This window comes from Ictidomys tridecemlineatus, chromosome 2 (genome assembly GCF_052094955.1).
Source record: "Ictidomys tridecemlineatus isolate mIctTri1 chromosome 2, mIctTri1.hap1, whole genome shotgun sequence".
Lineage (NCBI taxonomy): Eukaryota > Metazoa > Chordata > Mammalia > Rodentia > Sciuridae > Ictidomys > Ictidomys tridecemlineatus.
This window is the reverse complement of record NC_135478.1, coordinates 65,741,615-65,813,703: the sequence shown is the minus strand read 5'-3', so window position 1 is coordinate 65,813,703 and position 72,089 is coordinate 65,741,615. Positions and strand designations below refer to the sequence as shown.

The 72,089-nt window shown below is 35.5% G+C and overlaps 1 long non-coding RNA gene across 1 annotated transcript; it reads left to right on the top strand.

Moving 5' to 3' along the window:
- Positions 1-38,135: 38,135 nt before the first annotated feature.
- Positions 38,136-46,351, top strand: LOC144369805 (uncharacterized). The gene is made up of 3 exons (XR_013429586.1): positions 38,136-38,225; positions 45,888-45,941; positions 46,295-46,351. It is a non-coding gene; the product is annotated as an uncharacterized LOC144369805 (long non-coding RNA).
- The last annotated feature ends 25,738 nt before the right edge of the window (positions 46,352-72,089 follow it).

Sequence of the window (72,089 nt, the reverse complement as noted above, 5' to 3'; positions counted from 1 at the left end):
TATGGGAATTTTCATTTTCAATACTCATAAAATGTCTATTAGATTGAAGGTTTCTGAACAATCTCATGGTAGCTAAGTGCTCTTCCCCAAGGGCCTCCTACATATCCATTTTGTACCCTTTCTACCCTGCAGCTCTGTGCCCCAGATGCTGAATATATACAGAGTCCCAAGAGGAAAACTGGACTTCCTCTATCTTCTAGTTTGGTTTAATCAGGGGGCATCCAATGGAGAATGGAGGAGATAAAGTTTTAACTGTTTACTGCCATGATTTGACCACTTCTTTTCATGAACTTGACAATGGCCACATTCTTCTCTGGTGCAACTCTGATGAGCAGCCTCTATCTATGGCTGAAGCACTCACCAGTTTAGGGAATCCTTCTTTTCTTGCCTCATCTTGCCCAGGGCAAGACCCTAGTGTTGCTTGTACCCAGTGTTAGTTACTCTTTGGTGGTGCCCAGAACAGGGTCCCATTTCTGCAAACAGGTTAAACCTGTTTTAAACCCTTATCAGTTAAACCTTGTGCATATGCTCATCAGTTTGGGTTGGAATTGGGCTAGAATAATATACAAATGTCCTTTTGGAAAGGATTATCTGGTGGTGGCCCACAAGGTGGCTCGAAGGGATGAAATCTATCTGGAGAGAGATCTGGTGAGGGACTGGGTTAGAAGCAGCAGGCAGTTTAGTGAGGGAGGAGAATAAGGGCAGGTGCAAATGTCCTCTTTGCTATGCAGCAGCCCTACTTCTGCTCCCAGCTACGTTGTCTAGAGGACACAACTGTTCACTGCATATTTCAAATGCCAAATGTCATTTTTAGGTGACTGAAAGATAAATCCAAAAAACAGAACATCTGATAGGCTCCCATTGTTCCAATGAAACCATAATCAGTGCTCAGGACTGTCTGCATCTCATCAGAGTGCCACCCTATCTTGGTCACCTTCACCATAACAAATTTGAGATTTGATTTAGATGAGACTTTCCTAACTGAAGCATATTTTGCACTCTGTTCTTTTTCTTCTGGCTTTATGTGCATCCATCCAAACCACCCTCTTCCTTTCTGGCAGAAGCAGAACCTGCCTGGGAAATATGTGGGCACAGCAGGAGCTACTGGGTGACTGGGTGGTGCCTACCTTTGTGTTTCCCATGTTCAACACAGATTTTCTCTCTTGTCTTCTTCCCTGGCTTTCACTCTTTATATTTCAAAACTAGGAAATGTATTGTAAGACTGCTTTCATTGATTCCTGGATTAAAAGATGGTCTGACAATGCTGTGATAATCTCAAAAGGAGAGTGATACCCTGTCCCCCATAAACTCTTTCCTTTTTGTTTTTCATGTTTTTATCTTTCAGCCTTGACTAGGCTCAATTAAAAACAATGGCCACCTCTTCAAAAAGGAACACCAAGCCCTTTGAATGGGCTCATTCTGCTCCAGGTTCTTGCCATCTATCTTCCCTTGGCAAGTGCCAGGAGAAGTCCGCAGGTAGTTGTCCAAATATAAATGAAAAGGCTTAACTCTAAAACATTGCCATCTGAGAGGGGTTTTAGGAGACTTTACTCTGTGGTTTTGGCAGTGACAGTGTGTTCCTTTGCCAGCATGCAGAGAAATTTGCCCTGTGTCTCTTGGGAGTTAGAGATTTTCATCTCTAGTATCACCACACAAGACCTATCCACACTTTCACCTCCCCAATAAATCAGAAAACTCAAAAATAAAAAGTGAACAGCCAAAAATAAAATAAAAGTGAATGGAGAGAAGGTAGGGGCTGAGGAAACAAAGGAAAGGGAAAGGTATGGCAACACTGAGTCTATATTTTATCCCTTATCAAAGATACATTTATACATGTAAAAACAGAGGATATTTCAATATCTGAATGAAGGAAGAAGAGAGGTGTTTTCAAGCAGATTCCTCCAGTACAACTGTCTCCATGCTTACACTAGTGTGGCACATTATTGGAGTTATATATAAAAACAATGTATATTGAAGTGATGATCAGATTCTCAGGTAAGGACAGAAGAATAAAGCAACAAGAGAATATTAGAGGGAAAGACCATAGGGTATAAGCTTTGCAATTTACCCTTAATTTTTTTGGTACTTTCTTTTTTCTATGTCTCTGTTAGGCATCAACCACCAGAGACAGGTCTTATGAACCTACAGGAAAATGTTACTTCCAGGCAAAATCCATTTTCCAAAGCAGATTCTGTTGTGTTTCAAAGTTGCAGCAAGTTTAACAGTAGAATGTGTCACATAGTAATATTATTGAGAACTTAGGGCTTCAATTATGAATCTAACATTAGATTCTTCAACTTTCTGAGTGAGTGATCCATTTTAGACTATTTAGAATACTTTATTTTCCATCTTGGTAAGCCATTCTAAGTATCTAATAATCTCAAATAACCACTGAAAAAGGATAAATATGACAGCTTTTTTTTCTTATTTGGAGGCACAAAGCTTTGATTATTTAAGTAAAAGAACATAAACATCTGATCTCAACTTATAAATGACCTTAGAAAGAAAAGTTATATGAACAAAATAAAAATCCCCAGGTAAGTATCAGTAACAAAGGTAAAAACTCACATCAACAGTAGGCCAGTGTGGAGCCCTTGATCCTCCTTCTTGTTAGAGGGTGGGAAATCTTGACCCTCAGCCCTAAATATTGGGCTTAGGTCAGGGGACAGACCACCCAGCCTCAGTATCTGCCATCCCAAAGGTTCTGTGTAGACAGGCCACTTGTGCCTCCTGACTTAGAGTTCTCTTAGATGCCTGAGGCTCCTCCTCTGTTATGTGGCCCAAGGGAACACACACCCTGCTTTAGCCTGATGCTAGTTTCAGATGGGCTCATGACAGCTGACCACTCTACAACAGGCGTCCCCGGTAGCCTAGGTAACTCCAGTGTGTTCCCAAACACTCGGCCAGAATCCCATCTTAGCCTGCTACTGCTGCTGGAGGCTCAGCATGGAGCAGGGAAGATGCTCCTGTGCTTTCTTCTAAAAAAGAAAAGGGGCAGAGTTGGACCACAGGGAGGTACATAGATGCCTCCAATGAGTCCAGAAAGGACATCATTAGAAAAAACTTTATCCTTTATTTTCCCATATGTACCAATCTTATTCTTTCCCTAGAATATGGAGAAATTGCCAAAGGAACTGAGCCCTAAGCATTATAAGCACCATGAGTGCAGAAATATCTTGTTCCTCAGCCCTTGTGATGGCATTACAGAGATTAGCACTTGATAACCTTGATGGTTGTGCACTTCTGAAGTAAGTAAAAGTCTCCTAATGAGCTCCTAAATTAAGGAAGAGAGGAGGCCCATCTAACTTCCACATGCTATTAGCATCAGAAGCATGGCAAAGCTACAATTTAGCAATAATCTTAAAAGCTTATGAATGCCAGAAAATGATGTAAACTGAAGAATAAGTCTATCGAGCAAATCTGCTGTGTCCCCTCTATTAGATAATTAGTTCTGTGAGCTCTAAGAGAACTAATTTTCTACATTAGACAAGAAATAAATTACTGATCCAGGTGAAAGGGGAAAAATTTATCATCAAGTCATAAATGTCTAATTAAAACTTTGAGAAAAGCAATTAGCAAAAATGAAGGCTATGATTTAAGCTGATTTAGGCTCAAAAAGAGAAGAGAACACCTTTTTACACCATCCATTTGTGATCCAGCAAAGCTTCATTTGTGTGAAAAAGACTTTCAAACTTCTCTTTGTGCACTAATTTCCAAATTGACTAAGACAGAATCTCAGTATCATCTTGTTTTTCACCAAATCTGTTTTTACCTAAATTGATTGTGTCAGATTTTTTTGCCATTTCCAAAAATTAAATTCTGTCTCCAAGAATGTTTGTCATCACAGAGGAAAAACATTCTTTAGGTTTGAAAAGGAATTCTGCAAAAAGTTTCAGAAGCAAGTGGGCAAGCTGGGCATAGTGGTGCATGCCAATAATCCCATGTTCTCAGGAAGCTGAGGCAGGAAGACTGCAAGTTCAAGGACAGTGTAGGTAACTTAGCAATACTCTGTCTTAAAAAAACCCACACTAAAAGGTGGCAGAGATGAGCTGGGAATTTAGCTCAGTGGAAGAGCATTTGCCTACCATGTGCAGGGCCTGGTTTTCATCTCCAGTACCAGAAAAGTAAAAATTTTAAAAAGTACATAATAGTTGCATTGTTGAACCAAGAATAGCCTATGAAAATTTTTGTTTTGCAGAAAATAATATTAATTTAAAGTTATTTTAAACTTTGGCTAAAAGTCAAATTGATTTATAATTATTTCTTTTAAAACTAAGCATCTATATAATCAAATTCATGAAAGTCTTTTTTATATACTTTTTCTATTAAGTTATACATGATAGTAGAATGTATTTTGACACATTATACATTTCTGGAGCATAACTTCTCATTCTTCTGGTGGTACATGATGTAGAATTACATTGTTCTTGAAATCATATATGCACATAGGCTAGTAATGTCTGATTCATTTTATTGTCTCTCCTGTTCCCATTTCCCCTACCTTCCCTTCATTCCCCTTTGTTTAATCCAAAGTACTTCCAATTTTCCCTAACCACCACTTCCCTTATTGTGAATAAACATCTGCATATCAGAGAAAACATTCGGCCTTTGGTTTATTTCACTTAGCATGATATTCTCCAGTTCCATCCACTTATGGGCAAATGCCATATTTTCATTCTTCTTTATGGCTAAGAAATATTCCATTGTGTATATATACCATATTTTATGTATTCATTCTTCTGTTGATGGGCACCTAGATTGCTTCCATTGTTTCACTATTATGAATTGAGCTTCTATAAACATTGATGTGGCTGTATCACTGAGTGCTGATTTTAATTCCTTTAGGTATAACCCATGGAGTGAGATAACTGAGTCAAATGGTAGTTCAAATTTCAAGTTTTCTGAGGAACCTCAATACTGCTTTCTGTATTGGTTCTACCAATTTGCAGTCCCACCAGAAATGTATGAGTGTACCTTATGAGAGTCATTTTTAATCAAAGGACTATTGTTGAAATTTTTACAATTGCTTTTAAGATACTTGAAGAAAAGAGAAAATCTTTTGTTTCTCTTTAAAAAAAAACACTGGCATGCTAAAGCTCTCCTTTTACATTCTTTGTTCTTATGAAAAGATCTCATTTCATTTTCCATGTCTATAATTATTGGCTAAGAAAAATTATTTCCTTTCACTTGTTTTCCATTTTATCTTTACTCTGTCTTCCTCAGCCTATTGAAATATATGTTCTCTAAATTTTAGAGATTTTGAATGATTTTGAATTCCTTGAAATTATTTTCTTGTTTATAGATAGCTCTTAGGTAGCCAGGAAGTTGTGGGGTTCACCTAGAGTAAATAGAGATAACAAGCCCTAAAAGAAATCAGGAAATGTCTGAAGTCCTAGATTCTAATTCACTTTTCAAGATCTTTTTTCATCGAATTTCCCAGTATCTATCAATTGTAGTAATATGGAAGCATCATTGCTCTCAGCTCTGAATTAGTCTTTTCCTATTTCCCTATCTTCACATGCCACTTTCGTCTTGTGTCTAAAACTCACATTGACATATCTGTAACCACTGGAAAATTTTCAAAGCTCCAAAGTTTTCTGAAGGGCTGATTTAGAAAGCTGAATTGCTTGAGGTGCATTTTTAAAACTTTTCCAAAGGTTTCCTATTCTTGTGGTAAAGCAATCAACATGGGTGAAAGAATTGCTTAAAGCTCTGATCCTTGCTGAGTTATGAAATTATCACGTCTGCCTCACACACAGGTCAGTATACTGGTGCCTCACAGGGCACTTGGAGTGCAGAGGTTAGAGAGGTAGGAGGGTAGGTAGTGGTGATTTTTTGGAAATAAACAGCATTCACTGGTCAAGGTGTTTACATGATCTCTTTAGAAGCCACTGGGATAGAGATAGTGGGGCAAGCAAGGTGATTGTGACCACACAGTGTGGGAAGATAGGTTTCCAGGCAGGGAGGCCTCCGTATGCCCTATCCTGGCTCTAAACTACCAGAACCCCAAAGAGTAGGAGACATGGGTGGCCACTGTGCTTAATGCTGCGATGTTGAGACCTGTGAGTTTTCCATATTTGAGTTTGACTAGCCAATCTCAAAGTCATTGTACCAGGGTAGATGCTACAGCTGAATAGATATTTGGGGGTCAAAATTTCCAGTCTTGCTCTTCCCATGTATTATTTGCATGTAGAACTTTTGTGTGAGTGCTCTGTACCCTGTGTTTAACCATGTGAAAGGAGGTGTTCTGATTTCATCCTACAACTTGGAAACAAGATTCAAAGGTCTACGACACACAGGTAGGAAATGGCGGGGACATGGCTTCCCTCTAGGCCCAGCTCCAACTCCTGTGCTTTTTCTGCCACCCATGGGTCTTGGTAAATGTTAATTTCTCCTCAAGAAGATTCCTCAAATTTTGAGATAATAGGGGAGAAGGAGAGTGGGGGAACAGGCAACCCCGGTAATAATCTGAGGAAGGCACTAGTACTTTATGGGGACCTGCTGGCAAAGGAAAGACGTGTTTTCAAACCCGTCCTTAATACCAGTCATGGTCAACCTGAGAACAATTTGCAGTGGAAAGTTGCACCCAGAAAATTCTGCAGCCTGATCCTAATTAGGACCTAACCTCTTTCATCAGGTGAACTTTTTCTTTATTCCTTCACTGTAGAAAATGGACTTTGTTAGTGAAATAGCATATTAATATATGTAGCCTTATAATTTGTGGATGATTGAGAGAAAATAGTTTCATTGGAAAAATTGGGCTTTTGTTTCTAACTTTCCTTTTTTTATTTCTCCAAAATAATTAGTGCTTTAAATGTGTTCTTTCAGTTTTATAATAAAGGAGTGAAGGAGACCACTAACTTCTTCCAGAGCCTTCTTTCATATCTACCTGTGTGTGTTATCTTCGTGGCTTTGTGGTTTCAAATCAGGGAGAGTTTATATATTTCCCAGAGGACATTGAATGGCAGTATTTGAAGTGGAGGCTGCAACCTCAAAGAAACTTACCAACAAATGAAATCAAGGCAGAAGCACATGGACACAAGTGAGAGAATAGGGAGTCAACATGCCCCAGAGAGTGCAGGTTTATAACCCAGATCTGACACCACTCTGGGGGACTTCTTTGCACCTTTGGACTCTTATTTCGTGGATATTTTGAGTGGGGAGGAGCAGTGATTATAGAAGTGCTAGAAGCAGACCAGATGCCCAGTTTCTCCCTATCTTGACCTCTTCCCTTTCTAATCCACTGCAGGTTGCTTATATTCCAGGCAATGGCTCTTTATTTGAAGGTGTTTGAAAATGACATGCTTCTGTGTTCTGCCAACAGTAGGAAGAGGGAATTTCCACTGAGGAAAAATTCATTGAGCACTTAAGTGTCAGGCTTTGGGAATAAAAGATGAAGAAACCCTGCCATGAGTGGGTTACCCCCACTGGACCAGGAAGACCCAAAGGCACTATAAGCATCATGGGTATGTGCCCAGGGAAGTGCTGGGGAGAACAGGGAGTGGACACTTGGCCAGTCAGAGAGATGCCTCTGGAATAGACTTGAAGAGGAGAAATGTCACAGGCAAGAAGAGGATAAAGACCTTCCAACAGAGCTGGGCCTGGACATGTGGAGAGGGAGGCAAAATGGGAGGTCTGCAGCGGAGACACAAGGCTGCTGGCACTAAGGCCTGGCAGGAGTCTCTGAAACCTGTGAAGCCCAGGAGGTAAAAGGAGAGGGTTTCTTCAGTTTCTTAGGGCTTCCATTAAAACAAAACAAAACAACAACAACAACAAAGCCAACTCCTAATTGGATGGCTTAGAACAAAGGAAATTCCCTATGGCTTCACAGTTCTGGAGGGTAGAAGTCTGCTTTCAAGGAGTCAGCAACCTGGGGAGGAAGGATCCTGGTCTCATTGGGTTCCCATCACCCTTGACTTTGGCTTCAGTCTCTGTGGACTTGTTCTCCTGGGGTCCTCCCAGTGTTTCTTCAGGCCATGATCCCTCCACACATGTCTGTATCTGTGTCCAGACTTCCCCCTTTTTATAAGGACACCAGTCCCACGGGATCAGGGACTCCCTGATGACCTGTTTGCATTTGAGTGCTTCTGTTAAAAACACTATTTCCGACTCCGGTTACATTCTGAGGTACTGAGAATGAGGACTCAAACGTCCTTTGGCTGAGAGAGGAGTGGGAAGAAGACACAATTTCAATCATTTTAGGCATTAAAGGGGAAAATAACCCTGAGATTTTTAAAAGCATAAAACAAGCAAGACAAGACCTCTTTTAACACCCCTCCACACTAACCACCTCCTTCCTCCACCCAAAAAAACCACAACTTTTTTTTCTGCCTAAAGCACAATGCAGGGTCTACTTTTGTTTTAATCATTCTCTATTGCAGACTCATCCCTGGTGACCATCTTACTCAGGATCAGAGTTTTATGGAGGACTTGAGGGCTTTGGGCAGCAGTGGGGTGATTTCCCCAGACTGCAAACACTTTGGAGGCCTTGTGCCTTCTCGGAGGAGGGTCTCCCCATGGACCCTCTTCACGGATGAAAAATCCCCCTTCCCCCTAAGTTGTCCTTGGCAGGAAATGAAAGCTTTTCCCTCGACTCTCCATGGGATCCTCTCCCTTCATACAAACAGCTCACGAACCACTTGTGAAGGAAACACTGCATTCATCTTTTGGCTTTGTTTGTTGGAAGCAGACTATGATTTTGAGCATTTTATTCTTTTTAAAATGTTTTTATTAGTACATTATAGTTATACATAATAGTGGGTTTATTTGGACAGAGTATATCTTCATGGAATGCAGTTTGCTCTATTTCAGTCTCCAGTACTTTCTCTTCCACTCCCCTCCTCCTTCCTTCTGTTGGCCTTCTTCTCCTCTTCTGGGCTTCCTTTTATTGATTATTATTTTAATTAGTGCTTTATAGACATGCATAAAGATGGAGTTCACTGTAGTCTATTCATATATGTTCATAGCATCATTTGATTAATTTCATTACAAAGTTCCTCCCTTTTCCAGTTCTTCCTCCCTCCTTCTCAATTCCCTTCCTCCACTCCACTAATCACAGCTCTATTTTCAGGGATCCATCTTGTCTTTTTCCCCCTCATGTTTGAACATATTCTTTTATCCAACATTTGAACCAATATTTTTTTTTGTCATGCTGGTTATTGAACCTAGGGCCTCATGCTAGGCAAGTGCTCTGCCCCTGAGCTGTATCTCCAGCCTGAATCCAACTCTTTTCAATGGAAAATTACTGTGTGAGCATGATGTTACCAAAAAAAAATCAAATGGTGCAAAACATTAAACATGAAGTCTCTCCCTCTAATCCCTCCTCAGAAGCCACTGCTCATAAATTTTCTGTACAGCCTTACAGAGTTATTCTATGTAGAGCATTGAGTTCTTTAGACAACACACACTTAGTAGGAAACATGTTGTTAAGTGAATAGCAGTCTGGGGTGGAGGCTGTATAATATTCTCCAGCAGTGTCTGTTAGACGTTGGGGACCGAGTTTTACCAGAGAACTCTTTGCCTGAAAAAAACCTTGAATTTCTGAGATTCTGTTAGTACTTTGGTCTCCTTCATATCAGCTTTCCTGCTACAGGAAGGGATTTGTCTACCTAATGACCTGCAGCCAGGAAGGATATTCGGTAACTTCACTTTGTTCTGTTGACCTTCACTGGAGCCTCAACTGATCCTTTGAAGAGAAGATGGGACAATGAGCATGATGAGTGCTTGAGAAAGCTCTATTTAAATGTTCATTTTCTCCTGTTCGTTTTTTGGTTTTAATCCTTAAGTCCATTATTTTAAATCTGTCTGCATTGCACAGATCATTCTCAAGCACTTCCTCTGTACAAGGCTGTGGGTGCAGGTGAGGAGACAAGGTGAACTTGTGCCTGAGCACCGACAGCATTCCCGGCAGAGGTGGTGGTGACTCACTGGGTGGGAATGGTGCAGGAAAGGGCCAGGGAAACCATCCAAGGCTGGTTCTTATTGTCTTTTCTATTCTGAACATCTGCACAGTTCAGTTCCGGTCGAAGGTTGGACTTTGTATGTATTTCTTCTGATGATGCATATGAGATGCAATATATTCTGAGAGGGATATGGATTGCTTCTGAAAACAATTCAAATGATGAAGGAATTTTATACGTGATCTTTTTGTTTTTTCTTGAATAAACCTTAAGTTATGGGGAAATGGTGACTGAGGTGCTCTGACAAGTCTGACATCTCTTTAAATAGATCCCCCATTTGGGTGTGCAGCAGAATGAAAGCCATTCGAGGCAGTTCATTGCAGAGTGTTGCGGTATTTGCATTTCTCATCAAAGCTGCCTTTTCTTTATTCAGCACTTTTATTTCTCAGTGAGGGTGGTGTTGGAGGTAGTGATGTTGGAGGTAGTTTGCTTCTATGGTTGTAGCTAAAACTGGGAAGTAATAATTTTCTGGGTTTTCTTTTCCAATCCATGTGATAGGAAATACAAAAACATAAAGAATCTGGTTAATATGAATACCCCAGGGAATACCATTTTACACCAAATATACTCTAAAGGAGGAATGATTGTTAATGTGAGCTTTAAAAGTCTGTAAATCAAAAATAGAAGAGACCCTTGAAGACCTTTGTCACACCATGAAGCATTGTTGATTTATGTTAACATTTTAGCCACCCTGCTTTTCTAGGAGAGAAAGAATTCAGGACACATTCCCATTTCTTAGGAGATTCACTAAGAGACCTGGGCAGCCCAGTGGCTTCACTGTGCACCTTTGGGCAGAGCTTGCTGTGTCTCACTGGGAGAGCAGGAAAAGAGGGGGCTCTTGACTCTTATTCATGGGATTCCCAGGGAATTCTCCCAGAGGAAATCTCCCCAATCACAAAAAATCCCAGGAGTTCCTGGGAAGTTTTGCAGTTGAACCTTAGTTTAGAACAGCAGAAGAGCAAAGCACATGCTAACCCTGTCATCTTGATATATTTAGAGTAATTGTGAGAAACTGTTGCCCTGTGGACCTCAACCTGGGTCTGAAATATGTTGTGTGGCTGCCTTTATTCTACAATTTCAGAATCACCTGCTGAGATATAGGGGCTGGAGGTGGAGCTCAGTGGTTCAGCACATGCCTATCCTTCACAAGGCTTTGAGTTCAATTCCAGCACCTTACCCCGCCCCAAAAGTCATACTACTCTAGGAAAATCATCATTTATTCTGTCTGAATTCTTTTGATTCCTGAACTAAAATTTGAACTTGAATATTGGTTACCTATGTGCATTTTTTTTTCTGCTAGGGATTGAACCCAAAACCTAATGCATGCTAAGCATATACTCTATCACTGAGCTATATCTCCATCCTGGCTATGTGCATTTTGATTAAATTAAAATGATAAGATCAGAAATGGGGAAAATTTTGTTGCAGCAATTATTTGTAGTATCATGCATATAAAAGCTCATCAACTTAAAAATGAGCAAACTGTTCTATGTTCATACAGTGTAATAAACTAATTTTGTGTGAAAAAAGTTTAAAAGCTTGGTAAGTGCTTCTGTGTTAGTTATCTATTGATAATAAACCCCAAACATGTTAGCTTAAAACAATACACATTTATTATCTTGTAGGTTCTGTTAATCAGGGATCCTGGAAAGATTTAGCAGCTCATTCTGGCTCAGAATCTTTGAGGAAGCTGCCTTCAAACTCTCTTCTTGGCTATGGGTGCCTCTCTGCAGATCTTTTTCCACAGGGATGCCTCATGACCTAGCACGGCCATATCAGCTGCCTTTCTCCAATAGGGATGAATCCTAGAGAGAATAAGAGAGAGTACCCAAGATAGAAGTCATAGTCATTTTATGACCTAACCTTCTAAGTTGCATCACATTACATATTCTGTTCACTTAATGAGAGAAAATTCCCCAAGGGTGTGAAGAATAGAAAGTTGGGATAATCAGGGGACCAAATGGAGGCTGTTACAACTGATTACTATTTTTGAATGTATTAAAATAAATGATAAAATTGTATAAAATATGAAAAAATTGTAGTAACATCAATAATAATATTATGAAAAGAAACATGAAATTTGGGGTGAGGATTGGCTCTTGGAATAGAAGGTGGGAGCAGGATTGGGAAAGGGTGAAGAGTACCTGTAATTTTTTAGTTCTCTTTAAAACAGTGAATATGGGGCTGGGGATGTGGCTCAAGCGGTAGCATGCTCGCCTGGCATGCGTGCGGCCCAGGGTTTGATTCTTAGCACCACACACAAACAAAGATGTTGTGTCCGCCGAAAACCAAAAAAATAAATACTAAAAAAATTCTCTCTCTCTCTCTCTCTCTCTCTCTCTCTTTCTCTCTCTCTCTCTTTCTCTCTCTTTCTTTAAAAAAGAGTGAATATGAAAATGTTATACTTCAATAAATTTGGAAGACAGTGAATAAATGTACATTGACATTTCTGTATTGTTGATAGGTCTGCAATATTTCACAATATTAAGGAATGAGCAAAATAAAAATAATCAAAACCCCTTCATCTATCTTTTTTTGAGCTCACTGGGATGGGCTTCAGATATTTGGCAGAGATGTGAGAGATAGAGGAGAGGGAACCCCTGACTCTCTGATTATCTGTTTTGCTTGGGTTTCACTTTATTGGAGATTCTAGTGTTACTAAAGGACCACTATTCAGCCAACCAGTAACATTTTAGTGTGTAATAGACAGTCTTAGATTGAGTGATAGGAAAGCCGACTCACCCTCACACTCTAACCCGAGTCTTCCCTAATTTAGGGATATGGATCCTTGCAGGAGAAGGCATAGTTAAGTTTTCATGAATGGAAATTTGTTTCTGCACTTTATTTTTAAAGATTTCTAGAAACAGCAACTTTCATCTCTAGTATTTAATAGGTTACTGAAACACATTTTCAATAAAATGAACTGGTGAAATGGTCTGGAGACCATATCTGTATGTAATTGCAGCCTGTGTATACTCTATATTTCTCTTTTTCATTTAACATCTCATTGTTGTCATATTATCTTCATCTGATCTTATTAAAAGATTTTTGTTATGAAACATTTTCCTAGGTTTTTTATTATTGTAATTGGTAATGTTTTTCTAAATTCTTTTTTAGCAGTTTTCCTGCATTTTAATTGGTGTTTTTCCTTTCTGATTGCTGATTCATGGATTTTCTGGAATGCACATGCAGATTGCATCTCTGTGAACAGTTATTTTAAATATGCCAGGATTGTTCCTAGAAGATTTCCTAAGTAAAAACTGATTCCAATCAACTTACTTAAATTCATTCTGAATTACCTCAGACTCTGTCTTTAACACATTCAATATTTATGAAATGCATCCCCATGAGTGTTTAGAAAATATTGTTTGGGGATGGGATGAAGCATCCAAAAATAATTAACACAGTGGAGAAAGATAACAAATGGAAAAAACTGAAATAGATTTTTAGTGAATATAGTTAAATTGATTTTCATGCTTATATAATCATGGGAGGAACACAACTCCCAGGAAGGTTGGGTGGGTATAGCTTGCAATATTAAGCAAAGTACATAAATGCTTTTAAAGGACACTACAGAACCTGCTTGACCATTTTATTTCACTCTAGGTGTAACAAACCTTATGATCCATACACTCAGTGAGAGTGTAAAGTACCCCATATTCCTGCTCTCAAAAGTTCTTCTGCTCCAGAGTGATCCCTGTTTCTGCTGATTCAGACATCAGAAATGGTCTTTAGTAGTCTGTGAAGTGGTGAAGTTTGTCTCTAGAACACAGATGAGTAGAAATGAGGCAGTCAGACCTCTCTTCTACTCTCTGGGCTTTCTAGGTGCTGTTTACTATCCCCTCAAAACATGGTCTCAGGAAATACCCACAGAAAGCTCCAATGAAGTAACTCAGGTTTCCATATGTGTACTGAGCTACATTTCAGAAGTGGAATACCTATTCCTGAGAAATAGGACACAAATACAAAAATTTATTGTTTTTGGTAGAAGTGGAGATGGTAAAGTGTGTTTTTAGTCTACTACCTTACTGACACATAAAATCAACCCTGAGAATGACATTATTCATAGTTTACTAACTTAGACTTCCATTCACATTTTGTTAGCTATTTTTAATTATTTATCATTTTCTAAGCATTTTCACATAAATGATTCATTTAATGAAATTGACCCAACACTTGCTGTGTGAGAGGAAGCCTGAGCAAGAGTTAGCTCTGTTTTTATGGGTGAGGAAATGGGAACAGAGGATAGTCAATAGGATATTTTACCCTAAATCTTTCAAAATGTGATTGGATTACCACATACAACATGGGGTGAAGTAACACCACAGAAGCTCATTAAAAAACAAACAAACAAAAAAACCCAATAAATCACACAAACAAGAACTGTTTATTTTGGCATAGCAAATACAGCTTTTCTTTATAAGCTTTTCCTATTCCTTCTAGATCCCTGGTGAAATCATGTTGTAAAAGACAGTAAAGCATATTTCTGATAATACTAATGAGCTCAAGTAACACAGATAAAGATGCACACTCTTGGTAAATAGCCCATAATCAGGCCATTTTTTGTATTGTAATTAGAAGAATTTATTTGAAGATAAAATTGAAGTTATCAGCATTCCTTGTTAGAATTGTAAACACTTTTATGCAATATTAATTTTAGATATTTAAGGAAATATTCAATGACTGGTTTCCAGTGTGTCCTAGAGTTTGGTAGAAAGAAACGGTTATGTTGAGGAAGATAATGTTTGATTAATGAAGATTTCCATTGGTAGTTTGCCTATTCATTATTTTTTAACCATAGTGTGAAGTTTGATTTTTTTATCATTTTAATCAAAACTTTCTCTTCTATAATTTTATTTTATTTATTTAAAAATGTATCTTGTTTTTCATGGACATAAAATAATTGTACATATTGATAGAGTACAATGAGGGTCTTGATACATGTGTCCATTATGCAACAAATTGCATCAGGGTACTTAGGATATCCATCACTTCATATGTTTGTTTTTGTTGAGAATATTAAAAATTTCCTTCTAGCTATTTTGAAGTAGTCACTAAATATTGCTGTTTTAAAATGTTTGATGAATATTGCTAGCCATATCTCTACTGTGCAATAGAACACCAGAACTTATTCCACATTTTAACTGGACTGTCTCCTGAATAAATAGTGCTGGGAAAACTACAAAAGAATGAAGCTAGACCTCATTGCTCACCAAATACAAAAATCAACCCAAAATTGCTTAAAGGCTTAAATGTTAGACCTGTAATAATAAACTATTAGATACTCATTTTTTTTGCCAGTTCACTCTGTTTAGTTTTTTTTTTTTTAATTAACCCATGTATACAATTTGACTCAAGGCAGTTATAAACCTAGAACTCATATATCCAAATAAGTTCTGACCTTTTAGTTTGCTACTTTTGGAGAATATGTGCCAATCCTGACACGTTGTCATGAAGAACACTTTTAGGACTTCTCTTTTCTGATTGTCTTTCGTGTCAATTCACAAATCATGAGAAAAGTAGTTTCACTTTTGGCAGTTAGCATTACTCTGTGTTATCAGCCTTCTCCTTCTCAGAAATTATTTGGTTATTTCAGAAGTTCCATTTATACCACAAAGGAGTAACATTTGACACCTTTAAGGGCATTTGGAAAAATGGGTCATTGGCTTTGGGGAGTTCCAGAATTCGCTGTAGAAGTCTAAAAAAAATAGACTTTCAGGACAACCAAAAATCAATTATTATTCTCAGAATTTTTGAGAACCTGGAAAGAAATAATATAACAAAACTTCTTAAGCTCAAATTTTTAATTTCTTGTGTTGGCTAGATTTTAAATTTTTATTTTTTATTTATTTTTTAAAAATATTTATTTATTTATTTTAGTTGTAGATGGACACAGTATCTTAATTTTTATGTGTTTATTTTTATGTGGTGCTGAGGATCAAACCCATGGCCCCTGCGTGAGAAGCGAGTGCTCTACCACTGAATTACAACCCCAACCCCTAAAATTTTTAGTTTTGAAAGCAGGAAAAAAAAAGCTTATTCAATGCATGTCTTTGAAACAAATTTCTATATTCAGTAATACTCATTTGAAAGCTAAAACCTTAATTCAAGTTAGTTTTTCTTTTTAAAAAGAAGGTGGTTTATGACATATTTTTTGCCTACTCACTTTGGATTATTTCTGAAAGACAGAAGGCCCAAATTTTTACCAATCTTTATTCTTTAGATATATGAAGCTTCTGTTTAGGAGGCAAACTAAAATGGTCATATTCATTTGCAACTTTAGAATACTTGTAATATCCAAGATGTATTGCTATATAAAAAATTTTACTCTCCTTTTCCTTAAATCACCATCATTGTTATCATCAAAATACCAATTAAGTATACTTTTCCTTGACAGAATATATAAGAAGATCTGGTTAGTTTTTGTTGAGCCTCTAAGCATAGCTGTGATTTCTAGAACGAGGTGGAGGTGTGTGGATACTTTATAATTCATCTGACTGCCCATGAACATTTAATGATTCAAGAAATATTTATTGAGCTATTGTTAAGGTGAGATTGCAATAAATCACCAAGTCGATCTTAAAGCAGGAGACAGAAACCTTATTCATCAGCCATTGGTTCAGATCCACCAGCTGGCAGGCCAAGGGGTAGGCTGCAGGTCTGTACTTTTTGACTCCCTCCTGGGATTTGAGGACACTTTTTGTAGTCCCAAACTATACTAATCATAAATAGCTGCTGCTGTGATTCCAAACAAATGTCATGAGATCTAAAATCATAAGCAGAAGGGGGAGTGGGTCAAAATGTCCCTAGTTGAGTACAAGTTGAATGGTTACTCACATTTAGACAATCAGTCTTGGAGAGGGTACATTGTCCAAGAAAAATGAGAACCAAAGGGAGAACAATTTTACATTGTATAAGAATTGCCATTTTGTGTTGTCAAATATGCTTTTCTAAGCAACTATTGATGGATACAGAAGTGAGGCTTTCCCACGGGAGAAGCAGTTTTTATGTGACAGGGAGTCTCAGGGGAAGATGGAGTCTGTTTGGTCTTTGCCTGTATAACGTGGTCTAGAACACTACCACAAGCCAGGACAAGCTGTCAGTCCTGGTTTTACAGTAAAAGACAAAAGTGACAAAAATTTCTGCCTTCCTGAATCTTAGTCAGGAGAGACTCCTGCTTCAGTAATAAACCAAAGGATAGTTTTATAGTGGTGATAGAAATGATGGAGAAAAACCAAACAGGACAGGAGAATGGGTATGACTGATGGGCTTGGCACTTAAACTAAGATGGTCAGACATGCCAAACAAGGCAGGGAAAAGCTTTCCGACTGATGGAATGAAAGGGAAGAGGGTTTTCAACTAGCCGCAATGTGACCCATGGTTTGATGTGAACTGAGCAGGAGAGAGAGTAAGGAGATAAATGAGAAGGAGGTGAAGGCAAGAGACAGCAGACCATGCAGGGCCTTGGAAGGCACTGTAAGGATCTGGGCTTTTATTCTGAGAAAGGCATTGGAATCTCTTGAGCAAATCAGACTCCTGTTAAGACTTAGGTTTCAAAAGGCTGACTGTGTAGAGAAAAGATTTGTGAAGGGGAACGATGGGTGGGAAGCCCATCAGGAGGTAGCATGCAAGGGGTGGTAGAGGTGGAAGTGTCTGGATGAATTCAAAGGTGTAGCTGAAAAGGTTTGCTGACAGATGTGGAAGATGTGCTTGGGAAACGACTGCAGTTTTCCAAGGATGCTGATTAGTGATTCACTAAAAGGGCATGCTGAAATTTGAGGGGGAGGGCCAATTTTGTGTTTTGACTTTGTTGTATTACTTGTGTGTGTAATATTTGGTGACCAAATATCTCATGTCACTGTATCCTCTTCCCACCAAAGCCATCTGTGGAATTTGAAAGAACAGGAAAAAGAGGGTTCCTTATCCATGTAAGAAAATAGGTATATTCCCCTTTAGATGCTGATAAAGCTTTTGTGTTCTTATATCAAGGGTTATGGAGTATGAAGGTGGTTTCAGATCTTGAATTCTAGTTGCTCCTATATGCAATAGAAAATGTAATAGGAATAAATTACAAATATATAATGGGGATATATGTACACATACAAATACATTAATTTACATTAATGGATGCGGCAAGGGGAAATATTGGAAGGAAAAAGGCTGATTTTTACCAATTAGTGTCTGCCCTATCATCACCCACCTCAATACAGGTGATAGCATGGGATCTTTGAGGAGTGAAGCCAGATAATTTACTTATTCATTACCTATCCTTTCTAGTTGCCCACCCAGATCCTTACCTCCTACTCACAAAGTTTCTGTCTTCCTGTTTTGCTGAAATACTTAACCATCACTAATGACAACTACACTCAAAGACCCTTGACTTAGTTCATGCTTCCTTGACCTCTTGCCTATTTGGTACCCATTACCCACAACAGACATGGATGCTTGCCCTGTTAGGCTCTTGGGTGTCTCCTCTTTCTACTGGTTCTTTGTTCTACTCTCAAAATATTCTTTTCAAAACCTTCTCTGGCCCCTCAGGACTCCTTACTATGGAATACTATATATTAAATTATTTTCAGAATGTTTTTTCCTTGACTTTCTTAGTCATACCATTCCTACATGTACAACAATCAGACTGATTTTCTAAAGAAAGATTCTCCAGTGTCAAGCCCTGAGCACTCGTGAATTTTCTGAGAATTCCATGGCATGTGCATGAAGTTTGCAGTCATTACTAACTCAAGGTTACTTCACAGACTTGGGTTTTTGTTTGCTGGACTCTGAAAATGCAGACCTCCCTTTCCTCTGAACGGAGCCTCCGCTGCCATGGATGAGATGGAAAGCCTTCCAATATGCTGGGCCCATCGACCTCAGATTGATCTATTTTGACCCTCAGCAAGCAGCAGATGCAGGAGCTGGAGGCACACTTCCTGAAGGACCCCTTTCCATCCCACGGTACCACGGTGGCCATGGCCTCCAGCCTCGTCCTAGAGGAGCAACTGGTGCAGAATTGGTTTACGATGCAACAGAAGATATAACCCAACTCTGAACGAGGCTGTCACCCATTTGCACAATGCCTCGGGAGGCCTCGCGCTCATCCTGGGCACACTCCACCTGGGCAGGCCCATTCTGGTCAAGCTTCTGTTGTCCATGCCCATCCTGCAAAGATGTCCACTACCCCAGCCCAAGAAGAACCAGAAGCTTCTCCATTCAGGCCCAGGAGAGTGCCTGGCCCCTCACGGGAGAGGATGAGGAACTAGAAGCCGCCTTGAATAGACTCTACACTGCAGAGCCTGAGGAAGGTGACCTTGAAGACCCAGACAAATCATCATATCTAGCAGATTTCTGAGTGGATGGGAGTTCTGCACCTGCCACCTTCCAAAGGTCCCACAGGTCCTCCCTCCGGCTACTATTCCATCTAGTTGTTGTCCCCACCTGTCATTTGAGTCACCTAGAAGTGTCTGAGTCTCCAGTCCAGGAGTGCAATTCCTGGGTGCATTTCCTTCCCTTGATGCTGACCCCGCCCATAGCCAATTTTATCACTCTTTCCTAATTTATGGGGATCTTTGCCCGCAGCCCAGTGCCGCGGCTGCCTGCATCTCCAGGAATGAGGGACATCTGCTTTCCCCAAGGATTTTCCCACAGTCCTCTGCTGACAGCCACACCCACATCAGATCCCATCCCCCACCTCCATCTTTTAGATACTATATCCAATATAATTTCATCATTTTGAAATAGTTTGGAGCTTTGTCTTAATTTAGGTATTTTTCCTCTTAATTTCTTTTGGTCTTTGCTTTGTTACTTGTTTGAGGTTATTTTTCTGTTTGATTTTCCATAAATTTTCTACTTTTGCTTCAGTGAAAAAAAAAAGAAAAAGAAAAAAAAATGCAGACCAGTTAGACACTCTAGGTTGGGCTATTTCAGAGTCTTGCTAATACTGTTTTAACTGTAATCCTCTTTCATCCTCCCCTCCCAATTCTAATCATCAGCATTAAATGATTAAATGTGTAGATCACTTTGGGTCATATGGACATTTTAACAATATTAATTTTTCCAATCCATAAAGATAGAATGTATTTCCATTTATTTGTGTTCTTTTCAATTTAGTTCTCTCTCTCTTTTTTTCTTTGAGTTCCTTATATATTCTGGTATTAAGATCTTGTTGGGTGAAGAATTTGCAAATATTTTCTCCCATTCTTTGTTTTTTTTTCTTCACTCTTACTTATAATCTTTTGCTGAAAATGTGTTTTTTAGTTTTATAGTATCAGATCTTACATATGTAAGTCTTTAATCTATCTCAAGTTAATTTTTTAATGTGGTGTGAGAGAGGAATCTAATCTCATACATCTATGTGTTGACATCTAGATTTCTCGACAGCATTTACTGAAGAGGGTAATTGCCCAAAAGCATGATCTTGGTGTCTTTGCCAACAATTTGATTTTAAGTGCATGAATTTATTTCTGGGTTTGAAAAATCCTATTTTATTAGTCTTTGTCTATATTTGTGCTAGCACCACAGATAGTTTGGGTCACTATAGTTTTATAATATATTTTGAAGTTGGATTGTGTGATGCCTCCAGCTTTGTTATTTTTGCTCAAGATTGGCTATATTAGGTCTTTTGTCATTCCATATGAATAAGAGTACGAATTTTAGGATTTTTTCCTATTATTGAAATAAGTATGACTTTAACATTTTAATTGCATTCAATGGATACATCATTTTGGATAGTATGGATATTTTAGCACTATTAATTTTTCCAATCCATGAAGTTGGAATGTCTTTATTTATTTGATATGTTCTTCAGTTTCTTTCACTAATGTTTTATGGTTTTCAATGTAGAGATCTCTTGCTTCTATGGGTAAATTTATTGCTAGGTATTTTTATTTTATTTGTAGCTATAGTGAATGAGATTGACAAATGATGTGAGCAGACATCTCAAAAGAAGATTACAAATGGCTAACAATTACCTAAAAAAACTGCTCAATATTACTGGTTGTCAGGGATATTCAAACCAAAACCAAAATGATATCTAAAAACCCAGTTAGAATCACAATACTAATACTAATACTAATACTAATACTAATACTAATAATAATAATAATAATAATAATAATAAAATACCAAAAAGGCAAATGTTGATGAGATTGTGGAGAATAGAAAACTATTATACACTATTGGTGAGAATGTAAATTAGAATAGCCACTATGAAAAATGGCATGGAGTTTCCTCAAAAAACTAAAAGCTGAACCAGTACATATAATAGTAACCCCATTACTATTAGCTATATATACATCCAAAGGAAAAGAAATTAGCATATCAAAGAGATACCTACACTTTCATGTTTACTAAAACACTATTTACAATACTCAAATATGGAATCAACTGTGTCCATCAATGAATGAACTGATAAATAAAATGTGAAACACACAAATGAAATATTATTCAGCCATAAAAGAAAGGGATTATGTTATTTGTGGAAACACAAATATGTTGGACATCATGTTAAGTGAAAGAAGCCATGCATAAAAAGACAAATATTGCATGATTTCACTCACTTGTGGAATCTTAAAAATGCTGAGCTTATAAAACTAGAGGGCAAAATACTGTTTATGAGAGGTTGGGAGACTAGGGGAGATGTTGAGGAGGAGACATTGGTTAATGTGTACAAAGTCACAGCCAAACAGGATAAATATAACTACATATCCTTAGTTATTCAATACACAATGTATCAATGTTCCAAACACCCATAAAGATGTACAATTATAATGTCAGTAAAAAGAGCATAAAGTAAAAATAAAACTACAACAAACCCGGTCTAAATATTCCTTAATATTTTTATGTAATATTTCTCTAACCCAGAGAGCATTTTCTTCCTATTACTATTTTGATTTCTTTATCACAATTATGTACATCTTGTTTTCATCACTAGACTATCTCGTCTGAAGGGCGGGTATGTCTTTAATTCATTAGAGTACCCAACACGGTGCCTAGGACAAATAGGATCGGCACTGCGACTATTTTGAATCGATAAAATCCAAAAGAATATGAAAATGACCTACCATATAATTTTAGGGTTGTACAATGTAATAGCCAACTCAGAGATGATGCAGTATCTGAGGGGAAGGGGGCTGTGGGGAGTCTAGTTAAGAAAATCATTTTATGGCAATTAACTGAAATCTTTTTTTCATTTCTCCCTAAGAAAACAAAATACTCCTCACAAATTTTAGGACAAATAATTCTCTGAGCAGTCAGTATTTGAATAATTTTAAATACTGATGAATTTTTAGGCCATGAAAAGTTATGAGAAATTTATGATTTATAAATCTAAAAATAGGACTAATCTGATTATTATACATCCTATTCACGAAACACATAACACTAAAATTTTGGGTGAGTAATCAGTGTGGATACCATCATAGACCCATCAGAATAAGATTAGCTTTTGTATCCAAGTGCACCCTGCTTGACTAGTACCCTCTGTGCCTTATTTTGAAACTTAAAAGATTTGTCATGTTACTATTTTTTCTCTCTGATGGATATAATTCCTCCTACAAACTGTGTCATGATCAGTGAAGCAGATTTCCTACTTCCCAAAACCTGCGTGCTCCCTAACAGAGAGATGATGCTAAAAACAGGAAGTTTCAGGTGAGGCTGTATCCTTGCAAGTTTCTGTATGGACTGGTAACTGTTGTCTACATGTAAACTTCATTTTCTTTAAATTCCACTAAAACTACAGAGAAGGCACAAATCTCAATTAGGAAATAAACTTCCAAAAGAAAAAACACAGAGAACTCACTCTATCTAAAGCTTTTGGGGACACCTCATCCCCTCATTACTTGGCATGTTCATCTCAGTTATTTAGATTTTATTTTTGGAAAGTGACTGCTGGTTCCCTTCATGCTACTTTTATTTCTTCTTCCTCCTTTTCTTTTTATTTTAGCATGAAAGAGGAGATATACATAAACCATAAATTTCAAATTCAGAAAAACTTATATTTTACTACTTGTGACAATTAAAAAATATTTAAAGGTCATTCATTCAGGAATCACTTTTCAAAGACAGAATTGCATTCCACTAAAATATATACTATGTGGATGTTGAACTTTAACAACATTTTAGTTTCAAACAATATTTTTCCAAAAAGGAACTTTATGGACATAGATATTTCCATGATTATACTTGGGAACCTATCTGTGGAAGTGGATGATAAAGACCAAAAATTGTCTCCACATGTTACTTCATAAGTTAGACTGTAGTTTTCTCCTTGCATAAATAAATATGTCAAAAAGAGAAGTAGTCTTGAAGTAGAAGAGAAAGAAAAAGAGGGCAGAATAGGAAAAAGAGATATAAAGGGAGAGAAGCAGGAGAAAAACCTGAGTCAGCCAGAGAAGCAGGAGAAAAACCTGAGTCAGCCAGAGAAGCAGGAGAAAAACTTAAGTCAGCTTGTCTTGAAGTGGCACTCTGTATATTTTATTTCCACCAGTATTGTATCTACCTTTTCTAAGATCAGTATATTCTTTTATCTTTTTTTAATTGTCATTGGACTCTGAAATATAGTTTTACATCATATATTATTAACATTTATAAGAAATTTTTGAAATCATTTCATCGTGATCAGATCACAGTGTAAATTTTGCTCACAAGACTAGACTGTGTAACTCAAGATAATAAGCACAATATCAGATCAATATCTTCTTTCCACCCAAGAATAAAATACACATAAAAAATCACATAGTATATCAAAAGTTCCTTTCTTTGAGGAGTGAGGAACTATAAGTCATGCAATTTGTAACACACAGCAATCACCACAATTTAAGACTAGCACCAAAGTCGGAGCTGGGGTTGTAGCTCAATGGTAGAGCGCTTGCCTAGCTCGTGCAAGGCCGTGAGTTTGATTCTCAGTACCACATAAAAATAAGTAAATAAAATAAAGGCATTGTGTCCAACTATACCTAAAAAATATTTTTTAAAAAATTAAAAACAAAAGACTAGTACTAATGTAATGACAGAATCTGGAGTCTTTATCTTGGATCAACTTTTACAAAAACAAGGTTACTATAATGTGTCTTTAAGACAATGACTTTATGGCATAAAACATATTAATAATGACATGTTCCTATTGAGATTTCACTCTGTATTCCAAGGGGAGATGTTTCAGTTATAGCATTTTAAAACAGAGCCAGAGAGTAATATATAGTTCCATAGCCGTTAGGAATAACATCTACAATTTTTTCGAACATGATTACATCTAATTTTAAAGTAGATTTTGAAGGTTAAAAAAAAGAAATCTACCTTTGCTCCATGATTTTATCTTTATTATTATGATTTTTATAACTATTTATATGATTAGTTTATGATTATTACTATTTTTGGAAGCTGGAATTTAGTAAGTCATCTAGAAATGCTCATATTGAAGCTCTGAAATGCTAGAGGTGTATCAGTTCATGTTCATATTGGCTGATATTTAGTATTAGAAATGAAATGAAGTGAGACCTGTACTGAAAGGACATTGTAACAATACACATGACTATTCTATGAAAACAGAGGGGCTTACTCATCCCAGAGGGTTACTCTAGATATCAAAAACCCTGAATCCACTAGGATAAAAAGAAAAAAAATGGACAAATTCTTTCTTATTTTAATTACTATGGTATTAAAAACCAATCAGCTCACACTATGTGTACTAATATTCTTAGAGGACTAAATAATTGATTTTGGTGTCAGAGACTACAGAAAAAAGCATAGTAATTTAAAATAAAACTACTGTACATTTTTGGTCTGTATGAAATTGACAAAGCTCTCTCATGTGCATTATAATGAAGGAAGCAGCTAGATGTAGCAACTGAGTCTCAGAAAAGCTTAGCTTCTAATTCAAATTCAATAGAGCTAAGAAGGAAAGCTTCAATTTCATCTGCATCTGGCCTGATGTGTTTACTATACCAAAGTGCCTCTAGTGCAGTACTTCTCAAACTTTAATGTCCTTAATAATCATGTGTACATGGGGGAACTGGGGATGGTAGAGCATTACCTAGTATGTGTGAGGCCACTGGATTCAATCCTAGGTACGAGAAAAAAACAAACCAAAACAAAAAAAGGATCAAGTGGGGCACCAAAAAGAGCTTCAGTTTTGCGAATCGCTCAGACCCTGAGATTCTGATTCAGTCATTCAGGAGTGGGGCCAAGAATCTATACTATACTATAAATCTATACCAGGAAATTCTGCTAGACTGAGTGTGTAAACCACACTTTGAGAATAGTACTCCAGGCAATATATGACTATGTAAGGTGGATATTCTGGGGTTGAAAAATGGCACATGAGAACTGACTGACTACTGTCAAAGACTGACTCTTGCTGGTTAAGGCCAGTTGAGAAAGCAGGATTCATGAATGATACGGACACATTAGTAATAGAAAAGATATGTGTGGTGGCACATGCTGGTAGTTGGTGCCAAATATTTGAGAATGGAGACCAAATACTATACCTTGTGGAACCCAAAGTGAACTCTCTGCAAGCTGACTTGGAGCACATACTCCTGATCAGCGTGCAATCTGATCCATTTGTTGTCATCTCATTTGTCTGCAGTCAGAGTTGAGACAGAGAGTTCATTGTGTCCTTCAGCTAAGTCATCCCATGAGCCTTTAACACTTATGCCAACATCTATCACTGACAAATGAGATAAAAAATTCCATGCCTAAAAAAAATGGAAACACAACAAAAAATGTCACATGGAGTATTCAACTAAGAAATAGTGTAATTTTAGAAAAAAATCAAACTTTTAATTTTGAGATTAATTCTGAATTAGATACAATTGAAAGAAATAATGGACATCTTTTGCATCATTTACCCAGTATCATGCAATGGTGGCATTTTTCAATACCAGGATACTGACATTGACACAATCCACTGATTATTCAGGTTTCCCTAGTTTTTCTTGTACACAGGTGAATATATGTAGAACAGTGTTTTATAAAATCCTCTTTAAGTTTTTTTTATAAACCAAAAAATTATTATCTAAACTTTTAACTTATTATAAATGCCTCTTCATATTGAGTGGTTATTGACTATACTTAAAAAAGAGGGATTAAAAGTGTTTATTGCTATTTTTTTTAAAGAGAAGCATCTACTTTAACGTTTATGTGACATTTAAGGTAGAAAACATTACTTAGCGATATAAAGGAAATCTGAAAATAAATCTGTGATGCAATTGTTAATGTCAGTATAATCCATTGACACTTGTTATATAACACAGGGAATCCTGTAAGACTAGGGTTCCTTGTAGAAACAAATAGGTTTTTTTGGCGTTATCATGCTGAAAGTACCAGCTAAAATCACACATACTAAAAGAGTAGAAATATTTTACCAACTTTATTTTTGCCTTTTAAATTAAAAGATATTTGTGGGTAATCAGTATTCCAATAGTACATGCTTAACAATGCTGAATGAACAAATCAAGGAGTGAATCTTATATTCATGGAAAGTATATATAACACAATAAACTTTAGGACTAGATAACTGTAACCTTTTTTTTAACATTCACAATTATGTGATAATGTAACTATTGGTCAAGACAACGTTTTTTTAACATTTATTTATTTTTTAATTGTAGTTTGACTCAATATCTTTATTTATTTTCATGGGGTGCTGAGGATCGAACCCAGGGCCTCGCACATGCTAGGCGAACACTCTACTGCTGAGCCACAACCTTAGCCCAAGACAACTTCTTAATAGCTGTTTTATCAGTTGTTACCTTCTAAGGTCATTTTATTTTATTTTATTTTTAAGAGAGAGAGAGAGAGAGAGAATTTTTTAATATTTATTTTTTTTAGTTCTCGGCGGACACAACATCTTTGTCGGTATGTGGTGCTGAGGATCGAACCCGGGCTGCACGCAAGCCAGGCGAGCACGCTACCGCTTGAGCCACATCCCCAGCCCTAAGGTCATTTTAAAAGTTACGCAATGAGTTTAATTTTAGTTTTCCTTTTAGTTCTTTTATATATGGTATGGATTTCCTTATAAGCTTTAATTTTCTGTTTGCTAAGACTTTAGTGTTGCTGGTGTATGTAATTAAACGCAGTAGCCCTGATGAACCAAACTATCACTTAGGAATTAAAAAAAATAAAGATAAAAAAATAGATCCAATGCAAAATTTCAATTAAACTCCAATCCTATAACTTGTCTTGTGAATTTGAAATTATGCCTACAACTAGACTTCTGAAATTGAAATTGTCAAGCTACAAAATGTACTTCAAGTACAAATGATGGTCTATCTCCTACTAGAACCAAAAGTCACTGAGTTCAAAAGCTGCACCAATTAATGTTCTAATATTGGCCGACACAGAAAAGTGGTCGAGGGAACACTTAAATATACAATTTCTGCAAAACATTTAATTTTGTGAAACAAAGCAACTAACATTTACCACACAAAGCAGGACTTCATATGCTTTTATACTCATACCATTAAATTAGTCAACAATATGATGTTTTCTGATATTAGCAACTCACTGAGATTTTTCTTTACAAAGCTTCCAAATGTCTAACTGGCTTATATTTACATATGACATCTTTTTGTAGGACTTATTATTATGTTTTAACTTATAATGTGTACACATATATTTATTTGGTATATATGTATTTATTTATATAAAACATGAGCTTTTTAAAAGAAACTGCTAAGATATATCAATACCAGCCAAACATATCTATCTGAGGATTAATCTTCATCTATTGAATCAAGTAAGAGCACTGCCATGCATACAATTATTTAATTAGCAGCCAAATCCTCTGCAAGTCAGCAACCGTTCCAGGCATACTGATGGGTAGGAGATGCAAATCTCACAGTTGTACTGATTTTTCTCATTACTACTGCAATTAGCACTTAAATTGATGCTTTAAACATACTAATTTCTGGAATAATTCAGGATTTGTATGGGATCACCTCACTGCAAAGCCAACACCAGATTGCTCTGCAAATTAAAGAACTTTTGAGCCAAATAACCATCATCATATTAGACAGAGCCAATTTGCATTTGGTTTTAAAGATAACAGAATGGAAATTTATGCAAATAAATTAGTAAGTTTACTTGTGAATTCTCCCTGAACTAATTATAACACATCTTGTTAAAAAAAAACGTTTTACTTGGAAAGAAAAAGAGACATGCTTTAAAAGTTTCTTTAATATGTGCACATACAAATCAATATAATTATGTTATAAATCCTGAACATTCACTTTGACACATTTAGGGTAAAACTGCTTAAGACTTAAAAGGCTAGAAAGCCAAGTATCTGGTATTGTTCATTTGGTTTTTGGCCTTCCAAAGATTGTTTAGATTTAACTTTCCTTATAAGTTACATAGTGAACAAATAAGGGGTTTATTTGAAAGAATCTCTTTGAATCTAGGAACAATAATGTAATTAAAATAAGAGTGGAACATAAATAATTGAAGGAATTAGATGAAAATATACCCTACTATAAAAGGGCAAAACTCCCTAGAAGAGATGGAGTAGGTTCCTGGGTAATGCAATCTGGTGATGTAAAGGCTAAATGGAGCCTTCCAAAGTGAGCTTGAAAGCCTTATACTGAACAAGTTCTCATAATGCCAGTAATGTTATTAATCACTATTACTATCATTTGTTCAATTATTATTCTATGTCAAGAACTATATAAAGCAGCTTACATAATACTATTTTGCTTAACTTTCACAAGAATGTCATAAGATATATATAATGTTTCTATAGTTAGTAAATGACAAAGACAGAATTTTAACACAGGTGGGACTGACTTCAAGACACACACACTAAGTTAGAAAACTCTTGGTACAACTTCACAGAGTAAGGCGGCCTTACCTGCTTTGTTTTGGTGGCCTGCAGCTCCTTCTCAAACATGGAGCTGAATATATGGTCTTTCCGTACACAGGCATGAATCAGGGAGGCACTCAATGGAGGTTTGGCACCTACACATGAGCACTTTATAACTGGTTTCCATTTCCTTAGAAATTATATCAACACCAACAAAATAACTCTTTCAAAGCACAAGTAAGATTTCTGATAACATTGGTGTGTATAATATTAACAATTGTTAAAAAATTATCATATAACTCTTTATAGGCCATTATATTAAGTTTTAAATATTGGCTAACATTCTTTATATCAACCTAAGGCAGTATCACTATCATTATATGAAATCTGTAAACTGTAAATAATGTATCAGGTTCAGTAAATACATAAAAGAGTTCATATGCAGTGGATGTGTTTCTATAGGAAGCACCGATGTGAAACAATATTTCCATGGAGATAAAAGTGCTAATGTGAAACCCTGACATGATTTTGGTGAATGTGTGCAAGTGTCTACTATAATTACTTGAATAAAGTTTTTAAATTTTAAGTTTGGGGAGCACAGAATTTAAAGTACACTTTGGAGAATTTTGAGATAAGTTTAAGTTGTGCCAGATCACAGGAACACGAGCCACCTAAATGTCATGGTAAGAAGAAAATATAGTCAAAATTATATTAATATTGAATTTTTAAGGGTGATAAGAAAATTGGACCAAATCTCCTACACCCTCCAGCAGATTCCCTCATAGATGATTCTGTGTGAGGTTGTGCCTTTAATGTGCTTTCTATACTACTGAAATCCAACTCACATAACCTTCAGAACCTTACCAGCAGAGCTTCTGACAAGTTGTAGATATATCTACCTTCTCTCCCTGCCACCTGTTGCTGCTATGGCTCACTTTCTGAATGTGTCTGTTAGTTTCCAGGGACATCCTATGGTAGGGACTCAAGCATACCTGTCACCCTGTCACCCAGTACACTTGATTCAAATTAGGGATTTTTCTTAGGGGACCCCAGGTGTTCCTGAGGTTCTTGGTGGCATCTGCACTTGGATGGCTTAAATAACTGTGATCTTCATGCAGCTGACAAGAGGTAGAGGGTGCATGATGGCAAGCCAGACTATTTTGGTTATCTCCGTAACTGTGAAATAACATTCTGGCTGCAAGGTATCTCAACTGCTGTGAAACATTGGTGTGAAAGGATATTTTCATTTAAACACTGTCAATCTAGCTTATATACTGTACTGTTCTTTTCCTTATTGAAACATTTGCAGCCATGTATGTGAGACGGGTTGAATTATTCGATACTATTATAAACTCAGTACAGATTATATCTTGAACTCCCACTACACCTGACTATCTAGTTTTGGACATTTCAGATCCATAATTTACTATTTTTAGAAAACATTTTCTTTTAGTTGTCATAGGACACATATCTTTATTTTATTTATTTATTTTTCTGTGGTTCTGAGGCTCAAACCCAGTGCCTTGCATGTGCTAGGTGAGCCCTACCATTAAGCTGTAACCCCAGCTCCTCATGGTTTACTTTGGACAATGGATTTCAGATCCCTCAGTCTCTTCTACATAACAGAAGCTGCCAATTTATCTTGGTTTTAGATCACAAGGCACCTTAATAATGTTTTCTTAAATAAAGCTGATAATGTATAGGAATAAATGCAGTTAAAATAGAAACATATTTAATATTGCAAAGGGAGAACACACAATTTAGGTAGGAGAAGGTTAAAAGGAATTGTGGTTCAGCTTGGTACTGAGGGCAGGTTTCCTTCTGGGAAAGGGGCATTTTTACTCCAAAGAATCAATATTGTAGGCACCACATGAAATTCCAGTGTCTATATATATTTTTAATAAGGGGATTTGGGGGATCTGGGAGTGTAGCTCAATGGTACAGCCTAGCATGCATGAAGCCCTGGGTCTGATTCCCAAAATACCCACTCCTCCTCAAAAATATCCATTAAAAAATTTTAAAAAAATTATATTGCAAAGTAAGACAATTACCTGAAAAAGTGAAGCTGGTGCTGTTCTATCTTTGGTAGTATAAGAAGAGAAGAATCTTTTAACCACTGGCCCTGGATCAACATCTGAAAGAGGTTGGTGGTATTCAGGGCAGTCACCAGCCAACCTTGGTTTGCAGCCACATCCAGCATTGCCTGAATAGGCAAAGAGCACATGTTACAAGAACATCAAGGCATTCACCCTCTCCCATTGGAAATCTTACATTAGCTTTAACAAAACAAACAAAAACAAAAAAATCAATCATTTTATCACTAAATTACTATTCATCCAAATAAAAACAGAATAAACTACAGTTGGATGGGGAGAGCAAAATGAATTTTCTGTAACATCCTACAAAAATTCAAACCCTAAGCTAATTTTAAGAGTAAAAACTCATTGTACTTTTAAAACAAATACTTAATAATTCACTATATCAAGAATACTAGTAGTTGCATTTCTTATTTTTTAAAACAATTCTTTTTAGTTGTTGATGGACCTTTATTTTATTTATTTATTCATACACAGTGCTGAGAATTGAACCCAGTGCCTTATGCATGCTAGGTAAGTGCTCCACCACTATGCTACAACCCCAGGCCCTTCACAGAGTCTTTTAAATTTGAAAACTATTTATGATGGTAAGGAGAGAGAAGGTTTTCTTGTGAAACACTCATTTTCCCCAAAGAGCAAGTTAAGAATAGAGTCTTGTTCTCAATGACAATAATACACCACATCCTAGGCAAAGGGTACATGTGGAATGATGGAGAGCTATTCATATCACTCTATCCATTCAATCCAATGTTTTATGAACAAACAAAATGCTGCATTTACTTAAGGCAAAACTAAACAGTGAAATCTTATTAGTTTAAACAATGAAATCTTAGAAGTTTACACAGGCAAAGCCATTTCAATTAAATTAGATTCTGGAGATTGCTGTCTTAAAGACACATAAGTTAACATTATGATCTTAGGCAGTTATTTCATACAGTTTTAAGACTCCAATATCTTATTTTTGGATGTACCTAGCAAAGCATTACAATGATACTTTAATGGTAAATATCTCACTGACAGAAAAATATTTTAAAAATATTGAACAAAAATCTATTAATTTTGAAATAATTTTAAGCTGTTCTAGTAAAATCAATTTCCTGTACTTCTAAGAATTTTGATAGAGACACATTCTTCTTCTCAGTTGCAAATTTCCAATTCTGTGTTTTCTAATTTACAAAAAGTAAACTATTTTAATAAATTTGGTTAAACTAACCTATGATCTCTTTATATACATTACAGGGAAATAGAATAAAGTTTTTGCATACCTGTGGTGAGCCGTTCCTGCGGACTGTGGTCGCCATTACATGATGGCGCTGGCTCCGTTGTGGTCTGTGAAGGACAACTCCATATCAAGGAGAGTTGGCGTGTTCCCAGCTCCTTATCAGAGAAAGTTGGCGTGTCATTTTCTAGCACCCTGTGAGAAGGGTACACGTGGCAGCTTTGCATTGGGGTTCGAGGTGCTTTATTAAGGCTGGGAGGGGCATCCAATTATTATTCCGGGTGGTAGAAGTAGAGTAGAAGAATCATTAGAAGAATATCAAGGGCCTGAATAAACTGCTGAAAGAAGATTCCTGAGTCGCGTCTTCCTTGCGGGCAAGGGGGTCGTGACAAGTGGTGCGGAGACCCGGGAGAAAAGAAACAAAGAAACACCCAGGAACCAGAACTTTCAGCAGTCAGGGAGGCGCGCCGGTAAGTCCCAGGTAAGGTGGGACCCGCTGTTAAAAAGCGGAGGCTCCTCTATACATAAAGAGGGAGCATTAAAAGGTACCTGCTCCTCTGTAAAAAGAGAGGGCGTTACATCTCATAGCAATTGCACTCTGTATTTTCGTTTTTGTTTTCTGTGTATGTTCGTTTTGTTTTGTGTACTTTCACTTTCGATTTCTGTGTTTTCTTGTGTTGCGTTATGGGTGCTGTGACTTCAAGTCCACTCCTTCTAGCCCTCGATGGCTTTTTACGTTCCAAGGGACTGGAGGTGAAACGCAGTACCTTAGAGAAATTTTTACAGAGGGTAGATACAGCTGCACCGTGGTTTGCATTTTCAGGCAGCCTCACTACACCCAGCTGGGATAAATTAGGCAAAGACCTTGACTTTGCTCGTGAGCAGGGCATGCTAGAGGGCGGGGTGATACCCCTCTGGAAGATGGTCCGTAGTTGTCTTACGGATGGCCGATGCCAAAAAGCGCTTGTTAAAGGACAAGAGGTTTTAGAACAATTGCATGAAGAAAAATCAAAAACAACAGAGAACGAAGTGTCTCAGGAAGAGGGGAGTGTGCGGGGCGTGGAGAACGGGAGGAGACTGTATCCAGATCTCAGTGTGCTGCGCACGCCCCCATGCGAAAGTGGGTCAGAGGTAGAAGATAATGAAGAGGAGGAGCTGGAGACGCTGTCCCGGCAGCTAGGGAGTTTAGGTACAGGGAACAGAGATAAGCAAGGGCTCAAGAACAGACAGCCTCCCGATCCGCCTCCGTATGGCGGGGGTGTTTCAGGCTGCCGCTGCTTTCCTCTGTTCCTCAGGGCTGGCATATCATTGCTATTGACATTAAAGACTGTTTCTTTTCCATTCCTTTGCATCCTAAGGACTCACAGCGTTTTGCCTTCACCCTTCCCTCGTGTAATCACGAGGAACCAGATCAAAGGTTTGAGTGGGTTGTTTTACCACAGGGAATGTCTAACAGTCCTATGATTTGTCAGATGTATGTAGGGAAGGCACTCGCACCTCTCAGACAACAATATCCTTCCATCAAGATTATTCATTATATGGATGATGTATTATTGGCAGCCAAATTAGAGCAGTCAGTTTATGAGGCCTATAAAGACTTGGTGAAGTTGTTAGCTCAGTATGGATTACATATTGCACCTGAGAAGGTTCAAACAGGGGATTCTATTCAGTATTTGGGAGCGACGATTGGAAATGACGTGTTAAAACCACAAAAAGTTACTATAAGAACTCAAGATCTCCAAACTCTAAATGATTTTCAAAAACTGTTGGGAGATATTAATTGGATAAGAGGTTATTTACATATTCCTAATATCGTGCTCCAGCCTTTGTATGCTATTCTTAAGGGTGATCCAGATCTTACTTCCCCTCGTACCCTCACTAAAGAGGCCAGAGTGGCCCTTATAAAAGTAGAAGAAGCTATACAACATGCTACTCTATGCAGGCTCCAGAGTGATAAACCTTTCCAGTTATGTGTACTTGCCACTATGCGGCAGCCTACTGGAGTACTGTGGCAAGATGGGCCTTTACTATGGATCCACCCACATGTATCCCCAGGAAAATCTTTAGAATACTATCCTGATGCTGTTGCAGCGTTAGCACTTAGAGGGATTCAACAGAGCATTCAATTTTTTGGACAAGCACCTTCTTCTCTTATCATACCCTATTCTAAAGTTCAACTTAATGTTTTGTGTGCTACTCTGGACAACTGGGCCATTCTATGTTGCTCGTTTCAAGGGGATATTGATAATCATTACCCTTCTCATCCATTACTCCATTTTGTTAAAGAGCATCCTATCATTTTCCCTAAAGTAACTTCACCCACTCCAATTCCGGGGGCTGTTAATATTTTTACTGATGGCTCTAAGTCTGGAATGGGAGCTTATGTGATTAATGACTCTCCCCCTGTCCAGCATCAATTTGCTCCTGGAAATCCACAATGGGTAGAACTACAAATTGTCATTGAAGTTTTTAAACAGTGTTCTTTTCCTTTCAATCTCATTTCGGACTCCATCTATGTGGTGCAGGCGCTCAAAATTCTGGAGGCTGTAGGAGCTATTAGTGACACCCATGCTGTGTCTGCTTACTTTAATCAGCTTCAACAGCTTATCCGTAGCCGTACTGCCCCCTTCTATCCAATGCACATTCGGGCTCACACCTCTCTTCCTGGCCCGTTATCACAGGGTAATGCCTGTGCTGACTCGGCAACTAGAAGCCAGTTGGTATGCTTGGCCTCCTCCTTAGAAGAAGCTAAATTGTTTCACCACAACTTTCATGTCAATGCTATGACACTGCGCAGACGTTTTTCCATCTCCAGAGCAGATGCTCGTCAGATAGTATTACAATGTCCCCATTGTGTCACATTTCTTCATCCTCCTACTTATGGTGTAAACCCACGAGGATTGAAGCCATTGGTTGCCTGGCAAATGGACGTAACTCACGTGCCTGACTTTGGTAACCTCAAATATGTACATGTTTCTATTGACACATACTCTGGAATTATTCATGCTTCTGCTTTATCGGGAGAAAAGGCACGTAATGTTATTACTCATTGCTTAGAGGCATGGGCAGCATGGGGTGCACCTGCATCCCTTAAGACTGATAATGGACCTGCTTATACTGGCAGACAGTTTACATCTTTTTGTTCTACTATGGGAGTACAACTTGCTCATGGGTTGCCTTACAATCCTCAAGGACAAGGCATTGTTGAACGTGCCCACCGCACCTTAAAAGAAACCTTAGAAAAACAAAAAGGGGGTCGCGACATATGCTTATTTTTCCCTCTGTAAATCTTGTTTGTGAAATGTCTGTTCAAATCTTTTACCTATTTTTTAAATTGAATTATCTCTTACCTATTGAGTTGTAGGTGTTCTTTACATTTATGTGGTGCTGAGGATCGAACCCAGTGCCTTGTGCATGCTAGGCGAGCACTCTACCACTGAGCCACAACCCCAGCCCTGATTATTAGTATTTTTTTAAGAGAGAGAGAGAGAGAGGAGAGAGAGAGAGAGAGAGAGAGAGAGAGAGAGAGAGAGAGAGAGAGAATTTTTTTTTAATATTTATTTTTTTAGTTCTCGGCAGACACAACATCTTTGTTGGTATGTGGTGCTGAGAATCGAACCCGGGCCACACGCATGCCAGGCGAGCATGCTACCACTTGAGCCACATCCCCAGCCCCCTGATTATTAGTATTTAAAAAGGAGTTGAAAGCTATACTTTTTTTTTTCCTGACAAGAATCCTGCTTAGGGGCTGGGGCTGGAGCTTGAGCTTATTGGTAGAGTACTTGCCTAGCATGTGCAAGGCACTGGGTTCCATCCTCAGCACCACATAAAATAAATACATAAAATAAAAGGTATTGGTTCCAACTACAACTAAAAAAATAACAAAACAAAACTATTTAAAGAAAAAAAAAGAATCCTGCTTAGGTTGATAGCCACACTTAGCAAATTATATGTAGAAATATTCAAATAAAGAAACTATTACACTATAACTTCCTTGAACTCAGGGATGTATAGTTGACATTGCTAAGGGTGTGTAGACCATGAATTCCTTTAAGAGTCCACATAGGTCAGCAAGAGTTTAAAAAAAGAAAGCAAATCCAGAAAAAGGACAATGGGCCATATTTATTTGTACCTTCTCCTGCATAAGAATTCATAAAACTGTGAGACTGTGAGTAAGTGAATGACATTTTAGGAAAATATATTGTGTGGTTTCCAGCTTTGGAAGCAAGTAAGTAAATGGATGAAAAGTTGACTAAGTAACATGGTGGAGCTATCTTAGCAAATGTTAAGATTTCTTGTAAGAATTTATTGCTTAATGATAAAGGATGCAGACTTTTCATAAAGAGGATAGAGACCATTGAGAATACTACTTGATCTTTAAGGATATGATTGCATAGAGTAGAACTCCTATCTAGTACTTGTTTTTTGGAACTGTGATGAACTCTCTTTTTTAATTGCCTTTTTCTAGCTAGCACTTGCTGCCATTCCTACTCCTATACCTCAACCAAAATAGCAATCTTATTTTCAAAATCTTTTGCTAGCTTTTTTCTTGCATTTTTTTAGCATATACCATAAAACTCACTATTTTAATGTGTACAGTGAAGTGGTCTTTAATGTATTCACAGTGTGTTATAACTATCACTATTGTAATTCCTAAAAATTTCTCCTACTCCCAGAAGAAACTTCATATCCGGTGTCAATCATTCTAAATTTCTCCATATCCTGGCAACCACTCATCTGCTTTCTTTCTCTATGAATTTACCTTTCCTGGACATTTCATGTAAATGGAATCATATAACATGACCATTTACATCTGACTTCTTTTATATAGCATAATCTTTTTGAAGTTCATTCATACTGTAGCTAGCATATTATCTGAGTTTCATTCCTCTTTATGACTGAATAATATTCTACTGAATATATGTACCACGTTTTGTTCATCCATTAATTGATGGACATTTTGGTTGTATGACTTTTTGATTATTACAAATAATGCTGCTATAAACATTTGTGTACATGTGCTTTGTGCAAACATTTATTTTTAGTTTTTTGGATATATCCATCTAGGAGTTGATGGAGCATACAGTTCCTCTGTATTTAACTATATTAAACTTTTCCACAATGGCTGGCACCAATTTACATTCCCATCAGCAATGCATGAGGGTTCCAGTTTTTTCCGTACTCTCCCTACGCCTATTATTTTCTTCATCTCTTTTTTTTTAAATTATATTCATCTTCATGGGTGCTAAGTAATTATTTTATGATTCTGATATGCATTTCCCTGATGTCTAATGATACTGAATATCTTTTCATGTGTTTATTGGCCATTTTTATATCTTGTTTAGAAACATGTCTAATCAAATACTGTGTCTAAAATTGGTCTTTTTTTCCCCTCTTTCTTCATAAGAGTAAATTTTTGCCTTTTACTGTTTCAAAAATAGCTTTGGATCTTCACTGTTGAGCTTGGACTAGCATCATAAATTCATCCTGGAAAACTCACTCAAGGCCTACCTGCCATTTTTAGATATGATGATAACTGGGCAAGCAGTATTTTCTGTTTTTGATTGGTGGACGGCTTTTCTTTATTTTCCATTAAAAATGTTTCAAAAGCATATTTTGATGGAGTTATTGTCATGGCTGTAATTTGGATTTGGGCAAATCTTATTGGGAAATTAATTATGATAGAATGATAACGTATCTATGGTTGATACTCTTATTGGTGCTCACTGGAAGTGTTAAAGTAGAATCTAGAAAACTATTTATTGGTTGTTTATAGAAGAAATTAGTGCATGATAAAGAAAGTTGAATTATGTGCTTTTTGAGATTCTTTGCAGCTTTAAGATTCTGAAATTTGTCCCAGTGAAATGGTATGAAAAGTATCTTATTGCATCATTATTTTGTACAAACTTTTTTTTTGTAAAAAGTTTGATTCTCAGGATAATGTAGATTTGCCTTGAAAATGTGGAATTACTTCAAAAACAGAACGAAGTATTATGTACTTTATTGTTTTTAAGAGATTTAATTTGTTTTACTTTGTTGCAGTTGAGATAGTTTGCTTTCAGTTCTTAAAAAAAATGTTTTCTTACAGATTAGCAAGACATCTACAAAAAGAGGCCCAAGCTCAACACAACAATTCTGAATTCACAGAAGAGCAAAAGGTACCATCAAATAATATCTAGATATATTCAATTCCAAATGAAATTGCTCTTGAGTCCATTAAGCAAAAAAAAAAAAAAAACTGTTATATTTAAGTAAAAAAAAATCAGATTGATCATGCTTTGCCTAACATTAAGTGAACATTTATACAGATATATAACTTATCACTTAATGAATTTCTTTTCTTAACTATTTAGGCCTTATTTAACTCTAACGGAAGTCATCCACACTTTAGTTGAAAAGCATGGGTAACCCAAAGACTGGAGTTTGTTCCGAGTCACTTGGAAAAACAGAAGGATTGGGAATAAGTGCATTCCACCTCAATGCTTAACTCTGAATTTTCATAACTCTTTATGTATCACCTCTCAAAGCAAAAAAGAAAACACACACAAAACCCCCCAAACCAAAAAACAAATGGAAAAAAAATTAGGTCAAGTCAAGAACTTGGCATACAGACCTGTCAGCTAAATAAACATATAAGATTGCAAAATGTTTCACTACTGTTCTTTCTTCCTTGAATTAAAATTTTTGTATGTCAAGTTGATTCCCTGATAGAGATTATGTAAAAGGGGATACTTTAAAGTAACTTTATTCTAAAAGAAGAGAAGAAATGGGAGGAAACAACTCCCATTTTCTCCTGGCTCAGAGTAAGTAGTGTTAAGTCAATTTTTAATCTTGTAGATAGTGAAAAATATGTGTTAGTCTTTTCTTCATCTCTTTTTTTTAATAAATTTTATTTTATTTTATTTTTATTTATTTATTTTTTATTGGTTGTTCAAAACATTACAAAGCTCTTGACATTTCATATTTCATACATTAGATTCAAGTGGGTTATGAACTCCCATTTTTACCCCAAATACAGATTGCAGAATCACATTGGTTACACAGCCACAATTTTACATAATGCCCTATTAGTAACTGTTGTATTCTGCTACCTTTCCTATCCTCTACTATCCCCCTTTTCCTCATCTCTTAAGAAAAGGCAGTGTGAAAACCCTGGTGACCTAATTCAGTCTTATTAATACTTTTCTTTTTTTGCACAAGGGGAAATGGGAGTAATTTTTTGCATAATGTTTTAATTAAACTTAAGCAAGTTTTTAATCCATAGGCCTGTGTTTATTGATTCTTAGTTACAGGAGTTTGGGGAGATAAAGCCCCCAAAGGGTTAGCCGTATTTCTTGCCCAAATATATTTGTATTTTTAAAATATTTTTAAAAATTATGTTACTACAATTTGAAAGGGTGTTTTTCTTTTTTCCTTAGTAAGTGCTAATATCCACAATAGATTTAAGAGACTTAGGATGTTAGTCCTGGAAAATAATTATCGCAAAGGAAATAGCTGATATGCTTAAGGAAAGGAACAAAGACTATACACTATCCCACTTCTGTAAGATTTGTGAAATCTATCTAGGAACTGATTAGGAAGTGATCAGCTGGCATCAGTGAATTAAGACTTAAAATATCTAAATCTTGATGAATAGAATCTTAGATATCCAGGTACATAAATTAATAGTTAATGAAGTATGTTATGAATATGAAGACAATAAAAAATGTAAAAAAGTTTTAATGATCCCATATTTTAGTCACCTATTTGCCTTCAATTAGTTAGATTTCTCCAGCATTTGTTGCTCATGAGTAGAACCTGTGAGCCACATGGCCTGAGATTAAAGTCTTTTGACCTCCTAAAACATTTTAAAATTACAAACAAACAGGTTAATATCAAAAAATGAAACTTGTTAAGTGATGAGGAAAAAATTAACTTTTTCTTCACTTTCTTTATTATTCTGAGACTAGAGTTGTTGTTGATAATGCTATTGATTCTTTAATTTATAGCTGTTCAGCTTGTCTTTGGTTATAAAGACCCCCAAATCTTGTACTCCAAAAGATCCAGGAGGCTGCAGGACCTAGGGGAGAGAGCTGAGACCTAGAGTCAGAAGACTTAAGTCTTGCATCCTGGCTTTGGCTCTGGGCCTGGTTTTCCTTATATAAGAAATGAGAGATTAGAGAACTCTTAAGTGACTTTAAAAGGTCTTTGCTTCCTAAAACTCCAGTGACCTTTACCTGTGAAGTGGTCTGTACCTCCTCCTTTCCTGGAAGCCTGATTTCTGAGGAACATATTATTTATAATACCTGCCCAGGAGGCATTTCTGGCTGCCAGGTGTAACTGCAGACAGAGCTGCAGTCTTTCTATTCCTTGGTCTTGGAGAAGGACCCCAAGTCATTCTGTTCTACTATATAAGGCAAGTTTTATGCATTTAAAGGTTTAAATTTCTGTGAAAATGCAAGTGAAATATTCACAACAGACAGAAACACTCATATTGATGTATAGGCATTATATGATTGTTCCATAAGAAAAAAATTATCAAAGTCTTCAGTTAATAATGATTAGAAAAGAGAGGTCTTCAAGACATGTTCTAGGAAACACTGGATCTTAAAAAATAATAGATTGTGTCTGTGTCTGTGTGTCTGTGTGTTGTGCTGAGAATGGAACTCAGGTCCTCATGCTAGGCAAACAAGCACTCTGCATATCAGTAAGCTACATCCCCAGCCCAATAGGCATTACTTGCACACAGTTTGTGACTTCTCTGGACTTTTAATATTCTAATGTGTATGTTGGATATTTTAAAGAGTTTGGTTGTACAGTATTTTAAAAATTATTTGCTTTTGAAAAGCTCCCCTCCTTTTTTAACAGAATATTTCATTGGATCTAGTGTTCTAAAGAACGTAATACAGGAAATTTTGACACATACTGTTAGATCTGCATTAAATACTATGCCTATACATAAGCTGGAGAGAAAACTGAATAATATTTTTCTCCAAAAAGGAAAATAGAAAATGCTTTTAAGCTTATTTTTTGCAAAAATGTTGTTGTATTTTGAGTTATATTTCTTATGCTTATACTCTTATGCTTTATACATGAAAATGTATTGATAGCAGTGACAAGTTATATAATTATGCCAACCATTCAGTAGTTAGTGGAACTTTGAAAAATGTTTTTGGTTTTTAAAAACCAATCTTATTACTAAAGTGCTTTCTTTATGAAACTTTTTGCTGTCTAGTTCACAGTGAGCTCTCAAATATATTTGATGAATAAATGTTTTATTGGATCTATTATTCATATTTACTTTATATTTATTAAAATAAATCCTAATTTTAAGAGAATAACATATTTTTCCAATATTTATTTTATATCTAAAGAATTCTAAAGCAGAACTACTAATCTGTCTAAGCCATATTAATTGGTGATAGAATAAAAACTTCACATTTATTTCCTATTTTTAATATTCTCAAAGATTTCTAGTTAAAACAAGAGTTTATGATTCTTACTTGATTCTCTCTCACGATTAGTTCACTTAGTTTCATTTCAGTTTTCAATAGTTTTGTCATTATAACAAGTGGGTTTAGTGGCCAACAAAAAGCTGCCAAAAGCTTTCATTCCATGGAATTCCCTACTTTGGTGTTGTAGATTTTCTCATGTAAGTTTCTGGACAAAATAGAACATCCTATCTCATGACACTTAGAAAGTTTTTCCCTATTTTGAGTCAAACTTGGTGGTAATGAGAATCCCAGAAATATATACTTGTTTTATGTTTTATCGATTCCACCTTTCTACTTCCACTTTCTCTCTACCCCAGTGTTTTCTCTCCCCCAACAGCTAGATGGAAGATGAGTGGCTGCTTTTAAATATTTAAAAGATAAGTCTGGATTAAGTAAGACTGTACTGAATTATGTTTATTTTTAAACTCATTTTATTTATTACATAAATTGAATACATTTTAGCAAAATTAATTTAGCTCATTAATTGTCCATTTTTATTCCATGTTTACCTTTAACTGATCTTTAGAGCTCTCAATTTTCTTAGCAATGACAAACTAAAGTAGCTAATACTCTAAAAATGATACTGTTTTCTGTTTCTTATCATATTAGGTATGAGCAATTAATTTGAATAAAATGCTAGTGATTTAAGTCTTTCTAAAAATCAAACATCACTTCAGTGCTTGGTTTAATGTACATTAATTAAAGTAGTCAATACTTATACTCTGGCATATGTGAACTTGTGCTTCTTTATTACTTTTCTGAACTGTTCATTTTAAGGAAGGTGACACTGTTTCAGTAGCAAGCACTTGATTTTTGACATCAATAAATTCTACATGTTTTAAAAGTTATTGCCACAGCTGAAATAATAGTGTTTCACTTCTTTTTTAATACTGAAGCTGGTTGTGGTCCCTTAAAATAGTTATGAATAAGGCCGGTTGGTATTTTGCCATAGTTCAGTACATTTACATATAAAAAGCTATTGCCTTTGCTTAACTTAAAGAAATGTTTAAGTGATAATAGTTTGTTAGTGGTCTCTTATTGTTCAGCTACAACATTTTTATCTTAAATGTTTGAAGTGTGAAATAAAATGGATTTTAAAGTCAAGAAGGAAAAAAAGCTAACTACTATTTTGAAGATTAGCTCATTGATACATCTCAATACAAGCAAAATTCTTTTATAAATCAGTTTTGAAAGAATATAGTAAGTCATAGCTAAATGGAATTGATGGAAGTGTGTGGTTTTATTGAATATCTTGTGTGTTGTCTAGAAGGCATTGATGACTGGGACAAATTACTTAACCTGCCTGAACTTCAGTTTTCACAAGTGTAAAATGATCACAGCTAATTCAGAGTTGGGTAGGATTAATTAAATTAACGTTTATCAATCATTTAGGAGAGCTTATAAGTAAGTGCTCATTAGTTATTAATAAGTGGTTAATAATTAATAGTATTTGTTATTAATAAATTATTTGATTATTATATTTATACTTAATTATTTACTAGTTTTGCTGGAGTTGAGTGGTATATTTGAACAATAATGATTGGGAATATTAGACTTTGTGTAGAAAAGATTGCTTACTGCTGGTTTCTATACATAGCTATTTAAGAGGATGAATAAACATGAGTATTTTGCAAACTATGTATAAACATAATTTTCAAATGTAATCTCTTTTCAGATTAAAATTGCATATTTTCTAAGCTTTTATATTGAAATTTTAAAAAGATTATGGAGATAATTAAATATTATTACTTGTGTGTCTGAGAGGCATATCTTGCTCAATAATAGATTTTTTTGTGAGTTGCTATCCTAGCTGTTTGTTGAAGATTCAGTAATTGAAGAGTGTCCACTAGCCTAAGCACCAGGGGCCAGGACAATACTGTTACTTCCCTTTACTCCTCTTTTACCTTTCAAAGAACATTAACCAAACACAAAATCACCAAATCCCCAATTTACTAAACTTTTTGTAAGTCATACAGAAAATACATTCAGAAAAACATGTCAGTTTTTTTCCAAAATATGTCATTTTGTAAGCATTGTAAATGTTGTACACAGTTCTTTGCTTTTATCATCTAGACTTATTCCTAAACACATTTCAGAAATATCTTTTTTGGAAAGACCTAGAAGTCTCAGTGGCATTGTTCAGCTGCCTGCCCTGATAATTTCTTTTATGATTCTCATGAATCTCCCCTTTTCATGTCCACCTTAGCTATTCATATTCTTATTCTGAATATTGTTTAGACAGTTTGAAATAACTTAAATGATTTTTCCTTCAGTTTTTCCTCTTTCCTTTAAATTATGTATGCATTGCATACCTGTATCACAACAGTCAAGGGGTTTTTTGTTTGTTTTTTAGAAAGAGTCTCACTGTGTTGCCCACACCGGCCTTAAACTCTTAGGCTCCTGCCTTAGCCTTCCCAGTAGGTGGTACACATAACTATGCCCAGCTCACAACAGTGTTCTTAAGGGCATGTCAGTTAAAAAAAAAAAAGAACAATAAAAACACACTTCTATGTAACTTATTGTTAAAGAAATCCTAGATTCCTCAGCAAGGAGTTTGTGAAAGGTCCATTTCAGAATGACTATGCCCTACTTCACTTTACTTTTCACACCCATCCCTCTGCTTTCAGTTGGGGATTTTAAGTAATTGAACCTTGACAATTTTTCAAACTCTTTGATTTGGAAATCCTCCCTAGTCTTTGGGACTGGATTCCTAATATAGATCTTGTTCTTTTCCTTTAGGACATAAAAGGAACTTATTTTGCTGAAGCTTATAGATTGAATGTCTCTCTTTTTAATATAGTGATTTGGTATATGTTTTATCACACATAATAGAACATGAGCATATTAAAAGCAAGGACTGTGCCCTATCACATGTGTTTTATAGCTTATTTTATAAAACAGATTGACTGTAAAATTTGCACCATTCATCACAAATACTAATTTTGTTAATATTGCCTACATTTTTATACAAGTCAGAATTGAGCTTAAATCAGAATTAAATTAGACCATTGTGCTATCTTTCAGATATCTTTTAGTAAATTTCAGGCTTTATGAGAAGATGGTTGGAAGGGAAGATGTCAAAACTCCCTTTTCATTGCCCTCCCCCTTTTTAATTTTCTGTTTTCTTTTTTAAAGTTAGTATTTTGTGGCTAGAGTTGTAGCTCAGTGGTAGAGTGCTTGCTTGCCCAGCATGTGTGAGGCACTGGGTTCAATCCTCAGCACCACATAAAAACAAATTAATAAAATAAAGGTATTATGTCCATCTACAGCTAAAAACTCTTTTTAAAAATAAATAGTTAATATTTTAACTTACAGATAACAAAGATAGTACATATAAATGGGGTAACATGTTTTGATACATGTATATATTGTGTTACATTTAAATCCAGTTAACATTTTCTACTCACGTATCATTTCTTATGTTTAAAAACTTACAAATTTTTTCTTTTTTCTTTTTTGAAATGTAGGATGCTTTTATTTATCCCCCCACCCACCCCTACTGGCTCCAACCCCTGGTAACTACCATTATACTTTTAATTTCTATGAAATCAGCTTTTTTGTATTCCACATGAATAAGATTTTGTGGGTCTTGTCTCTGTGCCTGGCTTACTTCATTAATATAATTATCTTGTTCCATCGTGTTGTTGCAAAGGATAGGATTTCTTTATTTTTATGACTGAATAGTATTCCATTGTGTATATATAACACTTTTTTTATCCACTTATCAGTTGATGGACTCTTAGGTTTCATTTCTTGGCTAATAAGAATAGGGCTGCTATGAATATGGGAGTGCAGGTGTCTCTGCAGCTTACTGATTTCCTTTCCTTTGGCCATATATCCTGGAGTGGAATTGTTGGATCATATCATAGTTCAATTTTTAATCTTTTGAGGAACCTCCACACTGCTTTCCATTATGGCTATCTTTGTTGCCCTTTAAATCATATCTAGACCTATCACTAAACCAAACTTGATTTAGAATTGGTTGTGGCATATTAGTTTAGAAGAGAATATATACTCATCTCTCTCCCACTTCTCAGCCCTTTGTCTTCTGATTCTTTTCTCTAAAATCTACAAGGTGCTAGAAAAGGAATAATAATTTATTTAAAGAAGTATAGATCTCTTTTGTAAATTTTTTAAATTGTAGATGGACACTATATCTTTGTTTTATTTATTTTTTTTTTATGTGGTACTGAGGATCGAGCCCAGTGCCTCACACATGTGAGGCAAGTGTTCAACCACTGAGCTAAAATCCCAGTCCCTATAGATCTCTTATAAATAAAAATTCTTGATTTTAGTAACTGACAGTTAAAATTATCTTGGGATTTGTAGCATTTTTTTTCCCTACAGAAAACCATAGGCAAAATTGCAACATGCTTGGAATTGCGAAGCGCAGCTTTACAGGTAAATGGTTTTTTTAAATGAATTATTCTAAATTGTTCTGATAAGATATTAGACATTCATGCCCAAAGCAATATTATCTCAGAAGGGTTTTATAACAATTGGAATTGATCAGTTGAACTCACACGTAAATGATTTAGTTCATACTTTGTAAACGATAGAAATAAAAGATATCATTCTAATTTCTTCTGTTTCTATTTTTGAATATTCCAAAAATCAGTTTGGAACTTTTCATTTTCCACCTTTAAAACAAGAAATATATTTATTTTAAATATTTTATTCTTGCCATTTAAAAGACATAGGGTGCAGTGAAATCTTTGTAATGAAAAGATATAATATGCATATTTTAAATTTAGTCCACACAGTCCCAGGAAGAATTTAAACTGGAGGACCTGAAGAAGCTAGAACCAAGTAAGTTTTGTTTTATATTTTTTAGTGATATTCCTTTAGGAAGAGAGTTTTATCTGTTGTGAATATTAAGATTGTTTAGCACAGAAAGTGATTGGATTTATTTCTCTTATTTTTTGGTGCTTTTAAAATTCCTACAATATTTGTATTTTTAATTACCATTTGGATTTAATCTTTATTATAGAATATATATGTTGTACTTCATCTAAATATCCAAATTAACCTTTAATTTATCTTAATGGCTTTAATAAGATTATAATTATTTTGATAAACATTTTCAGTAGAGTCCAGTAGAGAATATAAGGTTACAATCATTAATGCCCATTCACATTACATGTTATTGAAAACTACAGTCTGAATGTTGAGAATGCATTACAAAGTGTTTTTTTGTTGTCTCCATTTTTTTCCCTTCTTCAAAATTTTAAAAAGTAAACAATTCCTTCCGTTATCTTGTTGGTTAGGATATTCCCAAATAAAGCCTTTCTGCTGTTTCAAATGATTGCTCTCTTAGAACTGTCTGCAGTATGGGCAAAGGCACAGTGTGAATAACTGAATGAATGTAAGTTAATGTAGCCTTTTTAAAAAACTTTTTTAGTTGTAGACAGATACAATACCTTTATTTTATTTATTTGTTTTTATGTGGTGTTGAGGATCGAATCCAGTACCTCACACATGCAAGGCAAATGCTCTACCAACTGAACTATAACCCAGCTCCTGTACTCTTTTTTTATTGAGATAAGATTGCACATCTCAGTGCATTTATGTGACTAGGGAATAGTAGATTTTATTTATCCAAATAAGTAAGATTTTTAAGTAGGGAATCATAAAATCAAAGCATTTTCAAACAGAAAGGAGTCTCAGACTTGTGATCACATTATTGAGGAAAGAAATGAAATGATTTGTTTGTCCTGTTTCACTTCAATCTCCAGTAACTGAGCAGGGCCTAAATCTCAGAACATTTGTCAGTGTATCTCAGTTCACACTTGTGCAATGCTTTTAATGTAAACATGCTTTGAGTAAGAGGGAAAAAATTAATTTAAGAACTAAAGAGAGCCTTGCACAGTGGCGCACGCCTGTAATCACAGCCGCTCGGGAGGCTGAGGCAGAAGGATATCAAATTCAAAGCCAACCCTAGCAAAGCAAGGCACTAAGCAACTTAGTGAGACCCTGTCTCTAAATAAAATACCAAATAGGGTTGGGGATGTGGCTCAGTGGTCAAGTGCCCCTGAGTTTAATCCCAGTACCCCCTGCCAAAAAAGAACTAAATAGAATGTTCCTATAAATTCCACAAACTGCCAATATCTAATTCATTATAGCAATTCTAACAAAGACATATATTATTGAGATAGCTGAACTGTGATTGTATTGCAGATCCAGGGTAGAAAAAGGATTCTCAGAGTATACTGAAGGGGATCTGATTTTCTGTTGTTTGGGTTGGAAAAGAGAAGTTAACAACAACAACAGACAACAACAAAGGAATGCATAGAAGATTTGTTGTGATTCTGGTGGCTTTTCCACAGTTTTAGATGATTATATTTCATTTCTTCAGAACATCATCCTTCTGAATATGGCAAGAATTCTGTCATTTTAATAGTTTTCGTATCTTTATGTAATCCAGATCATAAAGTTTTGTTTTCTTTGTGGTTCTGGGGATCAAACCCATGACCACACACATGCTAGGCAAGCGTTTTACCACTGAGCTACATCTCCAGCCCTAGATAGTAAGAGTTGGAGATGTTATAAGAGACACAACTTATATTCAGAAATAGTTCTTATGCCTATATCCAATGTATATAAGGATACTAATCAATGTAATATTTCTCACAAATTTTGGGGGTTTTTTGTACCTAAAACTTTATTTCTCAAAATCATTAATAAATACTTTGTATAAGATTGAGATATAATTTATATAAAGCACAATTCACCAATTTAACGTATCATTCAATTTTTTTAGTAAATTGGAAGAGTTATGCAGACATCAACACAATCAATTTTAGGACATTTTCATCACCACAAGAAGAAACCCTATTCCCATGAGCAGAGCAGTCATTCACTTCTTGCCATCCCCCTAAAATCCCTTCCAATTCCCAGCTCTAGGAAACCATTAGTTTGATTTCTGTCTATAAATTGTCCTATTGTAGACATTTTGTTTAAATGGACTCATATGATATATGATCTTTTATGACTGGCTACATATAAGATTATTTTGAGAAAAACACATTGATGGCTTTAAATAAAAGATTGCAACAGTTGTTTATATGGTGGTTCTACTGAAAATTATGTTTGTGTGTGAGTGTGTGTGTGTGTGTGTGTGTGTGTGTGTGAGAGAGAGAGAGAGAGAGAGAGAGAGAGAGAGAGAGAGAGAGAGAGAGAGAGATGATGCAGGGGATTGAACTAAGGGCTTTGGGCATGTTAGACAAGTGCTTTACCATAAACTATGTCACCAGCCCTCAGTTTTTTATGATAAAAATTATTAGGATTTTGGCTTCTTATTCAGTCACTCTTTCCTATTAGTTGTTTGTTTCCAAACAAAATTTAAGAATCTTATAGATACACAGAGGGGCCGTAAAGACTGTGGATGTTTATTTCATATATTTATTATCTCTTCTCTTCCTCTGAGCATACTCAAGTACTTCTATTGCCTCACAAGATCTTTCATTAATTGCCTTTTTTTTTTTTAAAGAATAGCATCTATATGCTAAGCACTCGAATCCTCTCAGTAACATTCTGCTAAGGACAACACCGACACTAGCTTGTAAATCCCAGCAATGAGTTTTAGGGTCACCTGAATTGGTTCTTTCACTATGCTGTTAGTAATACCTGTAGTGGTGCTGTACTACATCATTCCTAAGTACAGCTCTCCAGTTCAAATTCCTAAGAAATTATTGACCCATGTATTAGTCGAAGATCAGGTTAAAATCTATTACTTTTTTGGCTTTTTAAAAAAGATTTGGAATAGAAATGGAAAGAGTATTTTGGAGATTCACTTTATTATACTTTATATAATGTTTTTCATTTGTACTTTTCCCTTCTTGATAGTTATCTTTTTAGATGATTTTAATTTGCTGTTGCTTCTCAAAGAAACATAAGTGAGTATTCTGTATTTCAGTAGGGTAGACTCTGTAATTTGGAATTTATCCAAGCAGGGCACTTGTTGTGAGTTAATTATTGAGTTGGAATTAAATATTTTCTACAAATTGGTATTTAGTAATATTTCAGATTAAGTATACTTATTCAAGCTTTCTTTTTAAAATGTTAAGCCTCTTCTAAGGAAAATAGTGAATTCTAACTTTTAATATGTTGAACTTAACTGGTTTCCTTTCTTTAAAAAAATTTTTTTTTTAATTTAATGCGTGTGTTTGGTGCTGGGGATCGAACCCAGGGCATTTCCCATATAAGGCAAATCCTCTACCACTGAGCTACATCACTAGCTCTTGGCTGGTTTATTAGGCTGATGTATTCTTTACTTGAACATTTTGAAATCTTTTAAATTCTGCTGAAAATACTAAAACTATGATTGTAAAAGTCTGAGCCATTTTTTCTTATGTTAATTGCAGTAATGTACTACTGCTTACTCAAGCATATCTCCCCACCACCACCCTGCAAAATTCCCTTCTGTTAAGCCACCCTTCAAGGCTTCACAGAAATCCCACCTCTCCCTGAAAGCTTTCTCTGCTTTCTCTATAGAGGCATAATTAAACTCTGCCTCCTCTCCTGTATAGAATCATTTTAACTATCCATTGTCAGATTCTCACATGTGTTATTTTCACTTGTATTTGTTTTAGTCCTCAAAGAGATTTGAATGAACTCTTCCCCAACCCCAGAGCCTATTAATGCTTTAAGTGTAGTATGAACTTGGCAAGATTGTGTTGAGTTAAATAGATTTGAATGTTTTGAAGGAATCTTTTCCTATAATTTAAAAAATAACCTTTCAAAATTGAGGCAGCTGCCCATTTTCCTACCACAAAAATGAAACACGTCAGTCACCAAAAGCAAAATGCATTTTGATATTTGCCTGTGTGTCATCTTTTGAGGGTTAGCTTCAGGAGGTTGGTAGGTCTGTGCTCCAAGAGAAAGGCTGGGAGTGCTGAATTTTCCATGGTGGAGTAGCATCAGATGTCTGCCATGTAGTGATCCAAAGTGTGTAAGTCCTACCAAATCAGCCAATGAATCTGCAACCCATGACATGCTTCATACTTATGATAATGTCTTTTGTAAAATTCAAGCTCCTCTTCAATTCCTCCTAAGACATCATTGCTAGTATTGGTAGAAAGAAAACTCTATGTAAAATTTAAGCTATTTTAAAAGAACAATAGAATCTGTTATTCCATAGTTGTTGAAAATGTAAACCTATAATACAGTTACAGAAAGTAAAACAGAATTTGTTTTAAATCTATTTAAATTTGTTCTAAAGCTATTCACATAAATTAAACGTTTCATAGTACTTTAACTTGTAAAAATAATATAACAAAGCTATTATTCTAAAGCAAATACTTCCTCTTCAGAGCTTTGATACCAAAGAAATGAAAATACTATTTAATTATTCTGTTACAATACAAATGCAAGATAACCACTGAGCCACATCCCTAGCCCTATTTTGTATTTTATTTAGAGACAGGGTCTCACTGAGTTGCTTATGCCTCACTTTTGCTGAGGCTGGTTTTGAATTCTTAATCCTCCTAAGCCTCTGGGATTACAGGTGTGCACTACCACACTCAGCCAAGATATTCTTAATAACCAAGATATTTTTCAACTTTTTTGTTTGTTTTTGATGTACTGGGGATTGAACCCAGGGGTGCTCTACCACTGAGCTATATTTCCAGTCCTTTTTATTTTTATTTTTTAAAACATTTTTAGTTGTAGATGGACACAATACCTTTATTTTATTTATTCATTTCATGTAGTGCTAAAGATTGAACCCATTGCCACATGTGCAAGGCAAGCACTCTACCACTGAACTACAACCCCAGCCCTTTTATTGTTTTATTTTTATTTTGAGACAGGGTCTCCCTACGTTGCTTAGGCAGATGAAATTCTAGTCCTCCTGACTCAGGCTTTTGGTACCTGGGATTACAGACACATGCCACCATAACAGGATCAGCTTTTAAAAATTATTGTTATATACATTTTTAATGGTTGATTTTTTTGCTCATTTCATTAAACTCTTATTACAATATGATCATTTCTGTGTGTTTGTTTCTGGTATGAGTGAGACATGATCTTTTTGTTACCTGCTCCCCATTCTTTGTATCTATTCCATTGTTGTGTAAGTGATCAATATTTATTAATATTACTTATTAATATTGAGTTGATTTAATAGTTTAGTAACAATGATCATGCAGAAGTATAGAAAAGATGTTCTTGAATTAAAAAATAAACAGTACTTCTTAGTGAGATAAGAAATATTAGGATTCTAGTCAACTAGATCAAAAAAGGTCATGGAGAGAGTGAATGTCCATTTTAGATTTTCCCTTGCCATTTTGTATACATTTATTTAGGCTGTAATTCTCTCAATAGCCTGTAAAAGAAGTAGCATTCGCATTTTAGAACTGGGGAGATTAGAGTTTTTATGTAAATGTTCAAGTTATTGTTGTAATTGTAGGGCTAGGTTTTGGTTTAAACCTTCTACTTTGATCTCCTGCTGCTTCCCCTTTGCTTGTCAGACTTAAGTTCCCACAGTCCTTTCTGTGCCTCGAATAAGGCAAACTGTTTCCTACTTGGAACCTTTGTTGTTGCTCCAGCCTGTTCTTTAATACCTGGGAAGCCTTATGCTAGAGCCACTTACGGATGATTCCTCTCATCTCAGGTCTTGGCTCAAATGTCTTCTTACAGTTTAGTTTTCAAAGGCACCCTGTCTACCTTAGCTACTCTACCAGGTTCTCTCTGCTTTTACACAGCATCCTGCTTGTATCCTTCATACCACTAATCACATCTTACATTATCTTGTTTATTTGTTGGCATATTTATTGTCTACTTTTCCTTAGTAAGGTCTAAGGTCCAAATATGAGTTCTTGATTACTGTGTATCTTTAGCACCTAAAACAGTGATTGGAACATTGTGAGTACTCGGTATACATTTGTTGAGAAGAAGAAAGAGATTAAGGATGAAGAAGAGCTAAAGGGAGAGAGAATAAGAGTGAGTAATGAGAATCTGGGTACAAGTTTCCAACTTCTTTCTCACTGTATGATTGACTCCTATTGGAATAAGTTATGTAATTACAACCTGTTCTTTTTGAATTTCCTTATTTAGGAACCCAATATGACATACTCCTTTTAACTGAAATATGCAAGACTCCAAAATTAAAGTCTGAGTAATTAGAGTAAAAACCATGGGTTGCCCAATTAATAATGCTAAATATTCACCTTGAAATAATTGCAGGTAGTCACTAGGAACCCATAAATTGGGAAATGAAACAATACATTTCATAAAATACTTTTCCAGATACAGATAGAATTGTAGAACATCTGTCTGTAGGCTTACATGCCAGAAAGTAATCAACCAGGACACAAGAGGTGATAGCATTATGTTGTTTGATGACTTCCCTGAGGAGAAAGTCTGCTGTGTGTGTGTGTGTGTGTATGTGTATGTGTGTGTACACACGTGTAAATATATATATATATATACACAAACACATATATATATATATGCATGTATATATGTGTGCACACATATACAATAAATTTCATCATAAAAGGAATATTGGAATTATAACCTTGCTGCTACAAACCTTACCAGTGTGATAAGTATTGAGGGAAATCTATTTAGGATAAAGAATAAGATGTGATTATCTATTTCTCTTTAATTAGTCATCTTCAGTATCAATCTTTTAATTAAAATACTTCAGGAGAAGTGGTATTCTCTTTCACTGGTACCCCATATCACCTAGGACCTTGTACATTGGAGAACTATTTTATGGTTCATTTTCTATGAGGGCTCTGAGACTTTCCTTGGAGATCTTACAGTACTCTGAAAATACTGGTACCTGCAGTCCACTATGGACATTTTTATTTTGCTAAGACACTCAGTAGTCAATTGCAGAGTCTTAAAATGATAGTGAAGCTCGGAATTTAAAATACATATATTAATGTGTGCTTAATACACTATAAAATATGATTAAAAGTATCAATTTAAGATATAACATATAAGACTAACTAATATATAAGACTTACATAACATGTAAGACTAAGATATAAGACTAATGTTTGTCTATGTTTTTATTCTAGTCCTAAAAAATATTCTCACATATAATAAAGAATTTCCATTTGATGTTCAGCCTAGCCCATTAAGGTAAATAAATAAGCATCCATATTTTGTCTTCTGATTTTATTATCTATTTTATGCCTGTTTTTCAAATATTTCTGTATTTTTTTCCCTATCAAATTTGGTATTGGTGATATGACTGGTAGCAATGAGATGATTGACATTGACATTTATATCAACATCAACCTAATAATCAGCATCTTATCTGGGAAGTTAGTGGCTATGAGGGTTAGCTGGTGTATTAAGTGGAGTAGCTCACTAATTTTTCTGTCCTTTTTTATATAGGAGAATTTTAGCCCCTGGTGAGGAAGAGCATTTGGAATTTGAAGAAGATGAAGAAGAAGGTGGTGCTGGAGCAGGGTCTCCTAATTCTTTTCCTTCTAGAGTGCCTGGTGGGTACAAAAAATGTACATTATATAATTCAAGGTCAGGTGTTTGGAACTTACTTTTGTACTTGTTAGTGGCGGGTAAAACATCTCCAGGTTTGCCAATCTTAAGCAAATTATCATGGCCATTCTGTTAGCGGTAGCTATCGGTTTATTGTGAAAGTATCTTACTATTTGTGTCAGGGATCCTCAAAACATCCCATGTTTAGTGATTGGCTAGGAATACCCACAGGACTCAGCATATAGCTGTACTCACAGTTGTATTCTGAGTCATTACAACAAGAAAACACAAGAACAAAATCAGCAAATGGTAAAGGCACACAGGCAAATTCCAGAGGAAACCAAACTTCTAAGAGTCCTCTCCCAGCAGAGTCAAATATGTACTTGATTCTCTCAACATTCTTTCACACCTGCAAAATGAAAAAATATTGTCTATTGGGGAAGAACTGTAGAGATTCAGTGCACAAGACACTTATTGGGGTTAGCGTGAACCAAAACTACAGACTCCAGGAAGAAAGCAAGTGTTCAGCACAAACCATATTGTTTGCATGGACGGTTTAGGCACAGTGATCTTTTTAACAGGGCATGATGGGAATCCTGCTGAAATCCAGGTTCCCAGATGCTAGCCATAGACCAACATTGTAAGTAGGCTTTCTAGAGTAACTGTTTGCTATGTTAATTCTTTTCTTTATATATCTAGCTGTTCTTTAAATAATCATATATGATTGTGAAACCTGGACCTGGAGGAATAGATACTAAACAGTTGCCCTTAACAGGGAAATAAAGAATACATAGCAAGTCCTTTTTATTTTTGGAAGATCTTGACAAGGTTGTAAAATACCCTAGTCAAGCACCCTGAGTAAATTATTTGCCTCTTCTACTTCTATACTTTCTTCTGTTCTTATACAGTGCACAGTTTTTACTTCTGATGAATTAGTTCATTTTTGGAAGTGTAGAAATAGCACTGTACTATTGTGATGCATTTTTTTAAAAGACTCTATGCTTTATGGTATAATTAAATATAATATACATATCATCCAGAAAACTTCATAATTAAAGTCATATTCCAGTAATTTAAATACTCTTTGGTAGAAGATGTTTGAAATATAAACAGTATAGGCTTAGACCAATAAGATACCTGCGCTTTTGAGTCTAAGATCTGCCAATCAGTAGTTAAGTGACTGTACTTAATTCTTTATAAAAGGAGATGTTGACAGTGTCTAATTCATAGGGTTACAATGAAAATTAGGCACCACATACAAATCATTTGGCATTATACTTTTCATTTGCTGGGGTAGTGGTGGCTACTGTATTTTCATTATCACCTATAAATGATGCTAACAGTCCTACACCATAGGATTATTAGAAAAATTACAATCACTATAAAATGTTATTGTTAGTGTTTCTTTGGTACAAGGTAATTATTTCCAATCTGCTTGTCTTTATGAATAAAGAGCTATATTTTACTTGTTATATTTGTAGGAAATTCAAGATTGCTGAGATGATGAGGTAAATAAATTTGCTAAAATTTTTCTGCATTTTTTATTTCCTTTTCAAACCACATGCTGTAATTGAAATAGATTCCAGTTCTATAAATTTCTGGCTTTGGTTATTTGTTCACTAGTTATACTTCTGTAGCAAACAAGATCCTTAAAGCAGATGATGTAAGTCATGAAATGGACAGGTCTTTATGGGGTTCAGGTTGCTGAGTTGAAAAGAAACTCTGTAAATTAAGTCTATTTGCTATGAAAGATTAAGCCCAAAGTAATTAGTTTTTTTATTCTGATATAGCATTTTGGTATTTTATTTCAGAGATACAGAAAGCTCACTAAACCTTTCTATTCCATGAATTATTTTCCTCAAAGTAAGAAAGAGTACATATAGTTCAATTGGCTATATTTGATTTTTGATCATATTTTCCAGGGCCTGTGTCATTATAAAATTGAAAATGTCATTGAAGGACAATTTGACCTTTAACTTAATTGTAGAATGGGAAAAAAATTGTTATACTGTGGACATCCAAGATTTCATTCGTGATAAGGCTGTGGTGTCTACATTATCATGGCAGGGTACTTCTAAGAATTATTAACATTTTTATTACCTTTATTTTATGTAATTTATATAATTGTAAGTTTGTTGTACTTTTTTTTTTTTGGTACTGAGGATTTAACACAGGGGTGCTTTACCAGTGAGCCACATCCTCAGCCCTTTTTATTTTTTATTTTGAGATAGGATTTCACTTAGTTGCTTAGGGCCTCACTTAGTTGCTGAGATTAGTCTTAAACTTGGGATCCTCCTGCCTCAGCCTCCCAAGTCACCTGGATTCCAGGCTTGTGCTATAGCATCTAGCTTATTGTGATCTTTTTAAAAAAAGATTTATTAAGGTGTCCCTTACATATACAAAAGGCATCTTTTTTAATGTACAGCTTTATAAGTTTTGACAAACACACATGGTAAACACTACTACTGTTAAGCTAATGAGATAAAGTATAATATATGAATATGGTATGATCAAGAGTAGTTTATTCCCATTTAAAATCAAAAATGGATTTTTATCCAACCTTTCTTGAAAAGAATAAAAAATTGTTGAACCTTTCTTTGACATTATTATCATTTTCAAAGCCTTCAATTCTCATAAGACAGTAACTTTTTTGTACTGCTTTAAACACTAACTGGCTTAAGTCCAAATAGTAGTTTAATTTTCTTAAGGTAATCTCAGTAGATTTCATTTAAATAGAGGATAAAAATTTAAAACCTATTATTTATTACCTGAAAATTTATTTATCATGTTGAATATTAAAGCTTCTAAATGATAAACCAAAGTAATACAAATTTAAAAAAAAATAGCTGGCCAGGATTATATGCTTATAATCCTAGCTACTTGAGAAATTGAGGCAGGAGGATTGCAAGTTTGAGGCCAGTGGGGGCAACTTAGAGAGACTTTGTCTCAAAATAGAAAGAACTAGAGATGTAGCTCAGTGGTAGGGTGCTTGCCTCACCTGTGTGAAGCCCTACATTCATTTCCTAGTACCACATGCACAAATAGCCATGTCACAATTTTAGACAAAATTTAAAAAAACGTTTCTGAGTGACCTAAACATAAGCCTAGCAATCTCAACATTATTCTAGATTTGTATTGGTTATTCATCTTTTATATAGTCTTAGATATGTACAAAAAATGTTTTTTTGAAACTCAAAATGAAGAGTGAATCTTACTTCTTTAATATCAAACCTGTACTTGTTTCTTTCCTGCATAAATATTCAATTCTGAGTTGAACTTGAGAGTTAAGCAAATATGTATTTCATTTTCAGCTAAAGTGCAGTTTTTTTCTTACCCATGCATATAGGAAGTTGAAAACTGCAACAAAATATTCATTGCTGTTCCATGAATATTAGGGCATCCTTATTTCACAGAATTTCAGAATATATTTAGGGTTAAACAGTAAATACCACCAAAGTGTGCAGATAGACTCTGGCTCTCCGAGCACATCCTTTCTCTCAAAGTCTCAAATTCTCAGACTGAGCCAAACAGTCAGAGCCAGAGTCCCTCATCCAGTCATGTACTTATATTGAAAGGAAAGTAAAATACCATTCAATGTTATCTGGTAGTACTCCTAGCTGTTTTTCAATAGTTTTAAGGCTTGTTAATATTCTATTACTCTCCAGCAGTTTTGAAAGATTTCTTTTTTATAATTTGTTTCTACATGTTTGTTTGTAGTACTGGGGATTGAAGTCAGGGATGCTCTACCACCTAGCTACATCCCCAGCTCTTTGATTTATTTTTTTATTTTGAAACAGGGTTTTGCTAAGTTGCCCACACTGGCCTCTCTTGCCTTAACTTGCCAAGTTGTTGGGATTACAGGCATGCAGCACTATGTCTGGCTCAGTTTGTTTTGTTTTGTTTGTTTTGTTTTTTAATCCATGAATCTTGTCACTTGAAGTCAAAAGGTTTTCTCCAGAGCTTTGCAGAAATTGGTTCATAGGAAATGTCTATTGAGTAGGCTCTTCATCAAGGCTCTAAGCAACATCTGGCCTGCTTTTTCTTTCTTTCTTTTTTTTAAAGAGAGAGTGAGAGAGGAGAGAGAGAGAATTTTAATATTTATTTTTCAGTTATTGGCGGACACAACATCTTTGTTTGTATGTGGTGCTGAGGATCGAACCCGGGCCGCAGGCATGCCAGGCGAGCATGCTACCGCTTGAGCCACATCCCCAGCCCCAGGCCTGCTTTTTCTTGAAAGTCCTCTGGCCACTCAAATTTTTAACCCAACACCTGTAGTAACTCTTCCTTGCATGCTAAATGGCATCTGTGTATGAAGCATATACCCACTGACTCATCTTAGGTTTTGTGAGAGTATTTATTATTTTTTTCCAGATATGATGGTGACACTTAAGAATTCAGCCATTATCCAAATCACATATTTCTGAACACAGAAAAATACATATTTCTAGTACCAGTCAATAAAGAAAATAAAAACAAGAATATACTCATATAACCTATATACAAACAACTTTAATAAAGTATAATTTTTGACAGACCTAGAAATATTATTGTTTGAATGCTAATGACCCCTAAGATTTTTATCAAACTTTTAATATAATTTCAAAGTGAATAAACTTCTTATGATTTTACTCTTTATCTTGAAAGGTTGGAGCAGTTCCTCAACTACTAATCAGTTACCAACCAAAAGAAATTGTGCATGTGTTTTCATATTTTCACACAATTTGTATGTGTGTACAAATTGCAGATGTGCAGTACAAATTGCAAAATTTTTCTCTTGCTAGATTTTTAAGACCCATTTCATGTTTTGTGCCATTTACAAAATGTTATGACCAAATAATGATTTGACAATATCATTATTTTAAATTATGTTAAAATTATCCCAAAATAATAGAAAATATTATTTTATATATATCCTTTTTATTGGATTTTAAAATTACAAAGAAATGTGCACTTAAAAAATGTGTGTGACAGACTTTGAATTGGTAGTATCAAACATCTGAATTTAACTGCAGGTATGATAAATCTAAAACAAAGAAGACATAAATATATAATCACACACATATGATAATGCTTAGTTTACATTTTAGATATCAGGTCCATCTCTGTCCTAAAATTATGGAAAACAAATTTTGTACTCCTTATTCATGACATTTAATTCACCAAGCACCAAGGCAAAATGAAGACTGACTCACCTCTTATTGAAGTAAATGCCTGTGACAAACATTTGTACAATATCATGTAAAAAGCAAATTCAAATCAGTGTTTTAAAAAAATATAATCTTTGGTAATTTTCCTCTTTTAATGTTCTTACCTAGACAATAATGTACTATTTTGGAACAAAGACTGTCATGCCATTTCCAATTTTGGACTAGAAATTGTCCTTATGGTATGATATGAGATATAAACAATAGAAATTTTTAAAAAGCAAAAATAAAAAGTTGAAAGAAAAGAATGACTTCCTCTTCTGCATGTGAGGACAGGGCCTTAAGGATCCCACTGACCTTCATATCCATGTCACTCCAGACTCATCCTCGGGTTGGTGGTCCTTTTATTGTCTGATTCTCCATGATCTCTATGGCTACACAGAGACTATTGAATGTGAGGCCATCCTACTTGATACTTAGACCTTCATTTTTCTCAGCACCCTCTTGGAACAAAGAAGTTATGGGCGGGGGGGGGTGAGGGGCTTCAGATGTTCTCCCATTGTTTTTCTGTACCTGTTGCAGGTACAGTGGTGTTTCATTGCTCGGTCTGTGTCAGTGCTGTTGGGTGCCCAGCAGAGGCAGAGGCCTTACTTGCACAATTCCCTTTCCTCTCCACAGTGGCAGTGGCTGTAACATTCTTGGCTAGGTCAGATGCTTTTACACAGTTTTTAAAACATTCTTAAGCAAACTTGTCTATGTTTAACAAACAGCCATTTGGGGGATCCATAGCTACCTTCATAAATTGTTTTCCACAGATGAAGCACAATGAAATATAGCAACTTAAGTTTTTACCCAAGTACCACCTGTTAATAAACAGTTTCCATCAACAAGATGGACTTTTTGGTATCCCCTATTACAGTAGTGTGGTAAAATGGTTCCAAACCTTCCAATTCATTGTCATTATTTTATCAGAGTTGTCTTTAGGTTTAGGCTTAGAATCTTCCTCTCACAGAAAATCACACTGAATTCAGTAATTCCTTCCAACTCTTTTTGACACCAGTGAGAGCATGCTTGCTCTGGTTGGTGCATAAGAGGTGTTTGGGGGAAGATAAGTCAGAAAAAGACGTGCTTTCTGTGTTCAGTACAACTTGGGGCTCACCAGCTACCAATGGCTTCCTTTGTCTTGCAGTAAAAACTGAAAGTGGAATTAACCAAATGAACACAGTCCTGCTGCTCACTGCTATATGAGTGTTAAAGACCTATCATATTGTTATCTGGGCTACTCAGTCTCTGTCCATTCCTGTGAATGTGCACTTCTCAGTGTACAAAGTTCAAATGTTACTATTTTTTAATCAATCCCTTACTTGGGAGTTCTTAGTGACAGCTCAATAACATCCCTGGGATGTTATTGAAAACTTGGTTTGGACAGCTGTAGCCATTTAGGGTTTTCCATATTTAAAAGTATGAGGCACAAATAGTGGCCTCACAAAAATGTCTATATTCTAATCCTGGGAACCAGTGACTGTTATGTTTACATGGCCAAAGGAACTTTGCAGAAGCTTGAGATGGGGAGGTTCTCCTGCAGTTCCTTTTAAGGCTTTAGGGACAATTAAAATAAAAATGTTAAAATGAGACATGATGGTTAAAAGCATGGACTCTGTAGCCAAACTGCTGTGTGATTATGGATAATTTGTTTTTCTATGCCTCACTTTTCACCTCTGAAAAATAGAACTAAACTATTGTTGTGAGGATTAGATGAGAGGAGTAGGATAGTATGTGGCACAACACAAATACTCACAAGTGTTAGCTATTTCTTATTTACATAGCAGTTCCATGTGGAAGAACATTTCTTCTGATCTTTGCTCTAGATCTGAGAGCAGATGATCTAGCTGGAATAGCACAGTTTACACTGGATTGTGTGTAGTGATTTCTTTCATATCCTTGTTAGTCTTCGAATTTTATGAATGTAGTTGACTTGTTCTCATATTACACTATGTAATTGGATATGTTAATTCTTCACTTAGAAATCTTCCTTTTAATGCATTGGCTCAATTTACAACTATCATGGTTCTATCTTTGTTGCAAAAACATGCACCCTTTTTCATCTACCTGGGAGCTATAGATGGTATGGTATTATTCTAGTATTTGATCTTCTTTTATGTTTATTATTTCTTCACTCATTGATATAGATTCTCTAGCCATTTGTTTACTAGAGCATGATAACCTCTAGAACTGGAAATTCAGTCATTCATTCAATAAAATATTTCTTCAACAAAGATCTGTTTATTCCTTGTGCATACCACAAAAGGAACAGTTCCCACACCTTTCAGGATGCTTATTGTGTAGTCAGCAAGACAGAGCCAAAAGCACATGATTATGATTAGAGATGTGCACCAATGTTGTAGGTTGGCAAAAAAGAAGGGCTGAGGGAGTTCAATAAATCTGGCCAGATTTAGGACTCACTTAGTATGTAGGAGTTGACCATGTAGAGAGAGCACATCATAGAGCATTCTGAAACACCTTAAATAGGCACCTTTCTATGTAATCTATGATCTTAATTACAGTCAGCTTCCTTCATCATGGAACACAATGTTTGACATTCTACCTTGAATTAAACAAGAAATTCAGACTTGAAATCACTGCCTCTATATTAAATTATCTGAAGCATAATGATTACATTAAACCTTACTGTGTAGTCTCAGGCAAAAAGATTGTTGGTAAGGAATGTAGCATCAGCCCTACCATTTCAACTGAAAGATCTAGATAATGACAGCTTATAAAATTGACTCACCCCAAAGTAACAACAAGTTTAATATCAACTTGGCAAAAAATAATCTTAACATCAAAAAGACTTTTTGAAAGTTGTAAAGCAATCATCTTTTGAATGTCAAAACAGGTAGTAAAGAGGTAATACATAAAAGAGGTAACATTCTTGGGGGGTTTTGGGGGTGGGGTGGGGTGGGTTCTTTTTTGTCTTTTTTAGAACTGGGGTTCGATTCCAGGATTTTGCAAATGCAAGGCAGACACTTTGCCACTGAGCTACATCCCAACCCAACATTCTTAATGTATAAAGAAAAATTTTAATTGTAATAACCAAAGCAGAATACATGAGAGGAACAGACAATATGAGCAAGCACATGAGCGTGCACACACACACACACACACACACACACACACACACATTTTAAAAATACCCGTTAAACATATAAAAAGATACTCAACTTTATTTTTAATAAAAACATAAATTAAAGCTACTGTTGGAGAGTCTTAGGGGAAATAGATACTTATTAATCACTGGTGGGAATAGAAAAATGGTACAGTTCCTTTGGAGGGGAATTGAGCATTCTCTAACAACATATAAGTACATATTTTTTCCTTAGCAATCCCATTCCTGAGAATTTACTCTGAAGATGCACCCCCAAAATACAGGAAAAAGAGGGGAAAACATATGCATATACACAAGATTCTCTGTTTAGGTGTTTTTTATAATGATAAAAAGTTAGAAATAATGTAAATGAAGATTGACTGAATAAACATAGGATGCTGTGGAAAATAATTCAGAAAATCTCCCTGAACTAATGAGTGATTTTTCAAATTATTGTTAGCAGAATTTATCAAGGTAGTTCACATTAGCAGATTAAGGGGAAAGATTTCATAAAGTTGTCAACAATGCAGAAAAAATTTTCAGTTAAATTTGAAATACAGCCTTGATTTTAAACAATTCTTGGCAAAGAACAGAAAAACATCCTTAACTTGATAAAACATGGCTACATGACATTTACAGCGCAAAATCATTTAATGATGAATTTGAACAAAACAAGATTATCTATTACTTCTTTTCATCAGCATTGTTTTGGAAGCCCTAGCTACTGCACTAGGACAAGAAAATGAAATATAAAAGGGGGGATGTTCTTTATTTGCATATTTATGAATATATAGAGAATATATGCAAAAACCTATTCATAACTCATTAATAAGATAATGCGGTTCCTGGATATAAAATCTGTACAGACAAATCAATTCTATCTCAAACAAGTAATAGTTGCTTAGAAAATGAACTATTATATAGAGCACAATTTTTTTTATCTTTGTATAAAGTATGTTCACGCCAATTCACTTTATTCATGTACTTGGTTTTTTTTGCATTACAATTCTTATTACACATATATACCACAATTTTTCGTATCTCTCTATATAAAGTAGGTTGACACCCAATTTGTGTCTTCAGACATGTTCTTTGGATAATGATGTCCATCACATTCATTAGGAGGCTAATCCCCTCCCTCCTTTCTTTCCCTCACTCCCCTCTTCCCTATCTAGAATCCATCTATTCATCCCATGCTCCTCCTCCCTACCCTATTATGAGTCAGCCTCCTTATATCAGAGAAAACATTTGGCATTTGTTTTGGGGGGATTGATTAACTTCACTTAGCAATTCTCCAATGCCATCCATTTACCTGCAAATGCCATGATTTTATTCTCTTTTAAAAACGTTAATAGTGTATATATGCCACATTTTTTAAAATCCATTCATCCACTTAAGGGCATGTAGGTTGGCTCCACAGTTTAGCTATTGTGAATTGTGCTGCTATAAACATTGATGTGGCTGTGTCCCTGTAGTATGTTGTTTTTAAGTCCTTTGGGTATAGTCCAAGGAGAGGAATAGCTTGGTCAAATGGTGGTTCCCTTCCCAGATTTTCAAAGAATCTCCATACTGCTTTCCAGATTGGCTGCACCAATTTGCAGTCCCACCAGCAATGTATGAGTGTGCCTTTTTCCCCACATCCTCTCCAATACTTATTGTTGTTTGTCTTCATAGCTGCCATTCTGACTGGAGTTGTATCTTAGTTTTGATTTGCATTTCTCTGGTTGCTAGAGATGTTGAAAATTTTTTCATATATTTGTTGATTGATTGTATATCCTCTTCTGAGAAGAGTTTGTTCAAGTCCTTGGCCCATTTTTTGATTGGGTTACTTGTTTTTTCAGTGCTTAGCTTTTGAGTTCTTTATATACCCTAGAGATTAGTGCTCTATCTGATGTGTGAGGTGTAAAAATTTTCTCCCAGGATGTAGGCTCTCTGTTCACCTCACGGATTGTTTTCTTTTGCTGACAAAAAAACTTTTTAGTTTGAATCCATCCCATTTATTGATTCCTGGTTTTAATTCTTGTGCCATAGGGGTCTTATTAAGGAAGTTGTGGTCTAACCCACATGATGAAGTTTAGGGCCTACTTTTTTCTTCTATTAGACGAAGAGTCTCTGGCTTAATTCCTAGGTCCTTGATCCATTTTGAGTTAAGTTTTGTGCATGGTGAGAGTTATGAGTTTAATTTCATTTTGTAGCATATGGATTTCCAGTTTTCCCAGCACCATTTGTTGAAAATGCTATCTTTTCTCCAGTGCATGTTTTTGGCACCTTTGTCTAAAATAAGATGATTGTAATTTTGTGGGTTAGTCTCTGTGTCCTCTATTCTGTACCATTGGCCTACCAGTCTGTTTTAGTGCTGAAACCATGCTGTTTTTGTTACTATTTCTGTGTAGTATAGTTTAAGGTCTCATATAGCAATACTCCCTGCTTCACTCTTCCTGCTAGGGATTTCTTTAGCTATTCTTGGTCTCTTATTTTTCCAGATGAATTTCATGATTGCTTTTTCTATTTCTATGAGGAATGCCATTGAGATTTTGATTGGAATTGCATTAAATCTATATAGCACTTTTGGTAGTATGGTCATTTTGATAATATTAATTCTACCTATCCAAGAGCAAGGTCGATCTTTCCAGAAATAGTAAATGAATTCAGCAAAGGAGCAGGATATAAATCAATACCCATAAATCAAAGGCATTTCTGTATATCAGTGACAAAGCCTCTGAGAAGGAAATGAGGAAAACTACTCCATTCACAATAACATCAAAAAAATGATACTTGAGAATCAATGAAAGAAGTCAAAGATCTATACAATGAAAACTACAGAACCCTAAAGAGAGAAATCAAAGAAGATCTTAGAAGATGGAAAGATCTACACATTCCCTTCTTAAAAGGAGAAAGGGAGAAGGAGGCAGAGAGAGAGGGGGAAGGTGGGCAGGGTCAGATCAGAATATGATAGCCCAAAGGGTGAGGTTTTGGCCTGCTGAGAACTTCTAACTGAAGGAGATTGGAATTCCAAAAGCAACCTCAGCAGCAAAGCCTCTGCTCTCCTCCTGCCCTCCTGTCCATTCACCCTTTTCTCCCAAAGCCAGTCATAAAACCTAGAAAGCGCTCTCTCTCTCTTTCTCTTTCTCTTTCCTTCCCTCCCTGCTATTCCCTTACTGTCCCCCTACCCTCCCTTACCCCTCCCTTACAAACCCTCATTCCAGACAGGATCTGCCTTAGGTCCAGAAGGAAAGAAAGCTATACATAGAGGCCAAGAAGAATCTGACCAGACAGGGCTTGCTGGGACCCTGGCAGCCTTTTACCATTAGCTCACACCCCCTTTTCCAGTCATTTCTACATGGCCATACATTCTTCATGGAACATAAACAAAAAAACAGGAGTTTTCCCTGGATCTGTAGGTCTTTATTTCTGAAGGCTTTTAGGTCAAATAAAATTCTATTAAATAATTGTTATGATTTTTAAAATGTAAAGATATATACTAGTTCATAAATTAGAAGAAGCAGTTTATAAAGATAGACTCTTTCTGAAACTCATCTGAATTTTTATTGCAGTTCCTGGACCTTTTATACAGCTGTAGAATTAAGATACTGTATTAGTGGTAAGAGGATAAACAGTCCGGTAAGACAGAATAGAAAACTCAGAAAGTGATTGCCACATGATTTATGATTGAGGTGGGACTGCAGATCAGTGGTGGAAAATGTCAGTCTTTTTAATGAGTAGTGCTGAGACAATTGAGTATTTATGTGAAATTGAATAAAATTAAAGCTCCTACTATACACCGTAGTCAATAATTCTATGTGACATATAGAATTAAGTGTGAATGGCAAAACTATGCTTTCAAGATAATACCTTTATGATTTTGGAGTGGGGTAAGTTTTCTTAAATATGACATAAAAAGCACTGATTGTAAAGGAAGATATTAAGAAATTTGAATATTACTAGCAGTAAGTATTTATCATAATCAGAAGACACCATGGCAGAGAAAAGTCATTCTTAACATTCAAAACTAACACTTGGTGTTAGAAGTTAGCAATGGTTGCTATCTTTTGGAAGAGTGAATTGGATAGGGTGGGGGGAAGGACACTCCCAGGAGGCTGATCATATCTTTCCTAGATCTGATACTAGTTATACAGGTGTATTCACTTTGTGGAAGTTCAGCAAACTGTACTAACAATTTGCGCATTTTAAAATGTATATGCTCTACTTCAACAAAAAGTCTTTATAAAGGAAAACTACTAAGAAGCTATTTGTAAAACATTTGTCCAGCAAAATAATAGAGACCTCCTACAGCTCAATAAGATAGACATCTCAATAGAAAATCGAGCAAAATAATTGAACACACTTCAGAAAAGATGAAATCATACATTTGATTTATTCTAAAAGGTGCTCAACCTTATTAATCTTCAGAGGAATGCAAATTAAAATGATTGATCTCTTTATACCAAAATTGGCTAACATGAAGAATCTGAGAAAACAGTACCTAGTGAGGATGTGGAGCAATGGGAACACTACTGCACTTGGGCTAGGAATAAAAGTTGGCACAACCACCTTGGGAAATGGATTGTCATTACATAGTAGGTATGGAGGTAACATGCCAGGTGACTTAGTGATTCCCCTGTTTCAGAAATGGGTGCTTATGGGCACTAGAAGATGTTAGAAGAGTATTTATAATAGCCTGTTAACTATATCCAAACACTTGAAGTAATTCAAATGTCTATCAACACAAGAATGTGTACATAAACTGTAGCATATTTATACAGCCATGTACTACATAATAGAATGAACTTTTCTGCAGAAAAATTCATATATGATATACATACATATGAATATGTATGTATATATATAAATATAAATGTATACATATTCACATTTTTCATAAAATTTCAGAAGTGTTTCTTAACTTTCTGAAGTTCATCCCAGATGTCCAGGTACAAGCCCCTCTTCTAAAAGTACCCTCATTTGTCAATCAAAGAAGATGCATAAAAGGTATTATGTATATATTTAATGATATCAGCCTGAGCCCATTTAGGTTTGTTAATGCAACAGTGGAATGCAGCCTCCAGGCCTTCCTATTATTGCATTTGTCTGTATTGTCTTCATATTTGTTTAAATTAGAAAGTAATACATTTTTAACAGCACTGTTGAGGTACAATTTGCATTTCATAACATTTCCCTTTTGTAAGTATAAAATTCATTGATTTTTGACACCTCTATAGAGTTTTGCATCTGCCATCACTATACAAGTTCAGAACATTCCCATCACCTCCCAAAATTTCCTCAAGCCACATTTGCCATCAATCAAATGTGTATTTTCAAATGTAGTGTGTTGATTACTTCATGTATTTCAAATAACTCATCATTAAAAGTAGCATAACACATTGTTGAATAGAAACTTGAAAAACATCAACCAAAATCTTTTGTTAAGTGTATTTTGAGGTTCTTTATACATACTTGATTAAAATCAGCTTATTTGCATCTGTTCTCTATTGGTAGTTTCAAAAAAGGGAACATACTGAACAGTTGATTTCTTCCTTCATATGTTCTTGGTGGGTGAATGTTGTCATGTTGTTCTGGGTGGGTTTTAGTTTTAAAAATTTTAGTTGGTTTTGGAAAAAATGTTCAGTTATACAAATGGCCATTTTATATGTCAGTCTGTATAGTACTAATTTCTGAGGGAATAAATCATACAAAATAGAATGAAGAATAGAAGTTAGACTATATAGTTAAATTAAAACATAAATATCAAATTGTAAATTATTTTCTTTATTAGGAGTAACTAAAGAGAAGAATGTATTGATCAACTGTGATATTAAATGTCTCAGACTTTAGAACAGTATAACAAGTATTTTAAAAGCTTTTCTTGTCTTTGTTCTACCACTTCATATTAAGATGCTGAATATAATATAGAAGTACATATTGAATATAAATATTATGTGAGCATATTATACTATTAGGTATCATTGGGCTTCCTCAAGTGATGTTTTTAACATACTTTTATTATACATACTATATACTATTATTATAGAAATTATTATTTCTGCTTAAAGGTGATTGTATGGTTGGGAAATGCAGATATATTATGTGTAAATTTAAATATTTTTCTAAAAATGTATAACATCAGATGTTCATGAATTTTGAAAATAAAAATACATAATGCCTAGCTAGTTCCTAAGAGGTAGGCTATATCTTCTGTTTGTCAAAGTATTTACTCTGCATTATTGGTGGAGCTAACTTTTATTGAGGTTTCTCTGTTGCCAGGTACTTTATTACCAAGGTTGCCATCAGAACCGGGAATGACATTACTCACTATCAGGATTGAGAAAATTGGTCTGAAAGACGCTGGACAGTGCATCGATCCCTATATTACAGTTAGTGTAAAGGGTAAATAACTGGCAAATTGCATTATGTTTTTTCTCATATGGGACAAAGTTTTTGACAGGGGATGATCTTGTATATGTGACAACTTACTTTAATGCATTCTATAATGAGGCAAAATCCTAGAAGAGATCATAACAGAACATAGTTCGAAAGACTTACAAAAAATATTTCCTACTTATACACTCACTTTTGCTTTTGAGTTTGTATAGATTTTTGCTCTTCAGATTCCATCTAACGTGCAGACTAAACATACACATTGTCCTTAAAAGCAGCTACAGCCTTCAGGATGTAGATTAACAATAGCACCCCTCACCTTCTCCTACCCAGTCTATATTCATTTCTCTCCACAAAGCCCCATGTCCTGTTTTCCCATCTCTCCTGCTTCAACCCCTTCTTCTTCCTGTGCTACTGAGGTATCTACTTAGGTGAGTCCTACAGAGGCAAATGAAAATCAGGGGACAGGGAAGTAGGGTGCATCCATAACATCCATGCCCTGAAAGCAATCCCGTGGGATGATGATGTGATTAAGGAATAAATTATACCATTTTACAGAAATAACTATAGTTAGTACAAACGGCTTATTTTAATCTATAGTTTTGCACCAAAGGAACAGATTGGTGCTGAAATTAAATGGAGGAACTTTTATCAATTGACCACAAAGAAAAACATTTATTTAAAGAACAGAATCCACAGCACTAATACTGGTACACTTTTAAATTCCGATGTTACCAGTTATCAAATATATAGTATACTGGAAAATATTTACATTGTTTGATAGGCCATTTGTAAAACTGCATACTCATTCAGAAAGTATACTTAAAACACAAAAATATTTAATGATGTTGTAAATGTTAAATTACCTTTGCATATGTTAAACTGAAATATTTTTATGTAAATATTTTTTAATTATTAAATGTACTAAATTGTTTTTGAGCTTTTTGAGACACATAAATGAATAACACATAAACACTGAGTAGTTATTAAATGAGTCCATGTTGCATTTGACTAAACTGAGATTTTAAAAACCAGAAAATTAAAACTATATATAACGTACCATCTGGTTGTTGTAAATTCAGGGTATGTTGTAAACAGTATAACCAGAATTTATATATATGAAAAATTATTCATTAACAAAAGGGTTTTTGTTGGCTGTTCTCATCCATTTTTGGTTCTTAACAGGGAAATTATGATAAGGTTAGGTTTAAAGGCTTTTCTAAATAAGTCATACTTGATCAAAGTTAGAAATTGGTGGCAGAGCTCCATTGTGGCAAATTAAATACTCCAGATTTTTTTTTTTTGCATAGAAAAATATAGTGGGCTATTCCCTAAGAAAAACATGTTTGTTCTTTTTACCACTTCACTATGAAGATCAAGTTTTGTCCACTTGGCCATGTAAAGGCTTCATTGTCCCCTTCATGAGGTCTCCTATCCAGTCTATATTCATTTCTCTCCACATACCCCATGAACTTCAACAACTGTCACATACTTGCTCACACCAAATAGGAATCTCTTAACCTGAGAATCTCCTCTCAGCTCTTTCCATGCCTCTTTAGGAACTGTAACCTTTGCTGTTTCTATATTTTCCGTCTGTATATGTGAATGCTCACAAGCAGAAACTTTTCTCCAGACCTGAATGGCATAGATTTAACTCCTGTGCAAGATACTCCTGTGGCTTCAAGAAAAGAAGATACATATGTTCATTTTAATGTGGACATTGAGCTCCAGAAGCATATTGAAAAATTAACCAAAGGTTTGTAATTATCAGTTACTGACTTCTTAAGGACACAGTACTTATCTGGGTTTGTGTTCATAGTGTACTTAACACAAGATCTTATGTCACATAGTTATGAATATTGACTTAAAGTCAAATCAATTTTTTTAAAATATGAGAATTAGCAGTTGCATTATCTAGTTGTGTAATAATGTGGTTAAATATTATTTGATAGGGAAGTTTTTCTCATAATACAGAGTTAAGGAAGCAGGTTCCCTAATAATTTCCTTAAGTCCTTTTAGGAACCTAATGATTACTTTCTAACAGTTAAATTATTTTTTTTCTTTCAATAAGATGCATTGGGTAAAAAGATACTATAACTGGCAGTTAGTTTGTAAGAATATGAAAAGGACAATCTGGGCGTGGTTGTTTCAGGAGGGAGAGAAATGATATAAGGTAGAATTTTTTTAAAGGAACTCTTAAATTTCTATTCTATCTAATATAGGTGCTTATTGAAACCATTTTTATAGGTACTGCTGATACTTAAGTAACTTCTGTTTTTCTTGTGGTATTTAATATTTTATATTCTTTGGTAGTTTATGATTCTACCTGTGTACATAACTTACATTCTTGCTATACAATTTTGTTGTACTTTGTAGAATTAAATGATATGGAGAAATGTCACTCAGACATGCTAGTACCAGAGCTTGGAGTGACAGCCACAGTGATTTATTAACAGGTGTGTCATCAGACTGTTTGACACATTACTTTGTAAAATCATAGGCTTCTGGTGACACATAAGAAATGTGTGGTCTCTGGCTTATGTTGTTTGTTTTAATTCCTTAGGTGCAGCTATCTTCTTTGAATTCAAACACTACAAGCTTACAAAAATGTTTACCAGCACCAAATGTTTTGCTTTCATGGAGATGGATGAGATTAAACCTGGGCCAACTGTAATAGAACTGTAAGTGATATACATACAGGATTCATACTGTTCTAATGGTTACTAGTTCATGTTTTTTCTTAGTCCCTCTTATCGAGAATGTAACATTGGAGTAGATCAATCATCAAAGTATTTTAAATCTATTGTGGTTACAGATACAAGAAACCCACTGACTTTAAAAGAAATTGCAGTTATTGACCAAGAAACCACTTTATCTTCATCTACATCAAACTTTGCACAAGAAGTGATTCTGACATGAGTAATGTCTAATTTCTGTGAATTTTACCACTCAGTAGAAACCATCATAGCTCTGTGTAGCATATTCATCCTTCAGGAGGCAGGAAGTGAGCCGTACCTATAGGCCAGTGAGTCCATTGCAAAGCTGTACCACAGAACTAAAGTCCAGCACCTCATTGTTATGACTCCTTTGGATACAGGTTTATTGTAGATTTTGAAACTTGTTTTTACTTTCCTATTAATTGTGCAATTAATAGTCTGTTTCCTAATTTACCACTGTTCCTACCCTGCTTCCTGGAACAATACTACTGTGGTAGGTATGCTCATCTTCAAACTTAATACAGCAATAAGAATGTGCTAGGATTTACACATTTGCTCACTTTTGCTCCAATATGGTCTTTTGATTTGAATTAACTTCAAACTTTTGAATTGAAGTGGGTAGGATAGTACCAGATTGCTTTGAAAGGAAATTGGATTAGTTATGGTCTGTCTTATAGGCTGTTCCTTAGAGCTGGCCTAAATTCACCCTCATCTG